Source organism: Ambystoma mexicanum, chromosome 9, assembly GCF_040938575.1.
Source record: "Ambystoma mexicanum isolate Mex_15411 chromosome 9, UKY_AmexF1_1, whole genome shotgun sequence".
Classification (NCBI taxonomy): domain Eukaryota; kingdom Metazoa; phylum Chordata; class Amphibia; order Caudata; family Ambystomatidae; genus Ambystoma; species Ambystoma mexicanum.
The window spans coordinates 735,108,806-735,180,894 of record NC_090931.1 but is presented as its reverse complement, the minus strand read 5'-3'; positions in this window follow the sequence as shown (position 1 = coordinate 735,180,894).

The following is a 72,089-nucleotide window of genomic DNA, read 5'->3' as shown; positions in this document are numbered from 1 at the left end:
CAAATAAATAAGTAAATAAATTCACCCGTTTTCCATGGTACCCATCTTTTGCCCAAAAATCCCTCTTGCTGCCCTAGTATAAATTACACCTTATAGTGAGTTTTTTTGTCAATATGAAAATAACTTCTGGTATCTGGGCTGCCAGTCCAAACATCCATGTAGACTGGACAAAGGGGCCTTCAGACTACACTACTGAACGTACTATGCATTTTCCCAAAATGTGTTGAAGTAGAGCTCCTACTTTGCCTTCTGAAAGGTTTGAGATGATCTGCAGGTGGTGGTTGTATGGCTCATGCAATTCCGTATTCTTGCAGTGTTTCTTCCCATTATACATCTAGACATACAAGTTCTGCAATGCAAAGTGATGGGAGCCCGAAAACCAGTGCTAGCTTGCCTGGCATCTCACACTCAACATAGGACAACATGTGAACTTTGCAAGTTCCCTTCTGGTTAATAGCCATGTGAAAAGTATCCTTACACGCAGTCATTGTTCGATGCAGGCTTGCAGCTTGTTGTGATGGGTGATGGAGATACAGTTACCTTCCCTCAAAAATCATGACATCGCGTAACTGTATTAGGCGGTTTTGCGAAGTTTAGGAAATGGGATTTTCCATTGTAATCCATCCCACTGCTATTGACCCAAGAATGCACTGTTCTGACCACTGAAATAATGGAGCACTCAAATGAAAGAGACATAAAAAAAATGGGGGGTCATAGTCCATTTCAAGACTGGCAGTGTAGCACCTGTCCCCCTAAAGACAGATTTAAAAACTCTCTCAAACTACACCCAATGTAAGATAGTGAGAATGCGTAGAAAAGCCCCCTTTGCAGACCACATCAATGAGGAGACTTCCTTGTGTAGGAATGTTTCAACCCTCTCCGTTTGCTTGATTTGACGGACAAGGGAGCGTACCACAAAAATCCCCAAATCCCACCATGGGTACTGATAATTTACCCAACAAGGCGGGCATAATCCAAGAATGGCATGGCGGACACTAGCATCGAACACCAAACTCTGCCATTGGCAACGTTATTTCGAAATTCTCTATACTTCTAAAATCACCTGGTTTCGTTTAGAAAAAACAATACAAGATACATTTCAGCAATACGTTCATCAAAGTGAGTATCTGCTGCTATTATCTATTAATGAGAAAAAGGCGAACCCGCTGGGAGCCTTTTACTATGAAAACCTGAAAAATAAAATGTATTTTAATTTTTTATGCATGCGATCAAGATCTCCTCTCCCAGTAATGAGACGCAGAGTACCCACATGAAGCTAGACGTTTCATTCCAATAGTCAAGGCCACAATTGTAAGCTTGCCAACATGTTATTTTCGTATGGAGTGACTTTCGAGCTTTAAGAAAATCAAAAAAAATAATGATTTAGAAGTCCGCTCAGAGACTGCTCAGAGTGGTCTTTCTAAACTGAACTGTTAGCCCGTGCGACTCCCACGAGAGCGCGCAGCGGCTGACGACTCCCACGAGTGCACAAAGCGGCTGACGCCTCCCACGAGTGCACGCAGCGGCTGACAGGCCCCGCCAGACCGGAAGAGGGCAGACACAGGTGCCCGAGGTAAGTTTTTGGTGAATACTTTTGTGAGCATTTTGTGTGTGTGCGCATGTGTGTATGTGAGTAATGTTTGGGGAGGGGCCAGGGAGCGGGTACATGGAAGTGTGTGGGTGTTTGTCTTCCTGTTAGTATGTCTGATGTGGGGGGTTGGGACGGGAGAAATGCTTTTGGCAGGGAAGAGGGGGGCGGAGTGGGAGGAAAGGGGAGTTCAGGGGGTGAAACCCCCTGATTTATAAAAAACCTGCCAGTGTGGGAGGGGTGGGGGCAGGCGGGGGATCCAATTTATGGAGCAGGGGTTTTAGATTGGGGCTCTTGTTTGGTGTTTAGGAGCTGCGGCGGGATTAGTATGTGATAATTTGCCATTTTTAAGACAACACAAAATTGGCCGAAATTGCCTTTTTTGTGTTCGCGCTTCAAACCGTGGACTGATCACATAAACCGTTATTGTATGTTTTGTAAAGTTTGGAACAAGGAGTTATATTGGTCTCTTGATTATTTTTACACTCTACTATTGTTAGGAAATCCGAGGGACTATATGTCTTAAAATTTAAGACTCAAAAATAACAGGCGTGGGGGGTAGCTATAGCAGGGGACTCGGTGGACGCGCGGCCAGAGCACCAATGAGTCATGAAATAAACAAGAGAATATTCTCCTAAATGAGCGAACATCTCGTAACCTAGATTTGAGAAACAGCAAGGTAAATTCAACAGACATCAGTAAAGGATGTTTAGGGAGAATGACTGTATACGTCGATTGTATTTTGCAACCGTTGTAATCCCTGTGCACGTGCAACCTCCAAAATGGAGGTAGAGCACTAAATGCCTGAGAGAGATACCATAGCAACACATAAATCATTGGTAAGAATTCAAGGGATCCTGGGCAAAGGGTCTTAGCCTATCGGCTTGTGGTCTGGCTGCTCCAGTGGTTGAGTGAAGAGCAGTTTCTGAGCATCCAGCAGCTGCATTTTGAGAAACAGCAGGTGCTCAGTATCCCCGGCGGGAGAGCAATGTAAGAGGTAATTGAGCAGACCAGAGAAACACAAGAGAGGTTCACATGGGTACCGGTACCCACGCAGAAGGAAGGCCTAGGCTTGAAAAGGCAGCCATAGTTGACCATGACCCTGCGACAGGGGTGACATTCCCTGTGCCCACCGCAATAGAGAAAAGAAACCGTAGCATTTCACAGTCACGTGTGGTGATGACTAAGCAACAGGAAGTGGGGTGAGCTCCAACAATGGGTGGGGCACTTGTAGAAGCGGCCTAACTATCATGACTCGAGGGTAAAATCAGAGATCAGAAGCCGCACAAGGAGAGAGATCAGAGCCTAAAAAGGAAAGCCGAGAGTTGAAGTGAAGTTTAGCGGTGAGGATATCCAGCATGGAGGTGTATTACGCTTTTTTATCATGGACGTTTAGCTCCAGGAACAGCGGACTGGGGAGGGCGGTCTGTAGGCCTAATTTATGAACTGGCTCAGGACAGGATTGCCAGATGCTGGGTTAAGACTTGGATCCAGATGACTGGAAGTCGATGTGAGCCAACTCTACGTTGGAAAGGAACTCGCATGTACACAGGGGTGACGAAGGCATGTGGACAATTAGCTTAAATACCGATCTCCAGTGACAATCATTGGCCTTATATATATCTTCCTTCCTGATGCCCACATGCAAACATTTGGAAGTCATTCTAACCCCCACAGAGTGATCTCTGAACCCCCAGCCTCCATCTTCTCTTGTGCCAAGGCCCACATAAGCCAGCAAGAGAATCTAGGAAAAAAGACAGTTTATGGAGTGTCTGCAAGACGAAGAACTAAACCGTACTGCGCAGCAGTGGCCTCAGAAGCCATATTCGTCGTCAGGATGTACTGGAGACGTTGGACCATTTGATAATATTTTGGCCATCTCTAAGAGACACGCAAGGAGAACTTTTCTAAAAGTTTGTTTGTAAGCCAGAATCAATTCCTCGTCCTGAATTTTGGAGTACAATGTTAAATGGTACCCAGGCTTCTTTAATTTTAGCAGTGGTACAAGTTCTTATGATGAATTGAAAAATGTAACTGTTTAGTGCAGTGTGTTTTATTTATTTCTTTAGTAATGATACGTATTATGCTGTATGTGAATTACTGTTTTATGTCCAAGCTTTGTTTTTAAACAGTTTTACCACATTACTTCACAGCTGAAAATACTGCTGAGGAAAATGCATTTCAACGCAATTATATCTGGGGTGTAGGTAAGGGTAATAAATAATGTAAGGGGAGTATGGAGGAGGGCTGCAGGGGGTCTCCCCCGCATATAATGGCAGTGAAATGTGCAAAAAGAAAAATAATTGACATTTACGTCTGCAGTATTTTATTTTTGCAGTAATCACATAGATCCTTTTAAAACGAAAGCACAATAAATAGATAAATAATAATAACAAATTAGAAACATTTCCTCCTATTAGGTCTTGAAGCAATGAACCACACAAGCTGAGGCTGCAAAAGGTAGGCAGGATTTTCTGTCAACTAAATAACCATCTTTGTTAATAAATCAGAAAAAACAGCCCCTACTGCAGAAAAAGTCTTTTTTTGGAAACATCCAGGTCTGGAAACATGAGTCCTGTTTGCAAGAGATCCGGCGAAGGGAGGCATTACAAGCTTCCCTAACAATGCTTTCAAGGAAAAGCTGTTGTTATATGTCGGTTCCAAAAACAGAACAACCTATATTCACCGGCCAGTGGTATGTAAATTTAGGACGTGGTGGTACTAGTCAAACGACACTGAGAAATCTAGATATCAGCTGGTGGTTCCCTGGCAAATAGCACAACATTATGCATTCATGCTCATGTCTGGTCGACCCACTTCTACCAAGGAGGACAAAAAAAGTAACACATGAACTACATCTGCTATAAAAGGATGGTCGTGCCTTTCCAGACACAAGCTACTCTGCTGAATAACTCTTGGCATTCGCATCTTGAGACCTGCTCCTGATAACGCCTCCACTCTGCCGGTAAAGGTCAGGCAATATCATTGATTCCAGGCCACAAGACACATCAAGCCAACCTGAATCAGTTTATGAGGAAGGCCTGATCCTCCAGGAGAAAATCCCTCTGGGGAAAAGGTTTGGTAAATCCATGGAGATCTCCAACAGAGTCGGAAATCACAACTGCATGGTCTAAAAACATCCCAAGCCACATGTGATTTCTCCTCACCAGAGGCAAAGTAACAGGACCCAAACATCAAGTCTTGTTACACTCCTTGCTGTCTCAAAGTCTTAGACGACTTCCACTAGGAATTAATTCCAGCAGGAGCAGCTCTATTGATTTAGAATACATTTGGCCGGTATTTATCTTGACCCTACCTAACAGCACTGCACAATCCACACCTGCCGATCCCACTGGAATCTTCCCTATTTTTCCCCTGGCTGCACCGTGCATCTTGCTTCCAGCTGACTGCTGTAGTTGGCACGTGACAAAGGCCATCCCTTTAACCCAAATGCCACTTGGCAGCCTTACCCGGACAACCAGCAAAGGGCCAAGACCAGGGGTGTTGCTAGGTCTGGAAAAGATCCAGGGCTAGGCTAATGTCGGGACTGTCAGGACTCGGGGCTAACTAGCCTTTCGGTTTTAGCTGCTGAGCTTCTATCCAGGGCAACAACCAAAAGACCGCGGGCTATAGCCCCCTCAACGCCCCCCAGCAATGATTCTAGCCCAGGCAAGGTGTGGGGCCAGTGTAACTGTTCATTGTGTCACCCACAGCCTTCTTCCACCAAGGAACGTTGCTCACTGCATTTTATTTTCACAAACCTAGGTGTGCTCTGAGGTCTTTGTACCCTACTGCAGCTCGCCTCCCTCCTTAGACTAAGCCTGGATGCTCGTCCATTGGTACCCTGCCTTTGGGTAATTCAGGCCAACCTAAGAAGTGTAACCCTGTTCATCCAAGGTGGGCTCTCCTAAATTCTGTCACAGAAAGTAACTTTTGTAAAAATCCCTAACAGTGCTCTTCATTGGAGGTGCCTGCCAATGTTTACCCCATGTGGAAACGGGGGAACAACCTTCACATTTGGAGAAAGCAAGCTCTAGACCTGCAACATACTGATGCTATGCTAGGTTTTTATAACTAAACTCTATCTAGTGTAGGTGCATTGTTTTGTAAATTAGGTGTTACTATTACCAACGTATGTGCATACTCAGGTTTGTCAACCACACAGAGTGGACAGGCTTAGGTGGCCCTACTGGAATTTGGTACTCTAATCAGGCATTTGAACATATATCTTTTGGCTGCACTCTTCCATCGGGAGCATCCTGCTCCATTTATTTTTTAAGGCCCTTGTGGCCACTTAGGCTGCATTGCCCCCCCTTGTCTCTCGGGCCTTCCATCATGGCCACAGGGGTTTCTTCCTGCATCGGAGGACTTTGCCGACCCACCTACATGGAGCCGCGGATTGGCTGTGCTGATGCACTAAGAACAGGAAGCCCGGGGAGCAGGCAGGTGAATGCCGGCCCCCTTGAAGGGCCTCACTACAAGGGCAGAGTCTCACCCTGTCATGCCCTGTCCGGGCCTGAGAGGGGCCCCCGGCCCCTACTTCACCACAGTGGATCAGGGCTTCTCATGCCAACCTCCATCTTACCGTGTAAGCCTCCCCATGCCCGCTCGTAGCTAAAAGCCACTTGTTCCACGGCCTGGCAACCTCCATTTCCTCTGCCTGCTGCCTTCATCCAAACTGCTCTCACCAACCTCACTCCATGTTGACTGGCCTATGTGCTCCTGCCTTCACTACTGTCCAGGGGTGTTGTTAGGTCTGGAAAAGATCAGGGGCTAAGCTAATGTTGCGGCTGGCGGGTCCCGTGGCTAGCTATAGCCTTTTGCTCGTAGCCCCTGAGCTTCTATCCGGGGCTACAACCAAAAGACCTGGGGCTGTAAGCGCCACCAGCCCCACCCACCCCCAGCAACGCCTCTGCTCCTGTCCAAAGAACTGTTAACTGTACCACTGTTCCCCGTGCCTTTGCGCCACTCCTAACTGCACCGCACACACGCACGGCTAATTCCCCTACCGTGTTCCAGAACTTTTTCTCATCATCTGCATCATGCACAACTACTCACTCTTGAACTTCTAACATTCCTGTACTCTAATGCACCACTTTTATCCTGATGGCCTAAACATTGATTACAGCTGTTATTTGCATTTTGTTGCTGCATTCAAATGTCTGCCTCACTGACTGGCTAGCAGAAAATCAAATCTAGCTGTGCTGATATCTGTTGTTGGCCTCACTTATTTTGTTGAACTCTTCATGATGTGAGAGATAACAATCTGTATGCCCCGACTGTTCCTGCCCTTCGAGTGTATGTATTTCGGTTGCAGCCCCTGCAACATGAGGCGATGCCCCATCCAAACCGTACACTCCTACTATTCTTATCCATATGCTGGTTTTGTACTTCGGATGTAGCCCCTCATACTATGAGGCAAGGCTTTCCCAGTTGTGCACACCTACTGATTTTGTCCTTAGGCTGGTTTTGCACTTCTGGTGAAGCCCTCCGTACCATGAGGTGAGACTTCCCCAGTTGCGCAAACCTACTGATTTTGCACTTCTGATGCATCCACATTGGGCCTCGTTACACCATAAGATTTTATAAAATGTACATGCACTCTCTGTAACTAGCACTTAGATGCCTCAGGGCTTGGTGTGCTGAAATAAATAAATAAATAAATAAATAAATAAATAAATAAATAAAAAAAATAAAATACATTTCCTAACACACTAAGCAATGTGAGAAACCAGAGGGTGTCTCACCAGCTAGTCCCTGGGGAACTCTCAGGTGGCCAGGGCACGGCCATCGCCTTTGGATCCAGACCCTGGGGTCGACCAGTGCGGGAGGATCACCTGGGTAAGGGGTCTTTGTGGGTGTGGGGGTGAGGGCATTGATGGTGAGACGCAGCAGTCCCCCTATTTTGTTTATCCAACCCATCCTATGTTTTAGGATGCTACGAAGTCCCAACTCCCCCCACCTTTTTACACAAACACTGGGTCGAGGAAGAGGGTGACTGAGAGTAACAACATCCACGTACACACATAGTACTGGACATGTCCCGCTAATTGGGTCAGGCAAAGTCAGGCACTTGATGCTAAGTGCATACACCTGATACCAATTAGCTCTCCTCAAACGAATAAAAGGCAGCACCCAAAGGCACACTCTGAGCAAGGCAGAACACAGGTAAGAGCAGGGGTTCTGGGACAAAGGCAAACCTACTGGAGCAGAACAACCGGCCAAGGGACGGGAGCAGCAGTTCGGAAACCCCAAGAGTTCCTTAATGGAGGTCATTGCCTCTGACAGGCCGTGAAAGACAGGTGGAGTAGGCCAGATCCCACAAGTGAAGATTTCATTGTGTTCCAAGGATGCCAGCGTCCCACCCAGGAGAACGGCAGAGTTGGGGAGGCGAGGTCAAGCCTGTGGTACTAACCTTGACTCATGAATTGTGAATTGTAAAAACCATGAAGAGATGTATACAGCCGGTGAGTTGGGAAAGCGATCTGAAATACTGGTGTGTGTTATAGGTTTTGAAGTAGCAACATAATATCGCAAGTGGAGGCTGTAAGCGTGTGAATGAAACACGAGGAAAGGCAGGCCTCGGAATGAACTTTGAAGTAAAAGGCAGCTGCAAAGACAGTGATACTAAGTAACAGAGCGGTCCTATGAAAGGAAGTATCCCACTCAAAACTCGCTGTTAAAAGTGAATTGTTTAAAGAGATAAAGTGTATGATCAGCAAAAGTGAAATGAAGAAGTTTAACTCCCAGAGAAGGGGGGAAGTGAAAGTTGAACTGTGATCATTTAATGGAAGTGGTCCTGCTGTGGTCTGTGAAGTAAACCATGCACATTCGAAAGTTTTCATCATCCGAAAAGGTGTCCAAGCATGACAAAGGGAGGCCTGAAGTAAGATAAGCTTGGGGAAAGGAGCCCCCTTACTTGTTTGTGTTGAATTACATCTGAAAGGGGTCCGAGAGCGACAGAGGGTGACCCAAACTGAGATAAGCTTGGGGTAGGGAGCCCTCTTGCTTGTTTGTGTTGAACTTTATTTTGAGAGGTCTGAGCCCGACCGAGGGGGACCTTTGTGAACTGTTTTGATGAAAAATTATTTTTGACCTCAAAGAAAAGAGACTTAAATGTGGAAGGCCAGATGGGCCTCGATCCAGGTGGTGAACTGTTTACTGTGTTGGAAGCTGAGCCAAAGTGTAATGTGGGGAGGAGAGCTGGTTCAACCACATGTACTCATTTGAACACTGGTCTTTCCTTTTGCATACATTTTTCCTTTTTACACTTTTTTGTACAAGAGATAGAGCAGGCATTAGGTTTTGTTAGCATAGGCCATTTTGATGTGACAGACTTCACTAGGACTGCATTGTTTATTATTTGATGGTCGAGGCTACTCCCATCTTAGTTATAGGGCAAAGTAGGAGTTTCTCCAACCCCAACCATTTTAATAAAGGTTCTACAAATTGTACCCATTGTGTCAGTGTCATACTTGTGATACCATGCCTCTCCTACAGCTATCTTCTGAACCGTGGTGGCACTCAAATTATGGATTTCAGTTTTGGTTATTGCATATGATAAATATATTCCCTGCAGAAAAGGTAACTCAATGCACTACTTCTGCTATAGTGAATGCACAAAATGTATGGACCACAGTGAACACAGAAAATAGAGGAGTACTGATCAGAAAAGTACATGCTTGTCAGCAATAGCTATACAGCAGACTCGGATCATGAGCAGTACACTATAAAATATCATGACATGTTATTTATGCTTTGTCGATGATCAGAGCCATCTTCTTTAAATCAGGCAATGTGGGGGCCTCTCCTAAGATGGTGGCTGGGAGGGGAGGTGCCCTTTTGCCTTCCTGTAAAGATGTCTCAGGCCAGGCCTAAACTAGAACCTCTCTAGGAGAGTAGCTCTGTACTTTTTGTTCTCTGCCTTAAGAATTGTTATGACTCTTAAGGCTGGTGTACCCCAAAAGTACCGCATAGTGTCCCAGGGCAAATGTATCCCGCCTGTTATCTATAAAGTTAGGCTGGGGGCACTTGACTCCAAGTACCTAAAATGGGGGCTGTCTTTGTTGAACTTAAAGTCCTTGAAGCCCTGAGGGGGTCAAATGACTATACCTTGTGCCTTTGTGTGTGGGGGGGGCGTGTGAGGTTGGGGGGGAGTCGTCATATTGGGCCACAGGATGCCTATCTCCTGGAACTTGAAACTGTAGTAGCCTGAACCCATTCTGACTGCCATCTGCAAGTGCGTGCCTCGGGAGAATGTGGATTTGGGCCTTTGTGTGTTAAGTCAGGATTCCTATTTTGGGGATTCAGCTATTTCCTTTTCCCTTCTGTCTTTGTTTCCTTGATCTCTTTTTGGTGGCCTTCTCCTGAGATACTCCTGCCACTACATCCCTTTATACCATATATATATATATATATATATATATATATATATATATATATATATATATATATATATATATATATATATATATTGGCCACGGTAGTGGCCATGTAGTTATGGTTAAGTTGCTGTTTCCATAGAAAGAGCACTTTTTGGGCGGCTTATAACTTCGCTCTCCCTGGACGGATCCCCACCACACTTTGCAAAAAAAGTATTTGGGTCACTCTGAATTTTCTTGCACAGTTTGGTGAGGATTCGTCCAGGGGGGGGCAAAGTTATAGGGGGGGTCCCAAATCTTTTTTTTTTCCCATAGACTGAATGGGAATTTTTTTTGCTCCCGTCTACAGCCCAAACCGCTGGACGGATTTTCACCAAATTTGGACCAAGAGCAGCGGCTTGGTCCCGAAAGCGTGCTTTTGCAAATTTGGTGAAAATCCATCCAGTAGTTTTTTTTAAAATGACCAAAAAGTAGGTAAAAAAAATTAGTGATATCTGTGTTTGGTCCGCGGACACACTTCCCTGTTCGCTCCGCGGACAGTGTCCTCATTGGCCAATCGGCTTGCGTGATGTTCGCGGACATGCAACATGTTCGCTGATTGGACGGCGTGGAGCGTGAAGCGCGTCAGATTTCCGGTAGCGCCCGCCATCTTGGATTTGCGGTCGTCCGCGGACAGCGCGGTGAAACTTTGTTCAAAATTTGTATTTAGTAGAGTGTGTTGGTGTGTAGGAGTGTTTGGGGAGGGTGGGAGTGTATGAGATAGGATGAAAGTTGTGTTTTTTATGTGTTAGACATTCTTTTTGTGTTCGATTTGTCTGCGGACATCACAGGTGTTCTGAAATGTTCTAAATAAACTGAATGGGGGGTGTTCTGAGGACTCAATATGTGTCCGTTTTGTTCGCAAGCAAACTGAAACTGTTCTAAGAACACTTGCAGTGTCCTGAAATGTTCGCAAATAAACAAAATGGGGGTGTCCTGAGGACGCTGTCCGTATTGTTCGTTGTCAAGTTGAATATGTTCTAAGAACACTCGCGGTGTCCTGAAATGTTTGCAAATACACAAAATGGGGGTGTTCTGAAGACGTTGTCGAACACTCGCTGTGTCCTGAAATGTTCGCAAATATGAATGGGGGTTGTGGCTGACAAGTTGAATGTGTTCTAAGAACACTCGCGGTGTCCTGAAATGTTCACAAATAAACAAAATGGGGGTGTCCTGAGGACGCTGTCGTATTGTTCTCTGTCAAGTTGAATGTGTTCTAAGAACACTCGCGGTGTCCTGAAATGTTCGCAAATAAACAAAAGGGGGGTGTTCTGAAGACGTTTCTAACAACACTCCCAGTGTCCTGGAATGTTCGTAGGGGGTGTCCTGAAGGCGTAGTCCGTATTGTTCGCTGGCAAGTTGAATGTGTTCTAAGAACACTCGCAGTGTCCTGAAATGTTCGCAAATAAACAAAATGGGGGTGTCCTGAGGACGCTGTCCGTATTGTTCTCTGTCAAGTTGAATGTGTTCTAAGAACTCTCGCGTTGTTCTGAAATGTTCATAGGGGGTGTCCTGAAGATGCTGTTCCTATTGTTCTCTATCAAGTTGAATGTGTTCTTAGAACACTCATGGTGTCCTGAAATGTTCACAAATAAACAAAATGGGGGTGTCCTGAGGACGCTGCCCGTATTGTTCTCTGTCAAGTTGAATGTGTTCTAAGAACTCTTGCGTTGTTCTGAAATGTTCATAGGGGGTGTCCTGAAGATGCTGTTCGTATTGTTCTCTGTCAAGTTGAATGTGTTCTTAGAACACTCATGGTGTCCTGAAATGTTCGCAAATAAACGAAATGGGGGTGTTCTGAGGACACTGTCCGTATTGTTCGTTGTCAAGTTGAATGTGTTCTAAGAACACTCGCAGTGTCCTGAAATGTTCGGAAATAAACAAGATGGTGGTGTTCTGAAGACGCTTCTAAGAACACTCGCGGTGTCCGGGGAATGTTCGTAGGGGGTGTCCTGAGGACGCTGTCCGTATTGTTTTCTGTCAAGTTGAATGTGTTCTAAGAACACTCGCGGTGTCCTGAAATGTTCGCAATTAAACAAAATGGGGGTGTTCTGAAGAAGTTGTCGAACACTCGCTGTGTCCTGAAATGTTCGCAAATATGAATGGGGGTTGTGGCTGACAAGTTGAATGTGTTCTAAGAACACTTGCGGTGTCCTGTAATGTTCGCAAATAAACAAAATGGGGGTGTCCTTAGGACGCTGTCCGTATTGTTCTCTGTCAAGTTGAATGTGTTCTAAGAACACTCGCGGTGTCCTGAAATGTTCGCAAATAAACAAAATGGGGGTGTTCTGAAGACGAATCTAAGAACACTTGCGGTGTCCTGGAATGTTCGTAGGGGTTGTCCTGAAGGCATAGTCCGTATTGTTCGCTGGCAAGTTGAATGGGTTCTAAGAACACTCGCAGTGTCCTGAAATCTTCGCAAATAAACAAAATGGGGTGTCCTGAGGACACTGTCCGTATTGTTCGTTGTCACGTTGAAAGTGTTCTAAGAACTATCGCGTTGTTCTGAAATGTTTGTAGGGGGTGTCCTGAAAACGCTGTCCGTATTGTTCGCTGGCAAGTTGAAAGTGTTCTAAGAACACTCATAATGTCCGCGGACATTAAAAGTTTCCATAGACCATAGTTGAAATGTTTGACTCTATGGATGTGATATGCTGCGGTGGTTGTTGCCAGGGCAGAGAGTCTTGGGTGCATGGCCACTTGCCATGCACCCAAGACTCTCTGCCCTGGCAACAACCACCGCAGCATATCACATTCATATTTGCTTATAACTTTGGGTGAAAAACAAATGTATAAGGAACAAAGGTATTAGATACTATGGATGTGATATGCTGCTATGGTTCTCCTTATTATTGTATACTTACTGTTTGGTCTAGTAACCGGAGTACATGTATTTCTTGTTAATTTCTGTGATAAAAGAAAATAGCATGTTAGTATTAGTATTTTGTAATGACTCATTACATTGTATAATCAATATACTTTTTTTTTTGGACCCTCATATTTAGTAGATTACAAATCAGAGTACTGTGCAATTTGCTCAGTTTCTGTATTTGTTGCTAAAATCATTGGGTCTGTGGGAGAAAAAAAATCCATGTTGGATTAAAAAAAAAAACCTTTTCTGTTATGCTACAATTTATTTGTTTGTTTGTTTTCAGTGTTCACTTGTTGTTTCTGGCTAATGCTTTATACTTTGGCTTGTTGTATTTTTTTGGAGCAGTAACATATTATTTATTTGTTTTGATATTATAAAATTTTGGAGCAGTTAGATACCAATTGTCGTATTCTAACTGTCTTTTTTTTAATATATTTTAGTGCTATTGATTTATCTATTTGGATATTGTTAAATTTTGGGACAGTTAGATACCAATTGGCGTATTCTAACTGTGTATTTTTTGGTCTAATTTAGTGGTATTCATTTATCTGATTAGTTGTTGTAGAATCTTTGAGCAGTTAGATAGCTTTTGGAGTATTCTAACAGTTTATATTTTTTTAACACAAGTTTACTTAGGGTTTAAATACAGTTTAGTTATCAAATTTTGGTTTTAAGAACATCAAATAAGCGTTTGTAAGATTTCCTGGTAATCTCTGCTTTAGAGTAATGGTACTATCAGTACATTCAAACCATCCACATTTCTTTTTTATATATGCAGTGTAGTGCCCTGAATTGGTTGTGGCTCCTGCGTGGTAGATTATACCTATTGTTGTGAAGGTTTTCTTACCAAGTGATATTTGACCATGTGTGAATCCAGTCAGCTTGCAGTTGTTTTTGGTACCATCTGCATTGTAACGTAGAAGCATTAGTATTATGTATTTACTATGTGTTTGTATTACTAACGTGGAGCGATTATCTGAATTGCAGGTAGAGCATAATCTACCATGGTTTGCATTTTGTACAAGTCGCTGAAATGGAATGGATTCACAATTTGGTATTGATATATATATATATGAAGCGTTCATTGGGGATTTCTTCTTGTGTCACATTGTTGCAGAGAGTGCATGTATGTTTCCACATGTATGATATCTGAAAGATTTCATTTATAGGTATGTTTTTGTTTTCCAGTACTTGTAGTAAGTACATTAGAAATTCTTGTGGATCTTCCTGTGAATTTATAGTGAATTTCACCATTCCAGCACAGTAGTCCAATTGTTGTCTTATTCCATAAACACTATACGTGTTGACAGGATTGTTTGCTGCATTTCTGTGAAGTACTAACATTTGCAAACACAATGGGTCTGTACTGTGTAAGTAAATGTTGCCAACAATTGGTGGTAATTGAAATAGAATATTCATTGCTACATTTGCGTAGCAACTTACACCAACTATATTTGAGAATTTAAATGGTCCAGGTAGTTCTGTATCTAACTGCTTTTTTTGGAGTTTGTCTTCCTTCTTTAAAGAAGTACCTTGTTTACTTTCCCTAATTGATTCTTTTTTGCTTGTGGTACTTGATGAAGTATTAGTTTCTTTTACTCTCTTTGGAGGATTTGCAGTGACATCCTGTTGCATTTCTGTTTGATTTATTTTTCTTGTATAACGTTTTACTTTTTGTGGAACAGAATATGTGTTTAGGTGGCAGGTGTCTAGTGAGCGAAGTCTATTGTATTCTAAAATGCAAGGAATATCAGCGTTTATTTTACTTGCATCAAAGTTGATTAGAAATAGACCGTCAAGTGTACGTAAGCGTGATAGTGCTACATAGCTCATGCCTTCTTTAAAGACTGTGTTACCAATATCTATCATTGCTTTGTCTAGGGTAAGATCTTGTGATTTTTGAATCGTGACTGCGTATGCAACAGTTAGAGAAAATTGTTCTCTGCGTACATACATATCTTTGAAGAGAAGGAATCTAGCTGTTGAGCGTCCTATCCTTTTTACTTCTGAAAGTTTGTCAAAGAGAATATTGACAAACTGAATTTTGTTGTCGCGTGGGTATGTTTGAAAGCCAACAACTGTACCCAGTGCTCCATTAACTAGTCCTTGGTCCACGTCAAGGTTACGTTTAAGCATTACTCTGCAATTTAAGGATAATTTTAATATCTTTTCTAAGTCTGCTGTGTTTGAGATTAATTTTTCTAAACTATTTAGTCTTGTTGTGGCTTGGTCACACATGGGTAGTGTCATACCATGTACATCTAGTTTGTCTGTGGCGCTAATTTCCATGATTGGTTGCATTTCTTTACTTAGCATGATTTCATTGAATTTGAAACAGCTTGCAAGAGTTGGCATTAAGGCCATACAATTGACATTTTTGTGGGCTAATTGTTCCATAACATCTGTAGCACATGCATTATCGCCATAAAGTGCATTAATGTGCCGGGTTTTCAATATTGCTTCTGCTTCTTTAGAAAGTATACCAACTCTGATACTTTTTAAAATGTTGGCATAAGTGAGATCTGCAGATTGCTGCATGTTTTCTGTTAATTCGCTGTATTGGAAATGTTGCCAAAGGTTGACATTTCCAATGCTGCCAACAGTTTTACGGCAGAGTTTGTGTCCTAATGTTTTAAAAACAGGCTCACCTTTTACTGGTGTTAATTGAAGCAGATCTCCAAAAACAATAATGTGTTTTCCTGCAAAGAGCTCTTCATAGTCTGTTTTGAGTACTTCTTGTAATCTGAGGTGAATCAAAGCTAACATCAGGTTGGAGACCATGCTCACTTCATCTATTAGTAGCATTTTCATTTGTTTCAATACTCTGCGTAATTCCATTGCAGCTTCTGCAGAAAGTTTGAAATAGTCTAATTTGTTCTGGTGTTCTACTGGTAATAGTAGTAATCGGTGTAATGTAACACCACCAATGTTGTAGGCAGCTAAACCTGTGGAGGCAGTGACAACAGCTGACAGTTTGTTGTTTGTCAATTGTTGAAGGAACTTACTAAGGATTTTGATTAGGAATGTTTTGCCAGAACCACCTTCACCACTGACGTACAGTAGTATAGGTTTATAATTATGGCAGGAACATTCTTTATTTTCATGTTTTACACCATGTGTAATTTGTTTTGTTACTTCTTGAAAAATGTTACTTTGCTCATTGTTTAGTTTTGATTGTAGTATAGTTAAGTCTTCCTTATCTTCATACTGACACATGGTGTTTTCTACTTCTATCATAGCTAATTCTGCCTCATTTATTATTAGTGGTTCTCCCAGTGGTTCTTGGCTTCCTGTTACAGAAGGTTGACTACTGTCAGGAGTGTCCTTATCTAGTTGGGCTTGGAGTTCTTCTTCGTGTTGCTGTTCATTGTGCAACATTGTTTTGTACTGTGTAAAGTTTACATCAGTTATAGTGCTTTCATTTGCTTTAAAAGCATCCTCATATGAGTCATAGTTATCTAGTAATTGTTCTTCTTTTCTCCATGGTTTGAAGAGTTGTAGCAGGGACATGTAATATACTTCTTTATGTTGAGGAGTCTTTAATGACAATTTGATATGATTAATTAAATTTTGTTTAGTGAGTTTAACTAAGCTGCCTTCAAAGTTTGTCACTCTATATTTACCTTTTTTGTCATCAGGTTTCATATTATTTTTGTATATGTAGTTTTGGGCTATGTGGTATAGACACATGTTTACCAAAGTATTACTTCTGTTTGGGTAGTATGTGTCCAATAAATTGTTTTTTTAAATGTCTTGGCTGTTGGGATCATGTTTGGCTATTGTTTCTATATCTTCATATGATTTTAGAACTCTTTTTCTAGATTTAGCTGGACCAAGACTTAGCCATACTATATTTTCAGATTTACCATACAATGCAGTACCAGTTCAACGATCAGCTGCTTCATATGATCCACATTCTCTATGGGTGAGCATTTTTATGCCCAAGCTGTATAATTTCTGAGACACTGTTTTATCTGATGACAGGTCATTCCAGAGGTCTTGGAGCTCTGTCTTTTCTGCTTTAGTTAAATATGCTGTGACATATCGTGCAACTGCAGTAGAATTGTTTGCAATGTACTGCACATCTATGTTTGCATTCCATAAGTGGGCAATGATTGCATTATAATCATTGATATATTTTTCTTCTTCTTTTCTTTTTATGTAATATGTATTTTTAGGTGACTTACCTTTAACACTGTGTCTAACTGAAGACATGAGGTTGTTCACTTGACCTGTATTTGTAACTGGTCTAGGGAAACCAAATCAGCATTTGGTGTAGTATTTCCCTTTGTTTTTGTATTTACGACGACAATATTTTCCACATTTGTGTCTTTGAAATTGTAAAATTTGCGCATGAAGATCACTATTTGTGGCTTCTGATGGAATTTCACAAGTGAAATATTTTTCAATAAACTGTAAAACAGTGGCATCACTATCTTGACCAAATTTAGGAGCATCTTTAATCCATAAAGCATGTGGATATGTGGTGCTCCTCTGGCTTGGTATTCTTTTCTCCAAAAGAAGTGTTGCACTTCTCCAAGGGGAGGAACAGTTTTATTACAAATAAAATGTAGCATGGCAATGAAGCGATGGTGAAAATATCTTGAAACATTAACAGGATCCAAAGAACAAAGTTCTCCAGGTGTTAGTATATCTATGTTTGTTTTGTTTTTATTTGATATGCGTAGGAAATCATGTAAATCTTCCCATGCATATTCTGCACAGCTTAATGTAACAAACCAAGTGGGTGGGCCAAGGTTTCTGATCATACAACGTACATCTCCATGACGTCGAAACCAGTACTCTTTAGTACCACGCATATTTGCTAATAGATTTGTAATATTTGATTGTAAAACCTCATCCTTTTGTTGCACTTTTTCTAATAATTGTGTAGCTGTCATATTTTGAAAGTGTGATCCTGATTTTAATATGTGTGCAACTCTGTAACATAAAGTTGCTAGTTCATTTTCAAAGAGTAGGTGGAATATGTATTCCACATTTTGTCTAAATCTGGGATCTTCAGAATACATCCGTAATGAGCGGTATTCTGAAGCTGATATTTGAATAGGTCTATCATCATACCGTCCTCCTTTGCCAGTAGGAAAGAGTAGAGGAAAAGCACGTGCTTCTATACTTTTTTCCCATATGCTGATTGGCGATCCTTTTGTTTGACGCATTTGGTACGTTTCTAGTACATCTTCTACGGTGTCATTACAGTGCAAAGGATGAATTGTATAATGGTCTAAAGTATTTGATATTGTAGCAGGATCCAGTAGCTCAAATTGACCAGCTTCTTGTGTTTCTTGAATTATTTCAGTTGTATCTTTCAAGTTTTCTTCAATATTAATTTATTTGTAATATTCATTATTCTCTTTAAGATATTGGAAGGCTTGTCTAACTTTATATACATCTACCAGCTGTTGCCATATTTTTTGTCTTTTATAGGTACTCCATTTACTAAGATAATTAAAGATTGCTGCATTGGACGTTGCACTCCTAGAGTATGCACATTTTCTTTTAGCTCTAATGGTAAATAAACTACTTTTCCACGAATGCCTTTTACCAATTTAGAGGGAAGTAATTTTGCTGTTTTTGGTTGAAGGCGTATTATTGCTTGAAATGGGTGTACTGTTTGAATTACGATGCTCTCATATACATTAAGTTGTTGTAGGGATTTTGGTACTGGGTATAATTCCAAATTATTTGTGATAGCACGTGAAGGAGTTTGGTTGTTGTCAAGTTTTGTAGCGCAGTAACTGCAAAGTATTAAGGGCTCAGTTATTTCGTATTTGTTTTCTTCTACAAAGTAGAGAGCTAATTCAAACCATTTAGAATTTTCATTGTCTTCTATTTTGTATGATAGGTCTACAGTTTTTGTGTTACTTTTATAAAAAAAGTTCTATGGCAACATACACATACATGGTTTGGTACTTCAGCTGATGTACTTTTAAATTTTGGTATTTCTTTTTTGTATGTGTTTAGCAAAAGGTTGCCATGTGTAGAATTGTTGCTTAATTGGTTTAAAGCTATTTCATTCTGTAAATGGCTTTCACTTCCAAAATATTTCTTTTGGATATAGTGAATTTCTTCAAGTAGGTCTTTTGCTGTACCATGTAGAAGGATGTTATTTAACTTTGCTAGTGCTAAAGCAGGACTTTTAGAATAGTACAGTTTATAGACTAGATTTCTTATAGTTGAATGATGTGTTGATATCCTTTTGATATCATGGAAAGTGGTTTTACAAGTAGGTCCTGTAATGCAAGCCAATGAATGTCCTTGTAGTCCTGTGTACTTGCGCACTGGACAGGTATCCATATTTTGCAGTAATTTAATTTTGATTTTGTCTTTGCTTTTTACATATTTATTGAGGAATTGGCGTAAAGATTTGAAACATTGTTTGGGAATGTTACACATTGACGTGCATGGCCATTTGTACACTAGACGTTCTGATTCAGTTGAATGGAGGGGTAATTCTAAGTTTTCAGGGCATATTTTTGTAAGGAGTACTTCTTGTTCCATTATGGTATTATTCCCTTTTTCATAACCTCGACCACTGCTATGTATGGCAATTGTATTTGTTTGCTTTTGTTTGTACGCTTCTTCATTAAAATATGGTTCTGTGCTCGTAGTGTGATTTCATTCACCTCCGCAGATACTTAAGAAGTTCTTTCTGTTGACATTTCGCTTATTGAGAAGTCTTTTTTGTAAATTAGTTATTAGTTTTGTTAGTGGTTTCATTTTGTTTAACAGTAAAATAAATAACTTTCTTTTGAGAAAAATTGCACTGTCCATCAACGCTTCTAAGATTAATTTCCTACGATAGGTTTTAAGCATTGAACCTGATTTCTCTCCTGTTTTTATAAGATTTTGAAGGACTTTGTGACGGTACATTTTGGCTAAAATACTTTTCTTGGTATGCTTACTTTGCACTATATTAATTTGAAGAAGTAGTGTTATCTGTAGTGGTAGCTGATTTTCTGTTAATTGTTTTTTGGTTTGTTTTACATTTTGATAGAGGAGGCAAAGTTTTTGTACTTGAAACTTCTTGTGTTTCACTAAATTACTGTATTAGCTGTTTTGTTTCAACTTTTTTTTTACAAATTCTGCTAGAGATGGATGCTTATGTTGGACACTTTTATTTTCACTTGCTCTACTTTTGTGTTGCTTTCTATGGACTTGACTTTTGGTAGGCATTCTTTAGGGTCTGTTGAAAAAAATAAAGAAGATATGGGTTGGGGTGTTCTGGAATGTATGTGTGCTGTGTGCATGAGTGTTTGAGTAAGATGATAAAGATGTATGTAATGGTGTGTGATTGTGCATTGGGAACTACAACTAGTAGGGATAGATATTCTTGAATTTATGTGTTACTAAACTGGGATTCAGATGACAAAAAAAAGTAAGCTAGTGGTGTGGAAAAGTACAAATAGTAAATCTAATGTATACAATTAAAACAGTTGTTTGTTCTATAATATGAAAATTGTAGCGGTTCAGTTGGGTAATTTGTGTGTCGAAAAATAGGAATTTGTGGGCCATTCTGGCTGTAAATCGCTGTTTAAGACATGGAGATTTTTGGACAAAATGGTACACAATCTCTATTTTTAGGCACCGAAATAGCTTGCATTAACGTTATAGTATGTTTGATTAATAATACAAATATTATGGTGATATTCTACTTACTTTTTTTCTTAAATTAACAGGTAACTTCTTAGTTCTTCTTTGTTCTTGGAATTCGGCTGCTTCTTTTCAGGAGACTGGTCTTCACTGCAATTGTAAAAGCTTCAAATTAGTAACTTTGTTTGTATATAGCGCTGTTTTTAATTTAGATATTGATTTTTTTAATTGAAATCCTCAGTGCCTTCTTTAAAACCATTTAACTAGTTTATTTACATAAGATACATTGCATCAGTTCAGTACATATGACATGTTCTTAATGAACAAATTGTATTGAATGACTAACTGTAGCAAAAAAAAATATCTTTACTATGTCTTGTGAAATGTATAATATACCAGTGAATACCACTATTTCTGTAAGTAAGCTGTTCTAGGTAATAGCGCCTCAATGTCATGTCTAAATTAAAGTAATTAAGTAAATAAATAAATAAAAACAAAAAAATATGAAATTGTATAAGTATTTTTTTTTAAAGATTTAAACATAGATTGTGCTTGCATGTAATTTTGTTTGAATATATGTAGTCTATATATTTCATTTAAAAAATGTTAGTTTAACATGATTTGAGTGTGTGTGTATAAAGAAAGTAAATAGTATAAAGGTTTATAAGTGATAGTTGATTTTAGGAAATTGAAAAAAATACAGTAAATTCATTTTACAGATTACACAAGCTAAAAGTCTGTTTGAAAATGTGTTCATCTACTGTACAGAAAATATGCATACCTGAAGTTTGTGTTCATGCATATGGATATGCATGGAGCTGCAAGTAGAAATCTTGGAGACTTGTACAGTATTTCTGGTAGATGGTGCTTGCCAATGATATGACACTTGTACTCAGAGAGATTCACAGTACATTTGCAGTGCTGATCTATGATGATGCAGTTAGATGTAGAGGTCTTGAATGTGATTGGTGCATGGCCATGTGATTTCTTAGCTACATCCAATGAGGGAATGGCAGAGAGAGTGAAATGGAAATGGTAGAAGGGCTGTTCATGTTACGATATGTCCGCGGATATGGCGGTAGTTCGCGGACATCAGGAGTTACATCCGGGGATTTTTGGGATCAGAAGTCATGCAAATGAGAATAAGCACTGAAAGGGATTGGTCAGGAAAGTTTAGTGGGTGTGTTGTGCCAGGAGAGAGTTTCTCAGATACTCTTTTTGCTGAGAGAACAAAAGATAGCTATGGCTGTGTGTTTCAGAAAACAGATTGTTTGGATTTTGGGAGATTCGTGGATACATTGGTTGAAGGTGCATGCAGAAAGCTGTGGAGTAGCTGTAGATCTTGGATTCCCACATGTGGAAGTACACTGGCATGGAGTACGTGGAATGAAGTGGTTGGACTTGCTACCTCTCTGTGCTACTTTGGAGACAGAGCAACATCCAGACATAATTGTAATTCATTGTGGAGGGAACAGTTTAGGACATGCGACTGGAATTTCTTTGCAATTTGCTATGAAAGAAGGACTTGGGAAGGTTATGGACATGGTTCCTAATTCTCAAGTGATATTTTCACGGATTGCGCAAAGACAAATGTGGCTTCGTTCTTCTTCATTTGGTCCACAAATGGAGAAAGCAAGGCGCAGTGTCAATAAGGCTGTTTGTGCCTTTCTAAGAGATTTTGGCATGTCCTCTTTTCACAATGAAAATATTATGTTTCGTAGTACATACATTTTTCGCAGAGATGGTGTACATCTAATTTATGCTGGCAATCAGATTTTTCTAAGAAACATACAAAATGCATTGCGACCTTTTTTAGAATTACAGCATCCATTTTGAAGTAGGTGTTGAGTATTTATAATTTTTGAAACACAAACACCTCCCAAATCAGAGCCACCACTTCCTCCCAGAGAAAATTGCAATGGTTATGATAGGGTAGCACCCCACAATTTTAGATGTCCGCGGACTTCTAAAAAATACAAAGGGCCTTGCTTCATTTATTTTCACTTCTATTTTTTAACTATGAAAGGTGGCTCTGAAAAGAGCCTTATTTTTTTTTTGTTGTTATTTTATATTTTTTGGGTTTTTTATACACGACACACTAGGAGAGGAGGGGAAAGGAGGGTAAAGGGGGGGACACCAACCACAGGGATAAGAAAGGGCGAGCTGAGAGAGGAAGATGTAGAGTGGGTTTTATTTGGGTAGTGAGCAGATCTTCTCGTGCTCTGAGACGATAGTCTCAAAAGCACTACGAAGTCGCTCCCCCCTGCAGAGTATTGTGTCCCGGACATACATAAAACTGTGACCCTCGAAAGGTAAGGGTCATCAGCATTCTGTATGGCCTGTGAGGCAGCTTGGGGAAGACGCTGTCCCACAGAGGTGGTCCTTGTGGTGACAGGATCAGAAACAGAGGATGAAGTAGAGGAAATCAACCTGCTACGTTCTTCGCAAGGTACAACCCTGCGAATAGCCCCAGAGTGAAATGACCTCAGGTGTCGCTTCATAGTAATGGTCCCAAAGCTGTACTTACTGTGCTTCCCGCGACTGAGTATCATTTTGCACTCATTGCAGGTAACACGGTCCGCACGAGCCTTAGGAACATTCCCATGAATGGTAAATAACCGCCACACCCAAGACTCACGCCTAGTGCGGGTAGTAGGGTTTTCCTCTACCTCATTCTCATCATCCTCTTCTTCCTCCTCCGCATCCTCACTCCTGTTCCCCTCTTCAGGCCCTTGGGGAGGTGGTGGTGGTGGAGGGGGTGGGGGTGGTGCTGAAGCAGGTGCAGCACCAGGTGGCAGTTCTGCAGCCAGGGATGCCATCTCGATGGTGTAATCAGCAAGTTGCTGGAGAAATAGCTGTGCTCTGAAGAATAGCCAGGAACACAATGAGAATAAGCTCTAGGGTGTGGTCTTTTATAGGGTTGCTTGTGCGCGGTCCACGGACATGCGCACTGTCCGCGGACAGATCAAACACAAAAAAAAGTTTGAAAAGTTTCAAAAGGTATGTAGAAACTCAGGATTACTATGTGGGATTTGTACCATTGTGAGATTTTATTGAAAAATATTATGGATTAATTGAAAATGTACTTTTAATTTGTTCGGGGACCCGAACAGTGTCCGCATTCAGAACACGCGATCAGCGTGGGCGCGGTCATATGATCCTTTCGCGAACAAGTCCGTGAAGGAAGCGCATGTCCGCAGGACACCAAATGCACAGAGATTGGCTTGCGCATGTGCGTTGATGTTCTACGGACACTGTTCGGGTCCTGAACTAATTAAAATTGCATCACACGTGAAACGGACATTTCAGGACACTGCGTGTGTTCTTAGAACAGTTTAAATTTGCTAGCGAACAGTAAGGACAGATATAGTGTTCTTCAGGACACGTTCAATTTCGTTTATGTACGAACATTTCAGGACACCAATTGTGTTCTTAGAACATTTTCAACTTTTCAACTTGCCAGCGAACACTACGGACAGATGTAGTGTTCTTTAGGACACTTTAATTTTTTTTTTTACGAACATTTCAGGACACCGTGTGTGTTCTTAGAATAGTTTCATCTTGCTAGCAAACAGTACGAACAGGTATAGTGTTCTTCAGGACACCTCCATTTTTGTTTATTTACGAACATTTCAGAACACCTGCACTGTTCACGGACACCTACATTGTTTTTAAAAAAAACAAAAAAAAACTATTTACAACACAATATAAAAATTAAACTTTATTTAACATATATTAATAATTTATGACAGAGAAGGTGAGGCAGAAACAGAAACAAAAACAGGAGAATTAGGGGTTTCATCATGATTGTTATTAGGCGAAGGTGTTGTTTTTACTCGAACTTTGGAACTTGCAAGGAATTTGAAAGTTACTCATCCCACACTCACCCGGCACTGCGAGCAGGGAGTAGCTCTTGTCGGTGCCGTTGTGTGTTGAACGTTGCGCTTCCTGGAGGGGGCGGGGACACAGTGCCCACGTGACTTATCACGTGATTCCAGACAGCCATAAAACACCGAGGCTGTCGGTCGAGCGCTGTGTTGTTTTTACTCGAACTTTGGAACTTGCAAGGAATTTGAAAGTTACTCATCCCACACTCACCCGGCACTGCGAGCAGGGAGTAGCTCTTGTCGGTGCCGTTGTGTGTTGAACGTTGCGCTTCCTGGAGGGGGCGGGGACACAGTGCCCACGTGACTTATCACGTGATTCCAGACAGCCATAAAACACCGAGGCTGTCGGTCGAGCGCTGTGTTGTTTTTACTCGAACTTTGGAACTTGCAAGGAATTTGAAAGTTACTCATCCCACACTCACCCGGCACTGCGAGCAGGGAGTAGCTCTTGTCGGTGCCGTTGTGTGTTGAACGTTGCGCTTCCTGGAGGGGGCGGGGACACAGTGCCCACGTGACTTATCACGTGATTCCAGACAGCCATAAAACACCGAGGCTGTCGGTCGAGCGCTGTGTTGTTTTTACTCGAACTTTGGAACTTGCAAGGAATTTGAAAGTTACTCATCCCACACTCACCCGGCACTGCGAGCAGGGAGTAGCTCTTGTCGGTGCCGTTGTGTGTTGAACGTTGCGCTTCCTGGAGGGGGAGGGGACACAGTGCCCACGTGACTTATCACGTGATTCCAGACAGCCATAAAACACCGAGGCTGTCGGTCGAGCGCTGTGTTGTTTTTACTCGAACTTTGGAACTTGCAAGGAATTTGAAAGTTACTCATCCCACACTCACCCGGCACTGCGAGCAGGGAGTAGCTCTTGTCGGTGCCGTTGTGTGTTGAACGTTGCGCTTCCTGGAGGGGGAGGGGACACAGTGCCCACGTGACTTATCACGTGATTCCAGACAGCCATAAAACACCGAGGCTGTCACCCTCGCGGCGGTAAGCCCGATAGGAGACAAGCCCATCGGCTGTTGTGCGGCTGTTTGGTGGCGTAATGATGAAGACGTACGGACTCACAACCGGAATGCCTCAATCTTTTCATACCCGCATGGACCTTGTATCCTCTGACCTTCAGCAAGTAAGCACTAATCTCAATTCAACACCTAATGGGGCTAGAGGTCCTAAGGGGAGGTTGCACAATATGGACATTCGACAATTCTGTAATGGTTCCTTGTCAGCTCATAGAGCAAAACTTAGTCTATCAAACAAACAGGCAACCGTTGCTAAAGAAAATGTTGTTGCTACATTTGCTGACTCTGCTCTATCTAAAGATCTGTGTAATGAGCAGCCAGCAAAGAGACATCCATGTCAAATAGTAACAGATTCCACTTTGCTTGAGGGTGTATCCGAGACTGGATCTCAGACAATTTCACCCATCAAAGATGTGGTTGTGATTGACTTAGACCCTGATGGCTCGGCACTTTCGAACGGTCTGATGTCAGAAAATCTCTCCAAATCACCAGTGCTTTTTCCTGAGGAATCATACTCATACTCATCAACAGAATCCAATATTTCTAGTTCAACATTACAAAGAAGCTTTGCTCACACTAAAACGCAGGGACTGAACACGTCACTCCCTCATGAAACACCTGAATTGTTTTCCAACATAGCATTGCAAGCCATGAATCTAGCTATTCAGGCATTAAATCAAACATACCAAACAATAAATGCACGGTTGATGACGCAAGACACGCTCCTGCAAAAAATTTTAACATCCCATGAAATGTTGAGGCGCGAGATTGTGCTGATTAATGATCAAAGATCTGTTACCCCAGCAACGCCCTTAATTGCTACCACCACAGCCTCTCAGACCAACCATAAACATGAGCTCATTAATCATAGCACTTTCCCATCCGCTAAGAGGTTAAGAGAAGAACCCATAAGCGCCCTACCTCATATAGCTGCCATCATATATGATCCTTGTAAGAGTCCTGAGAATCCACCTCAAAGTGGAAACACGACTTCACTGGGACAATTAAATGTACCCACTACAAAAGCCCTGTTCCCAATTTTCACTTTGCAAAAATCGAGTGCAATTAAGCACAGTGATGAGAACATATTGGATGCAGTAGTTGCATGTGAAGATATTTCACAGCAACCTAGAAATAAAATCTCTCAAAAAATAAAAACAGGGCACCCAAAACTCTCAAAGAATGAAAAAACTACAAAGCACAGGGAAAATGCTGTGACTAAACGCTTCCTAAAAGCTATTCCGCTCCCAAAAAAAACCCAGATTCGGGCATCACAGGCAATTAAGAAAAAGTATGCGCTGCAGATGTGCAATGCGAGAAATAAGGATGTGCTTCCCTGCCAATCTGCTCAAGCATTGGATCACTCGCCTCTAAATGACCTCATACAGGCATTACGCCCGCAAAATTTACCTCAATCCCCACCACCCTGCAGTCCAACTGTCACAAATGACTTACAGTTCACTGCTAGCCGAAAGGCTAGTGAGAAAAACACACAGAATAATATTGATAGAATTGAGATTAGGAAGGCTGTTGACGCTTACATGTCAAACCATCGACAATTCCAAATAGACACATCCAGAGGAATCTGTGAATGCTCTCAGAACAAAGGTAAACAAGATCAGGGCAATCTGAATTTATCAGTGACTCAGGAATTTCCCCCCCAAACACAACCGATAAGTACTTCCATGAATACCCAAATAAAACATCAAGAGGAGCCCAGATCAAGCAAAAGCTGCTTAAAAGCATCCTCCACATCTAACATATATGCACAAGACTCCGCTCTAACGAGTGATCTCTCAGATTCTATCAAACGTATTATTCAGAGTGCTTTGGGAAATGCACTTCCCACACAAACACTATTGAGGGAGTCAGCTCAGATTAGAAAACCAGGCCAAAAGCAAGCCCCGGAGAAAAACCGTTCCCCCAAAGCTACTCCAGCTCCTCACTCACTGATTCTAGCGTGTAAACCTCCGCCATTCACCCAATACGATTTAAACCGTAGGGCTGTTATGGCAATATTTTCGGATATCCCACAGCTTGAGGATATTGTATCGGGAGATTTGGCACAGGTGGAATTTGTGGAACACAGAAATGTGAATATAGTGAGACTCTGGATTCATTCGAGGGTGGTGCAAAATTTAATTTGGCAATCTAAGGGTGCTTTAAATGCTTTAGGCTTTGACCTTGATATCGATAATGTTATTCGGGATCCAACTAAGATTCGAAATCCACAAGTGAATCAACCAAAAGCTAATACACCCTCAAAAACTCAAAATCACGTTTCATTCAATTTGCCTTGCTCTTGCTTTAATAGCAATGAACATAGATAACTAAGCCACAAAGTTGATCAATCTTTAACTTTAGTTAGTTGGAATACTAGAGGTCATAGGCATCTTGCTAACAACAATTCACATCACTTGAATAGTTATGATTTGATACTATTGCAGGAAACATGGTTGGTCAATCCCCCCATTTGGGACAGATATGAAGTTCATTTGAACCCCGCCATTAAGACACAAATGGGTAGGCCAATGTCGGGTCTCCTTATAGCAGTAAGGAAAAAAGCTGGTATGATGTCCCAGCTATGGGCTATGCCGAATGAATTCATGATGTTGGTCAAGGTAACCATATCCTGTGATGTTGTATACGCGGTGTTAAATTTGTACTGGAATTCTCTGGCGATAACGGATGACTGTTTTTTTCGAGATCTAAACTACCTTTTAGACATGGTGGCCAGTGATTGCAGCACAAGGTCACTAATACTTGCTGGTGACTTAAATTTAAGATGCCTGGGGAATGAGAGTGTGTTGATTAACCAGAGACAAAGACGCTGGTTAGCACTGGTTCAGCACAGGGGTCTGCATGTTTTGAACGGAGCTTTCTCAACCGACATACCACCGGCTACAACGTGGCATAGAGGCACAAAATCATCCATCATAGATTACATCTATGTAAACACGACGCTATGGCCGGCCGTTCGTAGTTTTGTGGTCTTAGCCACAGAAGTCAGTGACCATAATATGCTGTCCACTGAATTAGAAGTCCAAATGCAACATGGAAGTAGTCCAAATGAGTTAAATGAAGGCTGCTTAGTGGTAAACACTGGGGGGTGTCGCCTATGATGGTCGGAGGATGCTCTCATTTACTTTAACGAACTTCTCGAAAAGTCAAGTCGTAATCAAAAGAATACAATAGATAACTCGGGAATTGCATATAGCAATATGCTGCAAATTTTCCGGCAGACCAAAAATCACATAAGTAAACAACATAACGAAAAACATCTACACATATTTGATAATTTGGTAAGTGCAAGGAAAACTGCGTATCGTACAGAATTAAGGAAACTCACGAGACATCCTCCGGCCATTCGAATACACCTCTCTGGGAAGCTACGCAACGAATATAAAAATTGGATTAGATGCCATCGAGGTGCTCTTTACCAGAAAGATGGAGCGTCAATGTTAAAAACGCTTGCCAGCAAAAATATCTCCAAAATGTGGGCAGAGATGAACCAATCTGTTGGTCTACGTCAGATCTGCGCCCAGTCAACTGCCGTGGACACACAGACGTGGATCTTGCACTTTGGTAAACTCTATGCTGCACCTCAGAGTAGCTCCTCTTCCAGCAAATTGATTAGCACCACACCGTTCAATCTAGAGTTTAATGAGGCGGGGATATATCAACTGATCACAACTGCTAGCAAGTCAAAAGCAGTGGGGCCAGATGGTTTATCCAACTTTGCTATGCAAAAGCATCCGGAGATATGGGCAACCATCCTGTTTCACATCTTCACCGCAATCAATCTCTATCAGATGATTCCTTTAACATGGACCCAGGCTATTACAGTCCCAATATATAAAAAGGGTGATCGACAATCCCCAGATAGCTATCGCCCAATATCACTATTGGATGCCCCAGGTAAAATCTTTTGCAGAATCATACTCCACGAACTTAATGCTTGGGTTGAAAAAAAATCATTATTAGACCCTCGCCAGTCTGGATTTGTGAGGGGATTAGGTACCATCCCTAATATATTTGCACTTGCTATTATACAGGCTCAGCAGCTAAAGCAGGGCGCCCCTTTGTATTTAGGATTTATAGACTTTAAAGCCGCTTTCGATTCAATCGATCGGGAACGACTTTATAGTAAATTAAAGAAAAATGACTGCCCAAGCACGTTACTTTCTTTGATAATCCTGCTCCATTCTAATACTTCTATGCAAGTACGTATTACCTTTGATGGCCAATTATCGCCGAGGATTAGAACATATAGGGGATTAAAACAGGGATGTGCTATGGCATCCTTCTTGTTTAATTTCTTTATACTTGAAATAGGTGAATATTTGAACAACTGTGCAGGTGATCCACCGAGAATAGGATCACAGAGAGTCCCATATTTATTATATGCAGATGACTTAGTCCTCTTGTCACAGACCCCTGTAGGACTGCAAAATATGTTAAATCGGTTGAGCGAGTATGCTCAGGATAACAACTTGAATATCAACATACACAAATCTCAGATAGTTGTATGTGACTCTAAAAAGCACTCCAGAATGAGCAACTATAGTTGGCATTTACAGCAAACTAAAATGGATATCGTCAAGCAATATAGATATTTGGGTGTAATGGTACAGCACAGTAAAACATTGGAGCAATATAAAGATGAGATGAAAGTTAAATTACAATCTTTGGTGTCACAATCCCGAATCCTCTTACGAAAATATGGGAAGTTTTCAGTGATGCACATTATTACATTCTATAAGATGAAAGTAACACCCATCTTACTGTATGGAGTTGAAGCTTGCTCACACAGGAACCGCACATTTTGGGACAGAATAGAATCAGATTACTGGAAACAAGTATTGCGACTCCCTGTTTGTGCACCCATGGCAATAATTCGTTTTGAATTGGGTCTTACATCGCTCTATTCACAAGTAGTATGGAAACAATGTGCATTCCTACGGAAAGCTATGATAGGGCTGGAGAAATCAACCATTTTACAGGTTGTAGCCCATAACTTATTAACATCTAGCAATATCTTCCCTCGCAAGTGGCGCAATCATACATTAGATGCACTTAGTGATGCGGCAATAACACTTGATTTACTGCTATCAAACCCTGATCGAGCTAAAGTAAAAATATTCCAGCATGATTGGGTGGAAAACATCAATAAGTGCTCAACCTATAAGGACTTTGATGTTACTCTCTTTGGGTTGAAGAAACTTGGCATAACTGCCTCTTACCTTATAAAACATCCGAGCTCGCACTTCAGAGGAAAGTATATGAGGTTCAGGCTGAACCTATATAACACTCGTGACATTTTGCATAGAAGAAAGATCATCACAGGTGAGCAAAATTACTGCAGATACTGCAAAAATAAAGCTCAAATTGAAACCATGCAGCATCTGTTAGTAGACTGTGAAGCAGTGTCAGAGGCGAGAAATAAATGTTTTAAAGGTAAATTAATATTTCAGAACCATGTAACTCAGTTCCAGAAATGGCAAATGCTCTTCTCTAGCCCTAGAATATCTCTGCAAATAGCAATTACGCAATTCCTAGACTTAGTTTTACCAGATGATTATATTTTTTAATGAATCTGAGAACTTTGATCTATGCAAAGTATGAATGTCTTCTCTCCCCTTTTGCATTGAACCCAATGAAAAAACACCATATAGTGTAGAGACAAAAGAGGTCTCAAGGGAAAAAATTTTACGATCTAAATCTAATTGTGGTTAAATGATTGTACTATGTATCTTTTATTATTTTTATTATGATCATTATTAATGATTGATGAAATAATGTTGAAAAGTGTTATGTAATTGATTTGAAAAGTTGTTTTACGACTAAACAAATAAAAAAAATAATAATTAGGCGAAGAAGGGATGGAAGTCTCATCAAAACATTTTGGGTTATGGAGAGGGTTTGGGGATAATTGACTGGGATATGGTGAGGAGGGACAAGTACATGTGGGGCAATGGTACGAGGTTTTTGGTTTAAAATGATCTTCCACAAACGTTTTCAAATTATTAAAATTAGTCAACAATAAATCCATTTTTTCTTCTATACTGTGAAAAGTGTTATCCATAACAGGTTTTTCTGAAGTATTTTCTATTTTGGTATACTCTGTACAAAAACAAATATATATATATATATGTTAAATGTATACAAAATAATAATAATTAAATGGTTTATATTATAAAGTGTTTACCATTAGTTTCACTATCTTGTGACATTTCTTCATGTGGGAAATGTTCCTCTAGCCATTCCAGAGTACTAGACATTTCTGTGAGAGAAAAAAAAAAAGATAATATATTTTTTTATCTAATACAGAAAGTTTATAAATATATGAACACAATTAAGTACACTTACTATTTCAGGTAAGATATGTCCTATGTACTCAGTGGGTCTGCTCTTGTTCTCAATTCTGTCGTGTTTGTGAGGTAATTATGTTGGAAGCCAATTTATTTTCTTGTGGTATATTCCATTTTAGAACATAGTGCATTTAAATGAATGGTTAGTGTGTTGTATATATGGGTTACATTTCTTATGTATTAGTACATATAATGTGTTTGTGTGCTTTTTTTTGAATTTGTTAAATGTTCCTATGTTATGATATGACAATCAAACATACCCCCCCAGAGTTTTTAGGTAGTGGTACTGTTCTTTGAACATGTCCGCGAACATTAAATGAGTTCGCGGACATCAAGTACAGTAGAAGAGATTCAGTCAGTTCCATATGATATGTATATAAAGTGAAAGTCATTATTGTTAAATTGCACTACTAAAAACCTACGAAATTCAATGAAAAAACTTTGTTAAAGGGACGTTATGGTTAAGTTGCGCTACTAAAAACCTATGAAATTCAGTGAAAAAACTTTGTTAAAGGGACGTTATGGTTAAGTTGCGCTACTAAAAACCTATGAAATTCAGCGAAAAAACTTTGTCAAAGGGACGTTATGGTTCCAAGTAAAACCGAAAAACCCTTGAAATTCGCCAGTTATGGTAAACTAAGCAACCATAACTCATGCCACCACGGTGCCCTGCTAAGACTAATACCCAGGACATCAAAGATGACATCACAAATGTCATTGATGACATCGCTGATGACATCACATGTCTGGCTCACTCTTTTTTCTTTTGCTGACATATCTACGCCACATGGTTTTCTTCAGTAACAGTCAGAAATTAAAAATGTTATTTTATTTGTAGACGTATTCTTCAAGTAGGTTCTTACAGAAATTCCCTTAGAGTCCAGTCACATCATATGAAACATATATATACGGGAAGACACAAGCTTGAAAGACAGCAATCCTTTTTGTGCATAAACATAATCAATAGACTTATGAGCACTTTCTGATAGTTCTGTTTTTTTTATGGCTGTACTTTCCCTGTATATGGTCATATTTGTATACATTGTACTCACAGTACTTTCCTTAGGGTCCAATCATATCAAGTGATACATATACCTAGAGTAATAGCAGCTTTGAAACAGAGCAATCATTTATTTGCATGAAAATAATCAGTTAAGTTATGAATTGTTTCTGCTACTACTTGTGCTTTTTTGCTAACTTCACTTTCCCTGTATATACCCATATTGGTATGTGTTCTTGTGTCTGTGTTTTGTCTATAGTAATGCAATTATGTAATACATGTGTTTTATTAGCTACTTATTACATATTTCATAGTACACAAAAATCTATTAAGAAAACAACTATCATTTCATTATTCAACATATTAACATTACGAATATTATACCTTCATCTTGTACACTGCACACAATGTTATGTTTCTGTATGAGTAGCTTAGTATACTAGATAGAACCCCATAATAAAATGCTATTTATATCAATGCATCGTTCAATGCACTAATTAGGGTATGATATTTATTGCAATGATCCTTGACACTTGTTTCGCAACATTATAATAAGAATCCCTTGTACACATTTCATGAATAGTACATACACATGTGATGTCATCAGTGATGTCATCAATGACATTTGTGATGTCATCTTTGATGTCCTGGGTGTTAGTCTTAGCAGTGCACCGTGGTGGCGCGAGTTATGGTTGTTTAGCTTACCATAACTGGTGAATTTCAGGGGATTTTCGGTTTTACTTGGAACCATAACGTCCTTTTAACAAAGTTTTTTCTTTGAATTTCATAGGTTTTTATTAGTCCAACTTAACCATAACGTCCCTTTAACAAAGTTTTTTCATTGAATTTCATAGGTTTTTATTAGTGAAACTTAACCATAATGTCCCTTTAACAAAGTTTTTTCATTGAATTTCATAGGTTTTTAGTAGTGCAACTTAACCATAATGTCCCTTTAACAAAGTTTTTTCTTTGAATTTCATAGGTTTTTATTAGACCAACTAAACTATAACATCCCTTTAACAAAGTTTTTTCATTGAATTTCATAGGTTTTTACCATTGCATGCTATTTTCCTACAACTTACTAATATCATACTTACCCAATACAGCAATAGTTGTGTCCAATTTCCAAATTTACACCTTAAAACTCTGCCATTTCACACCATCTGGACTAATTTTTAACACTTCTATACACTTCTTGCAACTATTTCAACTAGTTTTGCATCCGTAGACGTCTACGAACATCTGACTTCATAGCGGACCTTCCGGACAGTGCCACATGACTAAACGCTGGTGCGTGGCATGATGACGTGTCTGACAACCCGTCTGCACTTCACGATAAGATCTCTGCTTGGCAGACAGTTCGGAACTGCATTTTCTACTAATCTAGGAACTTCCACCTTCAAAATTTCCCTTGCACAGCTCCAACACCTATTCCTACTCATTATCCATTAACAATGTAGTACACAGTACATACTTTTAGCAAAACTGCTATTTATCTTAAAATGGCATCAGCTAATGCCATCCCTCCTCCCCAAGAGCCACCGCCACTCCTGTAATCAAGAAGCATGAGAAACAGTGCCCCCTAACTTAGAAATAACACACGCGCAACATTTTCCCTAGTTCACCTTCCCTTCCATATTAGTGTTTGGTTGCTCTTCCCTAATTTCCCTCCTACCTTTTGTTCTCAGCTCTCCTGCCCAAAAAAATACATCCAAAAACAACAAACGACAAATTCCTTTAGGAACCACTTTTCACAGTTAAAAAATAGAACTAAAAAAAAAAAATGTATAGACTCCATGTACTTTATATTTCTCAGTAAAGTACATAGACTAAATAACATTTTCTAACATTTCCATTTGCATTTTGTGTTATGCTAATAGGAATATTGTGGGGTTCATCCTCTGTTCCAGGGACTGGAACAGTAGATACCGGCCCAGCAGCCCAAGTTATCAGCCCAAGCGAAGCGAGGGTTGATAACAAGGTTTCTGGACCATTATCCCCCCATTCCAGCCCCTGAAATGGGGGATGAAGGCCATTAGCACCCTAGGTTCCCAAAGCAGGAACCCGGGGGTGCTAAAAAATTGGATTTGTCTTCCAACACCGGGATGCCTGCAGCGTCCCGGTGTAGGAAGGAAAATCCTTTTCCAGGATGGCCACCATGGAAAGGGAAGGTGAGTGTTCCATACAGGGCCCCTCTTCGCGTTCCATAGCAGCCTGCAGAAGGCAAAAAGAGAACCCTATGACCATATTACCACGAGCACATTTTTCTTCCTTTTCAAATCTATCCTAATTTCGAATAACTTTACCACAAAGCCAGACTCGGGTGGACATGGCCACTTTAATCCTATGTTTTGTCCCTTGTGATCATGGCCGGTAGCCAGATTGTCCGGATCATGACCTTATTCCATGACCCGGACAATCTGGCCACTGCCCATGGCCACAGGCTACCCCTCAGTCACTAAAGGTATACCGCTATATTTTGCAGCTACATTATGACACTTGTCAAATAATAAAACACTGGCACATTTGCAAAACCATGCTTGTAGGTCCTTGCCAATACTCCTTACGCAAGTTTGCTGGAAATCCACCCATGTTTTATTTTTTCAAAAGTGTCAAATATATCACATACAATCGTCATATAACCTAGCCCCCACTTGACAAAATCCATTCAGACTTTACAAAAACATCTAAATCTAGATCTATAATCTTTTTGCAAACCTTTGTGTAGATTTGTCAAATGGCACCACATTTATAAGCCTTTACAATATTTTGGGACCCCCACTCTAATTTTGCTTCCTCTCGACAGAATCCCACCAAACTTCTCAAAAACATGTATATCTTGATCTATTATCAGTTTGCCAAATGAAGTGTAGATTCGTCAAATGGCACCTCATTTATAAGCCTTTACATTATTTTGGGACCCTCCCCTCTAATTTTTCCCCCTCTTCATAAAATCCTACCAAACTTCGGAAAAACATTCATATCAAAATGCATTATCAGTTTCCCAAATTAAGTGAGGATTCATCAAATGGCACCTCATTTATAAGCCTTTACATTATTTTGGGACCCCCCCTCTAATTTTGCCCCCTCCAGACAGAATCCCACCAAACTTTGCATACCCACTCAGAATCTGCCCAGGAATATACATGCACATGTAGTTCTATTAAATGGCACCAAAGTAATAAGCCATCCAAGAACTGCATTTCACCAACCCTGTAATGCTAAGGTGTTCGCAAACTTTCACAGGACTGTTCGCGAACATCAGGACTGTTCGCGGACTTTCGCAGCAAAAAACACCAGTTTTTTTTGCTTCTTGCAGCCATATCCCATCCCATCCTCATCACCCCTCACCTCCACAGAGATTATTTGATAAGTTTGACAAGTGGAATGCTGTGTTTTTTCACATGTTTTTACCGCGATGTCGGCGGACATCGGCCGCTGTCCGCGAATCCAAGATGGCGGTTGTTTCCAAAAATGTGACGCACTTCACGCTCCTCACCATCCAATCAGCGAACACGTTGCATGTCCGCGGACATGACGCAAGCCGATTAGCCAATCAGGACACTGTACGCGGACCGAACAGGGAAGTGTGTCCGCGGACCGGACATAGATATCACACATTTTTTGTGACCTACTTTTTGGACATTTAAAAAAAAAACTACTGGACAGATTTTCACCAAATTTACAAAAGCACGCTTTCGGGACCAGTCCACTGCTCCTGCCGCCAATTTGGTGAAAATCCGTCCAGCGGTTTGGGCTGTAGGCGTGAGCAAAGTTTTTTTCCCCATTCAGTCTGTGGGAAAAAAGACATTTTGGGACCCCCCTATAACTTTTCCCTCCCTGGACCAAACCTCATCAAACTTTGCTATACTTATTTTGATAAGTTTGGTGAGGATTCGTCCAGGGAGAGCAAAGTTATAAGCCGCCCAAAAAGTGCTCTTCCTATGGAAACAGCAACTTAACCATAACTACCAGGCCACTACCGTGGCCGTGTAATAGATATATATATATATATAATATATATATGTATTACGTTGCCCCTAATCTTCCCAGTACCAGAAGTCTTTCTTACACCCATTTCCGCCCTAGTGTGATTGTGTCACTGTGAATTGGTTTTAGGGAATAGGTTGGTGGTAGCTGTGCTTTAATTTTGGTTTCACCAAGGGTGCAAGCCATTTTACCGCATTGGTAGCCCAATGTACCTTAGGCTCAAAGTATTCCATGCTGACCATGTGGGTTGTTTGGGAGCCCACCATGGCTGCCTCCATATTGATCTTAACTGGTTTTGGCTAGTGTAGATCCATGGACTAGCCCCTCTCTTCCTGTTGGAGTGGCTTTGGCTGAGTGGCAGTCCCAGAGAACAACCAGCATCTGACTTTCTGCCCCCAACCATTTTTAGTGATTGGCTGGCTGGCCTGGAGCATAACCCCTTTTCACAGGGGTATTTTGGGATAGACTGGAAGGTCAATTTTGGAAGAAGGTGCTTGGGCTACCGAGGTCCGTTCCCATATGCCACATCAGACAAGAACTCTGCCTTCCCTCTGTGAAGGGGATTGTGGCCAGGAACACCCTGATGATTTTCAGGAAAGTGATCATGGACGCTACTGAGCCTGTTTTCAAGATCTTGAAGACCGAATTGACTAATGGGAAAAACAGAATACTGGCCTCATGGGCGGATCACTGTGAAAACCTGCTACAAGAAGTGGCCTTGACGAGAGCAACCCTTATACAAAATCCAACGAAAGTTGTGAAAAAACGGACTGAATTAGATTGGATCAAAACGCAGGACAACGCCGCCTCCTACAAATCAACCAAAGACTTTCAAATAATTCAAAAGAGAGTTAACGAGGTGAGAGGGTATTTGAAAGAATTCCCGGACAAACGGCTGCGTAACACCTTTTTCAGAATCAGACTAAACCTCCTGAAGACAAACGAGATCTTGGCAAGAAGAGGAGCGTCAACTTCGGATAAGTGCCGATATTGTAACACTGAGCAGGTGGAATCTATCAGACACCTTTTGTTATGGTGTAAGGGGACCCAAAAGGCTAGAGAAATCTACCTAATGAAATATCTGACCAACGCAACCACAGTGGACGAAGAAGCCTGGTGGTATGGTTTGATGGGAGGGGAAGAAAACGAGTAGACAATGGCGGTGACTCTGTTTTTCAAACAAATTGGCCTTGTACAGGAGCTCAAACCAAGTTCAGGAGCTAAAAAGCCAATAATAACAGATGAAGGAACAAGTTGAAGACTGCACTCGATTCCTCCCGCACCTGGAACGACAGAACTTAATTTGGAGGAACTCAGAGTGATGAACTTCTTTACTGATGTTTTGTAAAAATTGTAAATTTGTTTTACAATTAAATGTCAATGTGTTATGTTATGTAAATAAATTTGTAAAGCGCACGTTCACCAAAGGAATCTTGGTGCCGAATAACCAACAGCAGCTAAAATAAAGAGGTTTTCAAGGGCCGCTTAAAAACCAAATGGTTCTTGGTGGTTCTAACTGAGAGTGGCAATGAGGTCCACAATTTGGCGGCAGCCAGAGAAAAAGCTTGGCCCCCAGTCCTAGACTACCGCTAGCATGGTACTAAAAGCAGACAGCCATCATGGGAACTGAGAGAGTGTGCCGGGATATAAGGCCAAAACTTTGCTTTCAGGTACTCAGCACCTTGGCCGTAGAAAGCATGATGCATGATGCACAATGATGTGAATTCAATCCTCTTCACCACAGGAAGCCAGTGCAAATCATGCAAAACAGGTGAAATGTGAGATCCATATGGGTGCCTGTGGCAACTCTGGCAGCCAAATCCTGCAGGAGCTCTAGGTGGCAAATACTCTTCCCCTGGCTGTCGCCCTCATTCGTGGTAGCGATTCCTGGTGGGTGAGCCCTAACCTCAATTCCCCATTGACCATAGACTTTGTTGGGGGTCCTCCTGTTCTGCAACTTCTTTTTCCAGGGCCTTTCTTCTGACCTCTGGAACATCCTTGGGGTCTCCTGTGGCCTTCCCTGGGATTGCTCATCACAGCATATGCAGCTGTGGATAGACCAGGCGTACCTTCAGTAGGCTGGAGGGGTCTTTAACTTTTCCCATTACTTCCTATGGAACTGTGAACTGACACTGTAATTCTCCTTAAGGTGACTCGGGGGTACTTACCTCCCCTTGGACATTTTTCTTGAATCCCCTTGGGGTCCAGTGAGCTTTGAAACCAAGTTTCACCATATATGTACTTGCCTAATGTAATTGCAATGGGTTATTTATCATGCGCTTAATTCCCAGAGGTTTCTAAGCACGGATCCCGGGATCGAACCTGTGTTTAGCTCTGCATCGTCTTGCTTCCAAGACGAGCGGGTTGCCCCTGAGCTATCCTCCTGAGACCTATCATTTTATAACCATTATAAAAAATGTCAACCCTTTCATTTCCGCTATGTTTAGTGTACTTGAAACAATGTAACTGCATCTAATAACAATGTACATAGTGTTCAATGAAATGTATCTGGAAAGTAATTGTAAATTAAAGTTTTATTGATTATTGAAGGCTTTTCTGGTTTTAATGTATTCTTTTGTGTGACTGGGCATTAATACTGTTATAAGACCTTAGAAGCTCTAAATTGATGGTGAATTGTTTAAGGCCTTAGAGACATGAACCTACATCCAATTGTATTCCCCCTCTTATTCCATACCCTGCCATGTGTGTTAGGTACTGACCATCAGGTCTAGCGCCTTCCACATATACTATGGTTGGGATGTGTCGTTAGGACACTGCACTTTGTTGTACAGACTCCTGGGTACTTACTTACTTGTTAGATTTATGATTACCCAACTCTCCCCACTCCCTGTTGTTTTATGTTGGGTGCTCATCGCTATTTGAGGACCCACATATAGACATTGAAGCTACGGGAGTCTGTTTATAGGCATTACTGTTTTTATAATATTGTCATGAGAGGCCGGGCATGGAAGTTGTGGAGCCGATGGAAGAGCCACCATTGAATGTACCACCACGCTCCTTTCAGCGTGGCCTAGTCTTTTCTTGCCGGCTTCCTTATATTCCTCCTGGCCCGCCCCCCTGTGCATTGCAACTTTAGTGTATCCTGAAAAACTCTCCTGCCAAGTTCGCTGTGCGATATTAGCTTAATTTCTCCTCCGTCGCCTTCCCCATTCCTGCCTTTGGACCCTCCTCTGTCTTTCCTGGGCTTCGGCTGTGTGTAATTCGTCTTTCTCTTCCAATCCTTGTGTTTACTTTTGTTTCGCCCTCTTAGCTGTTTCCGATGCTCCTGCCTTTTCCCCCTTCTTGCCTGTCTGCCTTCCTTTTTCCCGGTGACTGTTTTCCCTTTCACTTTTCTGCTTTTTCTCTTTTGCCAGCTTTCAGCGTGTAGCGTCTGGGCTTGGTAGGGCTTGTCTTGCCAGTATTATTTTGCTTGATGCTCTCCTTTCTTTGCCTCACTGTCGCACCTCTTGTTTCTTCTTTCCTTACCTCTACATATCTGCAAGAATTTCCGATCCTCAGTGCTCCTTGTGATTTTGCCATCTCTGGGGATTCGTAGCTTGTCCCTTCCCTCGTTTCGTTGTTATTCTTCCTTTCTTTGGGGGTTCTCTCGAGTTTCCCGGCGTTGTTGGCTCCGAACAAGATACTTACAACTCAAGCCACCGGACACTTGTGGTCCTTCACAGGTCTCCAAGTCACTGTTTTTCCTGGCATTAGTTTCTCTATCTAGTCCTTCTGGGAGTTTCTCTTCCTGGTCTTCTCATTCTCGTCTCACAGGTTCTCTTCCAATTCTGACCTCCAGTACTCTAGGTATTCTTTGCTTCCCAGTCATCCCATCGGATTCTACGAGAGAGAATCCTTTATCATCTTCCAAGGGATCTCAACCCATCTGACCAGTATTGAGAATCTACAAACTTCCAGGTTTTTTTTCTGCAGGTGGCTTTATCCCCTTACCTCGGCTGCTCAGGGGAGACGCTATTCTTGTCTTGGTGGTAACTACATCAGACGTCAGTGGTGAATTCACGGAACAGACCCTACCTCTTCAAGAAGAAGACAGGAACACTCGAGGAGACCTTCACTGAATTTTCCGCATCTGACGCATCGACCAGTGGAAGTGATACAGACACTCAGGTGAGACCTTCCCATCTTGACAGATTACAACGCCTAAAGATGGCTACAGGGAGCAAGTTCAAGAACTCTTGTCAGCTGTTCACGGCTTATCCATGGAAGTCCAGGGGCTTAAGGCTGAAAACGCAGTCCTACGACAGGTGGCGGCCAACCGAGATGCTCCAAAGACGGACCTACCACCATTGGCCCCCTGGCTGCAGGAAAATTCGACGGCTCTCCCAAAAGAGTGAAGGAATTTGTAGATGCCTATCTGGTGTACTTCACTTTTCGACCTTCCACTTACGCCTCTGATCGCACTAGGGTGGGTTTCCTCATCTACAATATGGTGGGTAACGCCTTAGCCTGGGCTACCCCCCTAATGGCTTCTGCCAATCCCGTCCTTCAGGATTACAATGCTTTTGTGGCTCTTCTTCGCCAGACATTCGAGAGACAAGAGACTGGGTTCTCGGCTGGAAAATCTCTATTTGACATAAAACAGGGTTCCATGGATCTGATGACCTGTATGTCGGCATTCAAACGCCTGGCAAGTGAAGTATGGTGGCCAGTTTACAGTCTTCAGGTGAGGTCTACACGAAGAACTCAAGGATGAGTTGCACATATACCTTGTCCTCTTGTCCTACTTCTCTGGAAGATCTGTTTTCCCTGGTTTACAGATTGACTACAGGATTTCAGAAAGATGAGTTGAAAGAAGGAACGGACATGCACCAACTCTCCCCACATCAGCACACCACACGCCTTCTCCTTCTGCGCAGAGTCATTCTATAGAAGAACCAATGCAAGTGGGCACCACTCGAGGTCCCTTGACTCCGACTGAAAGACAAAGATGCAGAGACAAGGGTCTTTGTATATACTGTGCCTCTGACAACCATTTACTATGAGACTACCCAGATGTACCCCGTCAGTGACAGGGAAACGGCAAGCCCCGGTCTTAGGAGGAACCACTAACCGGGGTCCTACAGAAGGTTCCAACCACTTTCGTTCTGCCAAAGGACCTGAAGAAGATACGCGCTTGATACTGGTCGGCACATCATTACGATGGAACAGTTTGCCTGGTAGAGAGGTGTTAGCCCTAGTTGACAGTGGGGCAGCGGGCAATTTCCTAGATGTCAATTGAGCTAAATCCAAAGGATTGCAGCTCCTCTCCAAGAAGGAGGAACAGACAGTAGAAGGAGTGGACGGTCATCCCTTGTGTTCAGGTCCCATCAACCAAACCATTGGCCTACTTCAGGTATCCATCAATGATCATCACAAAACAATAGCCTTTGACATCATAAGTACAGTGCATTTCCCTGTCATCCTGGGCATTCCCTGGCTTTGCAAACACAACCCTCTCATTGACTGATCTCTCAATTCTTTATTATTCTGAACCGAGTTCTGCAGAAGGCAATGTGCAGCATCTCCACGGTCCGAGTGTGTGACTGTTTCTTCCTTCCCTCAATTCTCTACTGGAGTCAATTGTCTCTCATCTGTATTTCAAGACTACACAGATGCATTTGAGTACAAGATCCCTAAGGACTTACTACCCCACCATCCAGAAGATTGTGCCATTGACATCCTAACCAATGCCATCATTCCCTTTGGCTGCATGTATTCCCTGACCATACCTGAGCGCAAGGCTCTATGGGAGAACTTAGACCACAATTTTCAGAATTGGCTTATCCACCCTTCAAAGTCACCTGCCGGAGCCTCCCTCTTTTTCATTGCTAAGGAGGACTCTAAGGAACTCAGGCCCTGCATTGACTACCGTGGCCTGAACAAGATCACTATAAGGGACCGTTACCCTATACCTCTAATAAAGGATATTTTATAGGCTGTCCAAGGAGCAGTGATGTTTAGTAAACTTGATCTAAGGGGTGCATACCATCTGCTGAGAATTAAAAGGGGGGACGAGTGGAAGACAGCATTCCGGACTCCATTTGGGCTACTTGAATATTGTGTGATGCCCTTCGACTTTGTGAATGCACCAGCCGTCTTTCAACAGTTTATGGATCGACTTTTCACACATCTTCTGTACTTAACGGTAGTAGTTTACCTGGCGCACCCAGCAAGTCCCCTGAAGTCCCGCTTTGCTGCGGGAGACTCTGCTGCTGCTGTTTTTCGGATTGTCTTCTTAAGGGATTCTGTCACTACATCCTCCAGAAGGCTTTGCTCTACTTTGTCAGAGGCGGACCTACTTAAGGGAGACTGCGTGTGCACCTGCGCGCGTGCACCCAGCAAGTCCCCTGAAGTCCCGCTTTGCCGCGGGAGACTCTGCTGCTGCTGTTCTTCGGATTGTCTTCTTAAGGGATTCTGTCCCTACATCCTCCAGAAGGTGAATATAAATCACGAACAACGCTACTTTAAGCTTTTAAGCTTTTAAACCTTCTAAATCAGCTTTGTTTCTTTTGGTATAGGCTTTGCTCTACTTTGTCAGAAGCGGACCTACTTAAGGGAGACTGCGCACGCACCTGCGCGCGCGCACCCAGCAAGTCCCCTGAAGTCCCGCTTTGCCGCTTTGCTGCTTCGCCGAGGCGCAGTGGGGTGGTGGGCCTGAATTTTGGCCCCCGCTTCTGCCATTAGAGCATGGCAATCCCTGATATTCTTTCAAGAATTTTTCTTTTTTTTTTAGCCTTTGTGTCACTTTTTTACTTTTTCGCGATCTATGATGAATACCTTAAAAACCGGCATGCCAAAAACTTTACAAATTGGCCTAAAGGGGCAGACGCCTAAGACTACAAAAGTGAAGTCCACCATATCTGCCTCCACGCCGAAGTCTCTCAGCAGCAAAAGGGGAGTAAATTTAACACTTGGGAAAGCGAATTCCTCGGACATCCGCAAATTTTGCAAGGAGAGCACTGCTCAGCCCTTTGTGCCTCCCAAAGCACATGACCATCTGGATCATCATTGCCCCGTTCAACATGCTCTACTAATGCAAGAAATGAGAATTCAAACTCGGCAAGTTACCTCCAATGCTAGGGAGGCACCAATAACAACTGTCGATCACCAACCTGGCATAAGCTCAAAAAGTGTCTCAGCAGTGCCATATGGTTTGACTAACACAGATTTAAATGGACTTAATGCAATCACTGATAACAGCATTCTTTCAAATGTACCTCCAACTGCAGAACTTGAGTGTAAACTTGCCTCCTTGTCTGCGCACATTACTTATGTTGCTGTCATCGATCTTAACATGTCTAACTCCTCTTTTTCTCCGCAGTTGAAATCTGATAATCTGTCAAAATCCTCTATCATGTTCTCAAGTTGTTGTTCCTCCATTTCTAATATTTCTTTCTGTGCCCCAACGCCTCGTAAACCTATTCCCCCACGTGACAACGTAGTTCCCATCGCAATCACGTCAACAGTTACTAGCCAAGAACCAGATCCATCCCGAGAAAGCATGTGTAAAAAACAGCAATTTAATTTTGCTGGCAAAGATCAACAATGTCCTCCTATTGGCAATCTGGCATGGTCTGCACAAAACAACCAGGCAATTACCCAATTTGCTTTTGATGCCCTCCATGTTTCTCTAACTGCAATAACAAAGCTATACGACTCCCTTGATGCAAAATTACAATTTCAAATGTCGTTGCTAGAAAAAATATCCGCTAATCAACTTAATTCTGCTGCTAAGCATTCGGCTATAGAGTCACTGCCGATTACTATTGCGGTGGCTACGCAAACGTCAAATATTGACACACATTGTCTGCCCCAATTTGATCACACCATTCACCCAATTGGTGACAATGTAGAATTTGTGTATCCTGATACAGGCTTGAATAGTGACCAAAATGAAGCCCCAATAACACAGGTTGTTGACCTCTCACAACCTCTTGCCGATAAGTGCCCTGATGAGCGCCCTGCAAAGCGAAAAAAGGCCAAAAAGTCTGCTCAAATCCGCTCGGTCGCTCCTGCCTCCACTAATACAGAAGCAAAGGGCACTGTTAAACCTTGTCCCTTGCAACTCCCTCAAACTCTGCAGGTTTCCCCCAATGTGCAGACATATTCCATTTTTGCGAAAAACCATCAGAAAACAGATCTCTTCTCTTTAGCCAAATTACCTCAAAATTTGCCACAGAACACCAAGAGTACTACTGCTAAAACGAAATTGTTTATCAAACACTTACATTTAGCAAAAAAGAACTCACTTGCAGCAGCTCGATCGATTGCAAAAAAGTACCTTTCACAGAAACAGTCTAAAACTAATAATGTCAAGTTTGATGTGCCCTGCCGCCCTGTTGTACAATAGTATGCACCTTTAAATCAACTAGTAGAAACCATGATGTCACGAGTGCAATCCAAACTCCCCACTCCTCAAACTGGATCTAAGGTAGCTCCGGATTTAAAGGCCCCTCCAACGAAGTTCGCAAATGCTGCAGCATCCTCTTCCCCAGAATCCATAGCTGATGCATCTCATCGGCGGGAAATCAGACTGGCCGTTGAAGCGTATATGTCCAATTTTTCTTGTGATCTGCTGATATCCACTACATCAGTTGTTGCTCCAACATGTGACTTGCCTCGCCCAAAGCCCTCTACTAATCAACCTCTTTCTGTAGTGAATACACCTGTGTTTGCTACAACACATCCCAAAGTGGCTTCTGTGTCTGATCCTTATGAAATTCTAGCACATATTACTCCTGAGATGATTGAACTGCTGCAGAATGCTGCAAATTCCAGGACTCCGCTACCTAACGCTGCTCCTAAACCACTCACTGCCCCTACCTCTAAAGTAAATTACAAATCATCGAAATTGATGGGCAAACCACCTGCACATTTTTCACTGCTCTTGGCCTGTAAACCTTTGCCGGCCTTACAATACAGCCTCAATAGATGTTCTCCTCTAACCATCTTCTCAGACATTCGATCCTTGGGAAGATATTAGCTCAGAGGATATAACTCTGATTGAATTCTTGATTCCACAACAAACAACGTCCATCAGATTTTGGCCCCAATCTAGAGTCATACAAAATCTTATATGGCAAGCTAGGTCTGAGCTCCAGTCTCTTGGCTTTATATTATCAATTGACCCACTCAATGCCCTTGCTCTTCAGCAAAATGCCTTATCTACTCATAAAAGTGAAGGTGCGCATAACAAGCAATGCGCTCCTCAAGTCACTTCAGCACTTGGTTTGCACCCACAATCAACTTCACAATCACATTAACTAGTCTCTGCACCCGTGACACAATCCATCTCTCTCGTCAGCTGGAACACCAGAGGGTTCTCCCATTTGATTAATAACGACAATAATATTCTTGCATGTCACGACATTTTATTGTTTCAGGAAACTTGGATGATGACTGCCCCATTATGGGACAATCATATCTTATTTCTTAATCCTGCTCAGCGTGGCATCTCAGGTCATCCTACCTCTGGTCTTCTAACAGCCATAAAAATGGGCTCCAGCATTTCTGCTCAGCACTGGCAAACTCCCAACAGTTTCTTCAAATGATCAGGGTATCCATTCACAACATTAATTATGCCTTGATTAATGTATACTGGAACGCGGTTGGCATTTCTGATGACTGCTTCCTTAAGGCCCTAACGAATTTGCTGAATTTGGTTGCTCTTGATTCATCAGTTGCAAATATTATTTTGGCGGGCGATCTAAATTTAAATTGCTTTCAACCACACTCCACTAACCGGCACAGAATATTGAAGTGGCTGTCATTAATATCAACATATAACTTTGTAATGCTTAATGGAGCTTTTTCATCAGACTCGCCTCCAAATTCCACGTGGTCTAGAGGAAACAGTTCTTCCATAATCGATTACATTTTTGTAAATGCTGATCTTTTGAGAAGTATTGATAACTTCAAGGTAATCGTTAATGCTAACAGTGATCATAATCATCTTGTTGCTGAATGGATGAATCCTGGACCATGTACACAAATTCCTAGGTCTTGTTTTCATCGAAACTTAACCTTGAACAATGGGGGAAACCGACTATGATGGTCAGCTCAATCCTTAAGTGACTTGAATGGTGCTTTGGACCATCTCTCTAACAAACAAATTACGCAGTACTCTACGCTAATGCAACATTTTCAACCTTGCAGACCATCAAATAAAAATAGAGTGATTGGTCCTAAGCTCCATGCTTTTAACCCAAATGTTCATCAGCTCAAAACCCATACTCGGGCCCTAAAACGTCAGGCCATGCTCGGGCCGAGAGTTTTGAGAGCTGATTTGTTAAGAACTATTAAAACCAGGCATAAAAATGCACTAAAATCCCTTAAAGCCCAAATGTACCAAGTGGATGGTGAACTGCTACTCCAGTCTGCCTGTGCTAAAAATGCAGCTGGGTTATGGTCTCTTATAAACAAAAACACCAACAGCCTCCATCTGGTATCTCAAGCAAATTGCGTATCTGAACAATTGTGGGCTGCCCACTTCACGTCTCTATATGCCAGTCCTCCTCTAAAACAATCCTTAACAGATCATGATCCGCAGCCTTTTCATCTATCTTTCGATTTAGATGATATTAAATTTTACATCACCAAAGTCAGCAACTCTGGTGCTTGTGGTCCAGATGGTCTATCCAATCGAATGTTTAAACAACACCCACACCTTTGGGCAGAAATTCTGAATAAGATCTTCACCACCATTAATGAGACCCAGTGTTTACCCTCTAGTTGGACCCATTCAATAATAGTCCCTATCTACAAAAAGGGTGATCGATCCTTACCATCTAGTTATAGGCCCATAGCGCTCTTAGACGCTCCAGCTAAAATATTTACGAGGATCACCCTACGGGACTTTAATTTCTGGACCAAGCAAAACAACCTGAGAGATCCCTTTCAGACGGGATTTGTCGTGGGCTTGGGTACATCCCCAAATCATATGGTCTTAAACATGTTGAGGTCTAAGTATGCTGATAAAAATCAAGCCTTATATCTAGTCTACATTGATTTTAAAGCAGCTTTTGACTCCATTGATCGAGCTATCCTCTTCCATAAATTGAGGTTACATAAATGTCCTGCCTCTCTTCTCTCTTTAATTATACTTCTTCACACTGATACTACTATACAGGTTCGTCTCTATATGGCTGGTGTACTTTCGTCTTTCATCAAAACAGCCCGAGGCCTTAAACAAGGCTGTATTCTAGCGTCCGCGATTTTCAATGTTTTTATTTTCGATCTTGGTATCTGTCTCCAGAACACTGTGAGTGATATTTAGCATATGCTGATGACTTAATTCTTATTTCTCAAACCCCCTCAGGGCTGCAAAAACTTCTGAACACTTTAGCCACGTACGTAAAGGTAAATAATCTTACAATCAATACTCAAAAAACGCAAGTTATGATTTGCAAACCACAGTACAAAATAAATAAAATTAAACAATCTACCTGGTATTTTCATAATGATCTATTAATCCAAGTAAGCCTGTACAAATACTTGGGTGTTCATATACAGGACTCTTTTTCGGCCCTCGATCAACAAATAGAGATTTTTTCCAAACTTTGCATGCTCATTGCACAGGCCAAGATCTTGAAAAGTAAATTCGGCAAATTTACGTTGAGACATATTTTGCTATTCTATCAACAGAAAGTAATTCCATCCCTTTCTTATGGTCTCTATACGATGCTCCCAAGAAAATCCCAATGGTGGCGAACTATAGAAGCGACCTTCTGGAAACAATTATTGCAATTGCCCAAAAGCACTCCACTTCCATTAATCAGACATGAACTAGGTATTACATCGCTAGAATCTCAAATTAAATGGAAGATGTGCGCTTTATTAAGGAAAGCTACCTTGGGCCTGACTTCTGGCGGCTTGCTGACCATTTTAGCTCAACACCTGTTAGCACAAGATCATGTCTTTTCCAAAACGTGGTGCAATATTGTTTTGAACACACTTGCAGATGCAAGCATCACATTTGAACTATTGTTAACAAACCCAGTTCGAGCGAAACAAAAGCTGTTTGAATATGAATGGATTCAAAATCGCAACTTGTGCCTCCAGTATAAAGATTTTGATACACGTGTCTTTGGTATAAAAGCCTTAAATATAACAGAACCCTATTTATTAAAGTGCCCAAGCCCATATATACGCCAACAATTCCTAAGGTTTCGTTTTAACCTCTGGCCCACAACACACATTCTGGCCAGACGTAAGGTTATCCCAAAATGTGCAGATTTCTGTCGTTTTTGTTTAGATAAATCTCAAATCGAAACCTTGGAACATTGTATTCTATTCTCTCCAATGCTGGCATCTCAAAGATCGAAATATTTTAAAAAATGCAACTTGACCAAGTTCATGTTTATGTCTACAAGCGACATTTGGTCAAATATAAATAATTTCCCGAATCTGACCATGCGAGTGGCAATCATTTACTTTCTCGATTCGATTTTCCCGAGACCGAATGATTCCCATTTGGGAGAATATGTAGTTCAGTCATTTATTTCTGATTTCTGTATTTCTGTATTTAACCTTTGCATTGCTTTGCTTTAAATGAAACGTTGCTAAATTGTATTGAAAAATTGTTAAATGTTTTGTATTATTTGGCTATATATTTGAAAGGATGATTTTATTATCCATATCAAATAAAAACAAAAAAAAATAGTTTACCTGGATGATATCTTGGTATTTTCCAACCATGTTAGCCAACATCATGGACCTCTCACAGATGTCCTGGAACGCTTGAGGCGACACAAATTATTTGCAAAACCAGAGAAGTGTCAGATCGTCATCTCTTATCTGCCCTATCTCGGATTCCTCCTGTCAACCAAAGGAGTGGAGATGGACCCCAGGAAGGTTACATCGATTCTTGACTGGCCAACACCAGCTTCTGGAAAGGAGATGCAAGCCTTCCTGGGTTTGGCAAACTTCTAGCAGTGATTTATTGACAACTTCCCAGACCAGGTTCATCCAATTACTGCTTTGCTAAAGAAAAACATTCCTTTCCATTGAGATCCCAAGGTGGAGGAGGCATTGCAAGGCTTAAAGCTAGTCTTCTGCTCAGCACCCATCCTCAGGCAACCGCATCAGTAGCTTCCATTCTTGGTAAAAACTGACGCTTCAGCTGGTGCCATAGGGGCTTTCCTCAGCCAAGAACAGGAGAGACAGGAACATCCAATTGCCTACTATTTGCAAACTCTAACCCAGAGCGAGACCCATTACTCCGTAATCGAAAAGGAGTTGCTAGCTATCAAGCAAGCCTGTGCAGAATGATGCCACCTTCTGCAAGGGTCCGCTCATCCCTTTGTGATTCACACCGATCACAGCAACTTAAGAGTACTCAGCAGATGGAATGTCGAAATGCTCGCCAAGCCAATGGGCTTACTTCTTCGCCCAATATGACTTCCATATAACTTACATACAAGGAAGTAAGAATACCGTGGCAGACAGCTTGTCCCGAAGCCCGTCAGTGTGTCTAGGATCCTCGTTCAAAGGAGAACTTCTTCTTCAAAACGTATCCTTCATTTGTACTATATCTGATTTTCTACAGAAGGTTAAAGGATAGTTCCGGGACTTTTTTTTTATTGTCCCTACGGTTCGGCCATGTGTTTTTAAGCATAAATCGGTTGATCGTAGAAAACTTTCCTATGGACCTTACCCGACTTTTCGTCCATTAACGCACTCGAAATCAGCCGCCATTTTCTGATAATCCTATCATTTCCCCCCATCGACCTGGCTCACCTGCTTTTGCGGCACTAAATCAAATCCCCCGCCCCTGAAACAGACTTTATCAAAACATTCATATTCCCCGCCTCTATCCGTGATGTGACTGTGCTGCGTAGGCAAACGCGCCCAGGCGTCTTCTACGCGACTCCACACAGAACCCGGAAACCAACACAGATCAGCTCACAACACAGCGCGCCACAATTCGGAATATGAAACTGTACTTTTAAATCAAACCGCAAGATTGTAAATTTGGTAAAGTACATTTATTTGACATCAAATGTTTAGAGAATATTCAGCGATTTGCATTTTTCTTTGCTCTCGATCCAAAATAGTTCGTCTTGAGGCAAGCGATGTTCGTGTGCAGTACACAGGGTGTTGGTTTACGATAAAATAAGCTCTTCGGTCGCACTGATAATCGCATGGCTGTTCCAACAACGAGGCACTAGGCCACCACAACGGTCTGTATGTTACATCTAGCCGTTAGTACCGCGTAAGGGCATACTTGTACTTGGCGATCGTCCCATAAAATGGTCAGGGTGGTAATGTTGTTCACGCGGAGAAGCAACTGGCGGTTGTAAAAGCCATCCGCCGGTGTCTGGTACTCGTGACACATACAATAATGAAGGATGTACCTGTTTTAAAAACATAAAAAATGAAATTAGTCTCACCATCAGATCTTTATTAAAATTATTCATTTTATATATTAGGTCGGGAAATGATTTCATAGCTAGGACAGTGCAACTGGGTATTATACGTCAAGGGGGGGCTGTAGGATACTGAGACAGTCCCCCAGTGCAGGGGTTGACAGGGAGGCAGTGCAGGTGGAGAGTGGAAGGGCCCAGGACCGAGGTCGCGACAGTGGACCAGTTGTAGCAGGGGAGAGGGAGAGAGAAAGCAGAAGCAAAGAGGAAGGTTTTGAGGTGCTTCCGTAAAAGGAGATGGTTCACCTCAAGATAGTGCGCGGTACAAAACAATATGCCATATAGAACGAACAAGTACAACTTAACCCGTCTTTAAAGCTACTGTATAGTAATTAAATTGCGGTATAAACTAATCTAAAGAGTTACTTACATTATATTTGCATTTTCCATTGTGTCTGTGCGTAGGGCAGCCCCGAAATACCACTCCTTCTATGCCGACGTTATTTCTTCTAATGAACGAACATTAAATGGCTTTCGTTTCTGAAATTATATTCATTATCGTTTCTTACGTTATTGCCCCACACCCCCAAAAAGAAGTCTTTCGGGATGGTCCCGGCCTGTCAAGGTCAAATAACAATAGAACCTTATACTGAGTCGTGGGCCATTCCGGCACCCGAGCAAAAAATCAAAGCAGCTGACCTTCACTTTGAACGAGCACACATTCCTAGTTAGCTACATTCAGTGTAAGGCCATCTCACAGGACTTGAAATTTACACTCCATCTTTGCATTTTGTCTGCGTGCATTTGCAGCCCCAGCAAACCATAAATACGGAGACATTCTATATTTTTTGAAAAATGATTTATATTACTGTTTGGTTTAATTTAATGCGCAAATGAACAAGGGTGGAGAGACACATTGCATGTACACTGAGCAATCACTTCTATTTACACAATACATAGCTACACATATTCAATGGGCCTGCGACATGAGGAGACTCGAGAGAACAGACAATCAAATTACAATCATTTAAACCGTGATGTGTATTTCTCAATGAGCTCTGCTTTAGGTGGACATGGAACAGAGGCAATGTTGGGTGGCAATGCAGTTGTCCCCTGCACAGGTTCGTTCACAACTCCATGTATGTGCCTATCTAGGACATCAACAATAAGTCTCTCAATAAACTCATATTGCATATCCTCAAACACTGGTTTGATCACCCATTGTTTACTTCTTTTAGTGAAGGCCTTATTGTAGCGAAGCGTCCCTAAAGTTCCGGTCGTCCTACTTTGTTGACGGCCAACATTATGGTTATGTGCCAAGACCGCTAGAAGAGTCCGATTTATCATGCCCTCCATGCCAAAATGCAATCGTTTTGGCCTGTACTTTAGGCACATATTGTGGAACACCTCCAAATCTCCTGTGTGGCAGAATTCCGTGAGTCCCCTCAAATCTCTTGTTATAGTTTTATCAAATACAATCTTTTCAATGGCTTTGTGAGTGGGTGATGAAGGAATCAACCACTTCTTCTTCCGTGCCTCCTCTGTGGACAAATGGCCATGTTCACAATTGTGGAAATGTTGGTTTGTGGTCCAGCGGTGAACGTTGCTACAGTGTAGCATTACTGACCGCCATTTTTCCAGTAGAATTTTCAACGACCCTCCACATGTTTTTGAGCTCCACCAAAGATGGTTGCTGATTGACTTGGACCACTGTGAAATACCTTGCATATCTTTTTTTTTACCTGCAGCCGACATTTTTTTATTGATTGTTTTTGCAAGATGCCAAACGTCAAATTGGTGATTTATATTTTTGTACTCTTCTCTCATTGTCTTGGCAATTGAAACGTGTCTGTCCGTGGCTATCAGGTCGATCACCATTCCCCGCGATTGTAGTTCTTGCAATGATGCTACAAAGCCAACTTTCTCCATGGCCACTGAGGATGTACTTTGTGACACCTGCACGACCACCGAACTCACAATTTTCTTACTTTCCATGTCCTGAAAGTGGTAGGTGCAGTACTTGGCTGAAAATCCTGGGCTGTCGCACTGTCCATTACCGGCTAGCCTGAACCGTTTGCCCGCGAATGTACTATCAATAGACATTTTTTCCATTCTCCAAGCTTCGCTAATGGCTGGAAATAGATAATCGGTTTGGTATTTGTAGAACTGAGTTTTCGCAATGAAATGGATTCCCACAAACTGAAAGAAAGACTCTAACTTTTTAAAACTTGAACCACTAAAAAGTGCGGCCGCTGCACAAAGTAGATTGCCTGCTGGCAGTTGCCCCAGCATGGGTTGTGCAGACCATGAGAACGGATGTATTTTGTACAGGTGGCATGTATTTTAAGGTTAGTGCCTCGAATTGCACAAGTCACATTAATCAATGGCTCCCCACATACTTCCCCACCAACCGAATGCCCACATTTCATCCGAATAATAATATCGATCAAACAACTATCGAATACAATGAATTTGGCCTCTTTCCTTATACTGTCACTCTGCATCCCAGCTGGTTCGGCCTGTAACATTGAGGACATGTCACTCACATGAAAGGTAGAATCTCTGATATCGTCTTCCGCTATGTTCAGTGATATTGATGGTGTTTCATTGTCGTCCACTTCATTCTCTTCCATTGCAACATCTGTTCCTTCTCCGGCGATGGGTGAATAAAACAATTTCTTCAACTTTCTCGCGGTCTTAGTTTTTGCGGGTGTGGATTCTGTGAATTGATCTCCGACTGCATCCGAACTACCAGGAGGACATTCACTATCAATGGCTGGTGGTGGTATAGCTCCGTTGTCAATCACTTCATATTCTTCCCATTGGCACGATGCATCTCCAGTCTCAAGTCCCTGCCAAAAGGTTTGACAAGCAACATCTCTCGTTCGCTTCACTGTCTGTGTAGATCTAGTTCGTACACCCACTCGCAACTAGAGGACAGATTGGAAAAGGGATGTTCAGTTTAAACACAACTTACAGTATTGAACTATTAACAGTGAAAAACAACATAATATAGTGACCAGGACACTAACCTTCTTTTGCTTTCTTTTCTTTGAAACTTTCTTGCCTCGAACTTCAACATCAGGACGCTGTTGCTCCGACTCGTGTGTGCATGTCTCCACTTCCTCTTGCGCTGCAACGCCTATATTTTCATGATAAGCACATCCATCACGCACTGACGCTCCATCGACTCCCTGAAACATAGAACTTTCATTAGTATGTATAATAATATTGAAAACACAAAATGTACTTGGGGACCAATACCCACGTACATCTCAATAGCAAAACACGAATGAACGCTTTGTGTAGAACATTCAAACGACAATTATTCACGCATTGTTGATCTAGTTAGATGGAACTGTCAAGATCCATACCTCGGGCTCCTCATAGACTTCCATTGATGATATTATTGAAGATGATGCTTCAGTAACTCCCTGAAACACAGTAATTGCATTAGTATGGTTTTCTATTTTGTTAAAAAGAACATAAACTTTGTGCAGGCGTCAACGGCTCATCTAAATAGACCTGCACAAATGATCAGTTGTCTAAAATAAATAATGGATATCTAAATATGATTCGATTTGCTCCATCGTTGGAAGTGTCACCACCCAGAGATCTGCATCAACTACTAGGGGTGATGTTCTTGTAGAAGAAGCTCCGTCATCTCCCTGAAACATAGTACTTGCGTTAATAAAGAAGGAAGTATAGCGGATGTCATCACGTCATATGATTTCGCTTGATCGAACTGTCAGTATCCATACCTCGAAATGCATAAGAACATCAAGGGACGCTGTAACTGCGGTGCACACTTCTGCAAGCTGTTGCGCCGACCCGTAACTGCATGCTCCCCCTTCTTCTTGGACTAATGCTCCATCGACTCCCTGAAACATAGGACTTTCATTAGTAATGAACACAATATTGAAAAAAGAAGACATATAGGAGGGCGATGACAGAAGGACATATCAATGGCTAAAAACGAAAGAAACATTGTGTGTAACAATCACGCTACAAGAATGCAAGATCTGATGATCTCCATCGATGGAACTGTCCGGAAACGTACCTCGAGCATCTGAGTGACATCAACGGTTGTCGTCAATGCGTTGGACTCCTCAGCATCTCCCTGAAAGACAGTACTTGCATTATTTTGGATAACAATAATTATAACTGAAAACAAAGACTAGAGGACGAGTACAAGGGTGTACCATTAGGTAAAATAATTACACGATAAATTAAAACTATTGATTTACATGCCTAAAACAAGTCAGTGGCAGAATAGCTAAGTAAGGTTACCCGATAGGCGCTTGAAGTGGCTGATGACTGCAATAACGACACGGATGGAGAATCTTCCGCCTTCATATTGAGTGGATACATAAATGGGGAAATTATTGTTAGCTAATGCTACACACTACCGCAAGGCCGAGAGCTAAATACGTAAACTTGACTCACCAGTGGAGGGATGTGGACGAATAGAGTGGGAATAGCGGTTGAGAGCAATTTTCGCTTCGCTCGCGGTGTGTTCTTCTTTATTAGCAATGATGTGGAGTACATGTCTGAGCTAAAGTGCCTGCTGCAGATGCGGTATCGATCACCCCTCTTGTCCGCAAAGACTTCTAGGACTCTACTTTCAAGCTCAGACGGTGGACATCCGCAATATCGGACCCATTCTCTTATCTGATCTATTGTCTTAGGGAAAACATGCATTATAGTACCTTCAGATTTTTTATGGGTCTTCGAAGGGCAACTGCCAATGGAACAGGCAGGCATTGTGGAAAGTTCTGAAAAGTAAAGATCAACAATTCTATATGAATAGCAATGTGTTAAAAAATTAAATGACACATAAAAGGTTCAATGCAAGGTTCGTTTTGGTTCTTGAAACTATACACGTTATTCACATGCGGATAAGTATTTGAATAACTTTAAAAAAATAGAAAAATAATTTGACTAAACTCAGAACATGTGACTATTTCCTTGCATGTACTGTCTTGAACGAAAAGACATTGGACGCAAAATGATTATGGTACATGGCCTTACCTTGACGAACAAACAGTTAGATGCAGGGATCAGAGTAGTTTCTTGTCGTAGAACAGGGAGCAGTTCACAGGTTGCAAACTGACGAGTTTCCTCGAAGTGGTCACGGAAGTTCACAGAGACGAAGAGCAGATAACCAGCACCTTCACGGGTTGACTAGCAAAGCGCAAAGAAGTTCTCATTAGAAATATGAAGTGGGTTATAAAGAATTCGAAACAGGGGTGTGTTTGTGAATAAATGACGTGTATATGTCGTGGCATTATGTGGATTGCAGGGGGCCGTCCAGCGTGAGGGGGGATGCTTGGCAGGAGACACGGGGTCTGGAGGTAGACATGGGAACAACAACCCATGCTCTATAGACCACTTTGAAGTGTACATGGTCTTTGGCACCTCTTGGCCTTTATCGCTCCCTGACAGCTCCACTTGCCAGCACAAGTACCCCGGTGCGAACTGCCTTTGATAGGGTGGGGGGTGGATTGCGGCGGTGGTCGTGCAGACAAGACACAGGAAGACTCGTGAATGGAGACACACTTATGTGGATTGCAGGGGGCCGTCCAGCGTGAGGGGGGATGCTTGGCAGGAGACACGGGGTCTGGAGGTAGACATGGGAACAACAACCCATGCTCTATAGACCACTTTGAAGTGTACATGGTCTTTGGCACCTCTTGGCCTTTATCGCTCCCTGACAGCTCCACTTGCCAGCACAAGTACCCCAGTGCGAACTGCCTTTGATAGGGCAGGGGGTGGATTGGGGCGGTGGTCAGGCAGACAAGACTCGTTTGCCGCAGGGACTCACCAAGGAGCGGCCATCTAATTGCATGTAAGAGGCAGGCTGCAGGATCTAGTACATGGAAGGCAGGGGGGTGAGTTTATAAATACCTCACCCTCCCAGGAGAATATATGGGTGCAGTTCACCCTGGAGACCCTGGATGCCTAGGCAGTTAGTCAGCAGCAGGCTGGCCTGTGGTGGCAAGGCGGCACGGGCCAGAGGGGGTCATCTCTGTACCCGGTGCCCAAAAGGATGATTTATTATGATCAACCATATTGATTATTTACCTATAACCATGTTTTGTATCAATAAAATCCAACGGCCTTTTATTGCCAACGCTTGAACAAAGTGGTGTGGTAAGAGTTTTTGGGGGAGGAGGCAAGGCCGGGAGGCTTGATGCCAACCCGCAAAATAACATATGTATGTATGCAGCATATGGGTTCAACGGTTATGTGGATTGAAGGTGGGCGGCCAGCTTGAGGGAGGATGCTGGCCGGAGACATGTGGTGTGACAAGACAAGGCACAGGAAGACTATTCAATGGAGACACACTAGATTCATTTAAAAAATCAAAACAACCATTGTTAAAATATATGTTGGGTTTTATTTTAGATCTTAATTTCAATTGAACATAAATAATAAACATTACACATTGTAAAGTTCCGGTTGCAGCACATCCAGGGAAAATCCACGGTATTGTCCACTGTCGCTGGGGAAATGTTGTCTAATGGCAAGTACCGCACAGGCAGGTATTACTCTCCGAACGCGGTGTCCGAGCCTCCCGTGAAGCCACCAAGTGAAGCAACGATAGGCCACCAGCCTGTACCACCTGTGAAAATGAAAGATGCAAACTGTATTAAAATGACAAAACTTTCTTATCACTGTCGATTCAGGTAAAAAATGTCATTCTGCTTTGAAAAAAATTCTGTCTAGAAAATGCACAATATGGAACCAATTTACATGCCTTCGAATGATATGTAGATGTAATTTTATATGTGGGAGACGACCATGAAATAGTAGTGGCATCACTGACATCACAACCAGAGTATACTTACTCGTTACTCGGATTACGCGGACGAACAGTGCCGCGAAGTTCGTGCATAAGCACCATCATCATCCTCAACACGGTCCGTGAGAGGCAGGCTTCCCTGAACTCTGGCAGCTCGGTGATGCATTGCGGACTTGGCTCGCCTTCCGAAATGTAGGCCAAGCACCCGGAATTTTCACGGCAGCAGCAGTTCTCCTCCTCAGTTGGCATTAGCTCGCACCGATTGCACGTGCACCAGGTGGAGACGCCGTCCATGCGACATGGTCCAGGCTCTTCATCAGTTGACTGGTCCTCCCAACTGCCGTCCGAATCCCCATCGTTTTCGCGTGCTTGCCTTTCCAGTAGTTCTTCCTCGGTGTACTCGGGCTCGTACATATACGGCATTATTGTAGCCATTGTGTGAGATGGTACAGGTGTTCACAAGGCCTAGAAGCGGCGAAGGTAGCTGACCAGAGCACAGAAACGAGTCACAGAATACTCAAAGTAACACAGAGAGAGTAATGGAATCGAAAATCTGCTGCTGTGTGTTGTGAAACGGTGTGTTTATACTTATTGAGGAAAGAGGCGTCCTGCCATTTCCATGGCGACACTTCATTAGCTGAGGCGCAGCGATTGTTGACACGAAACGTGTTTTGGCGTTGGGAAATGGGCGGTACGCGTCTGCTGATGTCAGGCTCAGGGGCGGGGGATTTGATTTAGTGCCGCAAAAGCAGGTGAGCCAGGTCGATGGGGGGAAATGATAAGATTATCAGAAAATGGCGGCTGATTTCGAGTGCGTTAATGGACGAAAAGTCGGGTAAGGTCCATAGGAAAGTTTTCTACGATCAACCGATTTATGCTTAAAAACACATGGCCGAACCGTAGGGACAATAAAAAAAAAGTCCCGGAACTATCCTTTAAGTTTTCTTCTAGCAATGCTTTTGGACCCTTCTCTAGAGATATCCAGGCACAGATGTCCTTTAAGGACGGTTTGCTGTTCCTCAAGGGCTGACTGTATATTCCTGATTCGGATCTACAACAACTCGTCCTTTCTTGGGGTCATGTCTCTAGAATAGCAGGACACAAAGGAGTGGCAGCCACATCTGCCCTTATCACGCAGGCGTTTTAGTGGTCTACTATACTAACCGACATCTGCCAATACGTTCAAGTCTGCACAGTTTGTGCCAGGAATAAGTATTCACCCTCCCGGCCAGTAGGGTTGTTAGAACAACTCAGACTCCCTACTGAACCTTGGACCCATATCTCAACAGACTTCGTAGAAGATCTACCTCCGTCCCAAGGGTTTACAGTCATTATGGTCACTGTGGATATCTTTAGCAAACTAGCCCATTTCTCACCCTTTAAAGGGGTTCCGTCAGCCCCGGAGATGGCTCAGGTCTTCCTCAGAGACATTGTCAGGCTACACAGTCTACCTGAAACTATCGTATCTGACAGAGGGTCACAGTATACATCAAAATTCTGGAAGACTCTGTACAGACTTCTGGGCAACGAGCACTCACATCAGGTTACCACCCACAATCCAATGGTCAGACAGAACGTCTCAATGGCACCATGGAGCAGTACCTCTGGTGTTTTACTAACAACGAACAAGACAATTTGGGCTTCTCTTCTATCCACAGCAGAGTTCTCCTATAAAAACGCTACACACTATGGCACAAAAATGCCTCTGTTCTTCTGTCTTAATAGCATACATCCCCAAGCTTTTCCAGCTACGTCTCTTCCCCCCCTACTCTACCCACTGTTGACCCTCTGATGGACTCTATAACTGCAGCACAAAGAACTGCATTACTTAATTCGAGGAGAGTCACAGAAGATACAAGAATCAGGCGGACGTCCATCGCCGACCCGTTCCGGATTGGAAGAAGGGGCTTTCCATAAAATATATTCCTAAGTGATATTGATATTTTAATTCTATTGCGCTCGTACACAAGTGTTTCAGAGTGCAACAAGGCAAGGGAAGGGAACAGGGGAGAACAAACCAACGAAATTACTAGGCCCAGTGACACTGAGAGCATGCAAGTGCATGGGAGAGGGGGAGGTGAAAAGTTCATGGACGGGGGAGAAGTGGAGAGTGCGGAGCAAAGACGAAACAGATAAATAATAATAAATGAATAATAAAGGTAACAAACAGTGGCAGTGCAGCCAGTAATTGGCAAGTGCTGGGTTTAAGGCAGCAGATAGGGTAGGTCTGATAAGTGCATGAAGAAAAAAGGGGGGCTTGTATGGGTACAGATACAGACCCCAGTGCCAGGGGTGGCCTGGAGGCAGTTTGGGGGGCGGGTGGCAGGGTGAGCAGGTACCTGCACCCAGAGGCTAGAGGGTGGCCAGGTAAATGGTACAAGAGAGAACAGATCAACAGGGGAGAGGGGGAGCGAAAGCAGAAGCAAAGAGGAGGGTCTTGAGGTGCTTCCAGAACCAGAGATGGTTTGCCTCAAGTTTGAGAGTGGCAGGGAGGCTGTTTGAGAGGGAGGCCCCAGCCGAAGACAGAGATCTACACCCAGCTTGTTTCTTTGAAAAACAACTGACTCTGAGGGAGTTAGAGGTATAGGAGCGAAGAGCTTAAGAGGGGAGGTATTTGCGGAGGGATAGCTGAAGGTATCTTGGACCCAGGCCCCAGAAAGCCTTGTGGACAATGCAGAGGGTTTTGAATGTAATCCTTGCATCCACTGGGAGACAAAGGAGATATTTCAGAGCTGGAGAGATACGATCCCAAGGCTTGAGGCCAAGGACAAGTTTGCAGTCCTGTTCTGGATTAGCTGCATAGAGACGAAAGTAGAGGCAGGTAGATTTAGAAAGAGGCTGTTACAATAGTCCAGCCTAGAGAGAACCAGAGCTTGGGAGACCATGAGCTTCTGGGGGAAGGAGAGGAAAGGCAGAGTACCTCTGAGGAGGTGCAGTAGGAAGTTTGACTTTTTAGAGACATCAGAGATGTGGGCGGAGAAGGAAAGTGTGGAGTCAAGGAGGACCCAGAGGTTCTTAGCCTCGCAGGTGGGGGTAGGAGGATGGCCAGAGAGTGAGGGAAAGGATGGTAAAGGTGTGCCGATGAGGAGGACCACCGCCTTGCGGGCATTCAGACAAAGATCATTGGTGGCACACCAATCTTGAATGGCAGTTAGGCAATCAGAGATGAGAGAGGGAGAGGAGGTGGCTGAGGGAAGCCTGAAAATGTGTTGAGTGTCATCAGTGCAGCACTGGAAATTTGAGCAGAAAATAGCAATGCAGTGGGCAAGAATTGCCAGGTATTGGTTGAAAAGCCAGGGCGAGAGGTTAGACCCCCAGCAACACCACAGGTAGAGAGGAAGAAAGATGATAGGAAGGACCCAAGTTGGACCTGGGAGGGTCGATCAGAGAGGAAAGAGGTCAGCCAGGCCAAAGCCTGATCAGTGATACCCAGGTTATCACTGAGATGGTTCAGCAGGATGGTATGGTTGTCTGTGTCGAAAGGCAGAAGAGAGATCGAGGAGGATGAGGATAGGGGGAATATTAGAGTCAAGGTTGCAGAGCAGATCTTCACGGATGTTCAGGAGAGCAGTTTCAGTGCTTCTGGCAGCTATGAAGCCAGACTGGTGGTCATGGAGACAGGCAATAGAATTGCAATGAAGGTTAAGATGAGAGATGGACAACTTTTCCAGGAGTTTGCCCAGAAAGAGAGCAATGGAAATTGGACGATAGTTAGCCAGACAAGAAGGATCAGCTGTGGGTTTCTTGAGAAGATGATGCACAAGGGAGTGCTTCAGAGGGGAGGGGAAGGATCCTGAGGCAAAGAAGTGGTTGCAAAAATCAGCGAGGGCCAGAGCAAGGGTGTCAATGTGGTCTTTGATGCTTTCAGAGGAACAGGGATGAACCTGTTTTGAAAAGGCTTTTCTAGATCAGATTTGTCTAGCGACCTCATCAGGGGAGAAAAGAGGAAAGGACGAGAAGGAGGGTGCGGGGGTGGCTGGAGGAGGGTCAGCAAGCACAGATGGATGGGTGAGAGGATGTGGAGAGGTTGAGAGGGTGGACAGGATGTCCTGGGTTTTTGAGATAAAGTGAGAGGCAAGGGCATTGCCCAGAGCCTGGGAGACAACAAGTGAGTTAGAGACTGCATCAGGGTTGGCCAGCTCCTTGCAGATCTTAAAGAGTTCGGCCGATTTGTTAGATGCCACAGAGACACAAGCTTGAATGTGGACTCTCTTCTTGGTGATGACAGAGAGTCGGTAGTGCGTTTGGAGCAGGTGACAGGCTAGTTTGTCAGAGGATGACCAAGAAGCCCTCCATTTCCTCTCAGCCACCCTACACTTACGTTTAAGTGTAGCTAGGTCGGAGTCATACCAGGAATTGCACTTGGCTTTGGACTTCAAGCAGATCCTCGTGTCAGGGGCAAGAGCATCAAGAGTATCAGAAGTTGAAGAGTAGAGCAGAGACAGGGCTGTGTCAGGATGTGAGACAGCCGGAGGTGGGGGGTGGGGTGGAGAAGGTGGCGGCGAAAGCCTCAACTAACACATGCTTCATGGGCCAGTTGTCCAAGAAGGTGTTGGGGTAGGCCTGGCTTGGGGGGAAGAGAGGGAGAGATGAGAGGAGAGGAGAGGAGGGAGTGATCGCTCCAGGATAGAGGAGTGGTCAGAGGGATGAGAGGGGGAGGTCAGAGGAGATGAAGACATCAAGTGTGTGCCCTGCAGAGTGAGTCAGACCAGCGGGGAGGATGGACAGGGAGAGGGAGTCGCAGAGGTCACAGAAGAGTACAGAGGAGAAAGAAGGAGAGTCTAAATGGATATTGAGGTCACGGAGGAGGAGGAGTTGAGTGGTAGAGGCCAGGAGGGAGGAGGAGAGGTCCGCCCACTCAGAAAGAAATGAGGTGAATTGACCAGGAAGCCGGTAGATGGTAGCCACAGTAAGAGGATGGGTAGGGGAGAGAGAGAGAGCCTACAGACAAGGCATTCAAAAGAGTAGTAGGTCTGAGTGGGAATGATAGAGGCATGAATCCACTCAGGAAAGAACAGGGCTACCCCCCACCACCGGACCGGGAGTATCTGGGTGCGGAGAGGATCTTTTAGCCATCAGGGAGGAGAGTGTCAAAGCTCGTCACAGAGCTGGCCGTGAACTATGTCTCAGTAAGACCAAGGACATCATGGTCTAGTTCTTCAAGGAGGTGGCAGATGTCAGAGGAGTGTTTGACAGCTGACCAAGAGTTGAGAGTGGCAATATGAAGAAGGTGGACTCATCCATCCAAATTAGCACCCAGATACCTGGGTCCATACCTCATTTTGTCCCAGATCAACCTAGTAGCTTACAAGATCAAACTACCTAAACAGTTAAGACGCATCAATCCATTCTTCCACACATCCTTATTGAAGCCTTACATCCCTTACCGGTTCTGGAGAAGGGAAACCTTCAAGGCATCTATTAAGGGTCCTTCTCCGGACACATACGAGGTCCAGAAGATTGTTGACTTTCACTATCACAAGGGAAGATTACAATTTTTGGCCAGATGGAAGGGATATTCCCCAGCGGAGGACTCTTGGGAACCAGTTTCCAACATATCAGCTCCCAGATGACTACGGATTTTTCACCATCTACATCCGAGGAAGCCAGGGATGTTCGCTCCTGGAAGGGGGCATACTGTCATGAGAGGCCGGGCATGGAAGTTGTGGAGCCGATGGAGGAGCCACCATTGAATATACCACCACGCTCCTTTCAGCGCGGTCTAGTCTTTTCTTGACGGCTTCCCTATATTTCTCCTGGCCCCGCCACCTGCACGTTGCAACTTTAGTGTATCCTGCATAACGCTCCTGCCAAGTTCACTCTGTGATCTTAGCTTAATTTCTCCTGTGTTGCCTTCCCCGTTCCTGCCTTTGGACCCTCCTCTCTGTTTCGTCCGCTTCGGCTGTGTGTAATTTGCCTTTCCCTTCCAATCCTTGTGTTTACTTTTGTTTCGCCCTCTCGGCGGTCTCCGCCGCTCCTGCCTTTTTCCCCTTCTTGCCTGTGTGCCTTCCTTTTTCCCGGTTGCCCTTTCACTTTTCTGCTTTTCCTCTTTTGCTGGCTTTCGGTATTTAGCTTCTGGGCACGGTAGGGCTCGTCCTGCCAGTATTACTTAGCCTGGCGCTCTCCTTGCTTTGCCTCACTGTTGCACCTCTTGTTTCTTCTTTCCTTACCTCTACATATCTGCAAGAGTTTCTGATCCTCAGTGCTCCTTGCGTTTTTGCCATCTCTGAGGATACAGAGCTTGTCCTTTCTCTCGTTTTGTCGTTATTCTTCCTTTCTTCAGGGTTTCTCTTGAGTTTCCCGGCACTGCTGGCTCCAAAGAAGCTACTTACATCTGAAGCCACCGGACACTCATGGTCCTTCACTGGTCTCCTATTCACGGTTTTTCCTGGCATTGGTTTCTCTACCTAATCCTTCTGGGAGTTTTTCTTCCTGGTATTCTCTTTCTCACCACACAGGTTCTCTTCTCATTCTGATCTCCAGTACTGTAGGTATTCTTTGCTTCCCAGTCATCCCAATCGGATTCTAGAAGAGAGACTCCTTTAACAACTTCTAAGGGATCTCAACCCATCTGACCTGTATTGAGAGTCTACAAACTTCCAGGTTTTCTTTCTGCCAGTGGCCTTTTCCCCTTACCTAGGCCACTCAGGTGAGACACCATTCTTGTCTTGGTGGTAACTACATCAGACGACAGTGGCAAATTCCCGGAACAGACCCTACCTCTTCAAGAAGTAGACGGGAACACTTGAGAAAACCTTCACTGAACTTTCTGCATCTGACACATCGACCAGTGGAAGCGATACGGAGATTCAGGTGCGACCTGCCCATCTTGACAAACATGCTGGTATTTTTTTATACTGTTAATTAATACCAAATGTATGTATTAATTCAGTATATCAGTGTGGTGTATTTTCTGGCGTTATATGTTTCTACCGTTTTATGTTTGGACTAATTGCCCCCCTACTCCCCGTACCCGAGAGTTTTTTTTAACTCTGTTTACACACAACATTACAGTGGATCAGCCCCACCCCCTCAACCATTATTGTCTATTACACCCCCATTTCTATTATTTCCATTTCTTAAACAAAACCATCTCAGGTTAAGACAAGAGCATCGATTCAGCAGCTCCACCTCTTCTTTTATGTGGCTTCATAATAGTGTTCCTTTCCAACATAGTTGTAAACATATCACCCCTCACCATGAATTGGCTAAATCCCTTCTCATCATTAATACATATCCCCTCAAAGTACCTTTGTTTATCCCTCCATATTAACCAATGTAGAGCCACCACCCCAACTTCCCTTCAGTTATGTTCAGGATGGTGCCCCTCCTTTTGAGCTTGTACAACCAGATAATGTTTATAGGGATCCCATATGTCTTTGGGTTTGGCACAAGTGTGCACTATTCTTCCGTATTCCACGTCCATCTCATTGCAATAAAGAATGTCTTCTTTCCATCGTTCAATCACAGGACTCCCGAGACCCACCCCACACCATTGCCACTCTCTTCTTAGCTAACAGCAGTAGCAGCCCCACCAGTCTTCTCACTCGGTGCAGGATCTCTCTGGTATCCCCCAACAGAGCGGTCTCCGGGACTGGCGCCACCCTTTCCCCTATAATATCACTCATTATCTGAAAAACCTGCTCCCAGAACTGCTGATTCACTTGTCAAAGGCAAACCCGGGATATGTATAATTGGGAGTTTTGGGGAGTAAATGGCTTCTCCCTTTGCTTTCCCCTCAATTAGAACCCATGATCTACAAGTCAACTCCACGATGTTCCCGGCTCTGGCTGACCTATCAGGAGCTGTTAGCACCACCATGCATAGTAAGCATGGCACTGCAAGAGCTCTCTCAACCTCAATATGTATCCTATCTATGCTACCCCCAAACCAATAGGCTAAACATCCTGCTTGGGCTGCATCATAGTATGCCTCAAAGTTAGGTAATGCCAGCCCCCCGCTCCCTTGTCAGTTGTTTCCAGGACACGCATGCCTGTTTACCAGCCCAAATAAATTGCGAGATCTCTGACTGTATTGTGTGGAAATACGCCTATGGCACCATCAGCAGCACATTGAGAACCACATAAAGAAACCTTGGTAGCAAAACAATCTTGACTAGCAAGATCCTTCCATATAGGCTAAGAGGCAACCCCATCCACCTGTCTACCACAGACCGAGCATGTTCCAACACTTTTGCGTAGTTACACTTATATAGCTCTTTCGGGGATTGTGTAATATCAATATCTAGGTACTTGGTGTACACCATATGGCATTGGAATCCATAAACATCAGCAAAATGGCCAGTACAGTCAGTAATTGGGAAACCCCTGATCGACAAGTCAATTCCACCATGTTCCCCACTCTGGCTGACCTATCGGGCGCTGTTAGCACCACCGTGCATAGTAAGCATGGCACTGCAAGAGCTCTCTCAACCTCCACATGTCTCCTATTTATGCTGCCCCCAAACCAATAGGCTAAACATCCTGCATGGGCCGCATCATAGTATGCCTCAAAGTTAGGTAATGCCAGCCCCCCTCTCCCTTGTCAGTTGTTTCCAGGACACGCGTGCCTGTTTACCAGCCCAAATAAATCGCAAGATCTCTGACTGTATCATGTGGAAATACACCTGTGGCACCACCAGCAAAACATTGAGAAACACATAAAGAAACCTTGGTAGCAAAACCATCTCGACTAGCACGATCCTTCCATATAGGCTAAGAGGCAACCCCACCCACTTGTCTACCACAGACTGAGCACGTTCCAACACTTTTGCATAGTTACACTTATATAGCTCTTTTGGGGGTTGCGTAATATCAATATCTAGGTACCTGGTGTACACCATATGACATTGGAATCCATAAACATCAGCGAAATGTCCAGTACAGTCAGTAATTTGGAAAAGACTGATTTCGTAAAATTCATTCTCAAACCAGGGAAATCGCTGAAGCATAGCATATCTAGCATGACCGGTCTCAGGTTGTCATGCATATTTTTTATATAAATTACCATGTCACCTGCATAAAGGGAAACCACCATCCTAGGCCCATACAGCAGTTCAGCCAAAGGCTCATTTGCCAAAGCAAATAATAGAGGCGAAAGGGGACACCACTGTCGTTTGCCTCTTTCCAGTAATATCTTTGAGGTCCTCTGGCCATTCACTCTGAGCATTGCCACAGGAAGTGTATACAGTAACGAGGTCATAGATATAAACTCCTCCCCCAACCCCATCCTCCGTAATACCGTAAGAAGAAAGGACCGCTCAACCAAGTCGAATGCTTTTTCTGCATCCAATAGTCCCGCCACACCGACTCATTCTGTTATACAACTGATATTAGACCAAACATCAGTCGTAACCCATAAGAGGTAGAGCGCCACAGAATAAATCCCGATTGATCGGAGCTCACATGCCTATGCATCAACTGTGCTAACCATGTCGCCAACACTTTGGCTAAGATTTTATTATCTAAGTTGATGAGTGATATAAGGCGATAGGATGATCATTCATCCGTCGCTTTCCCAGGTTTCAACAATGCAGCGACCATCGCCTCCCTCAATGACTCCGGCAATCGACCATCTCTCAGAGCCTGTTGATAGGTCTCTAAATGATGAAGGGCCAGTTTTAATGCAAAATGTTTATCAAACTCTGCTTTGAAGCTGTCGGATCCCGGGGCTTTCATAGATGACAGCGCCTTAATTGGCAGATGGATTTCTTGTAGCGCTATGAGACGGTTCAGCCACTCTCTCATCATATGTACACTTGTAATGTGCCACCTGATCCAAATTACTGTGTATCTCAGATTGGGAGACTCGAGTCTTCGAGGAGTACAGGCGGGTGTAAAATGTGGCAAACTCCTGAACAATATCTTTATCTGTGTGCCTCATTTCTCCTTGCTCAGTTTTAACAGAGAAAATATGTGTCCTAGGTGCGTCAGGTCTCACAGCCCTTGCAAGCAACGTACCAGGATGTTGACCGTCCCCATATTGTCAGACAGCTGCATTCCCCAACAGAAACTTTACCTCCCTTTGTGCCAATTCTCTAAATTTATCCAGTTTCTCTCTAAACTCCTTCTGTCTGACTGGCATATTCCTAGACCCTGCATCTGCCGCAGTAGTGCCTCATATTTGCTAATTATTCCAGACTCCTTCGATATGCACTCTCCTCAAATCACACATTTGAAACGTTCCCAAAGCACGCATATGAATCAACAACCCACATTTTCCTCAAAGAACTTATCAATGGCGTGCGCTATCCCAGTTTGAAACACCTCATAGGATAGTCCTTCACTTTTAAACACCCATGGGGTTCTTCCGCCAATCCGTCCCGGCACCTCTAAAGTAAGCACCACTGGTCCATGATCTAATGATGTACATGCCAATATTGTGACCTCAATCACCCAGCCTACCATTGTGTCTGAAATCAGAGAATAGTCCAGTTGTGATGCCGATTGGTGTACTGTGGAGTGAAACGTGTAGCCCCCCTCTCCTTCGTGTCTAGTTCGCCATATATCATTTAACTTCCAGGCCTAACATAGACCTCGTAGTTTACAGATTGATCTCAGTAGTGGTGTATGGATTCCCCCAGTCCTGTCGAGGTCTGGTTCCAACACCGCGTTGAATTCTCCTGCCCACATAATAACCCCAGGTGTGCGTTTATCCAGGTGCTGGTCTATCCACTCCAACATTTCCAGTGAGTCTTGATTGGGGCCATAGTAGTTAATTAGGATTATTGCTGAGCCGTGTATAGTTCCCAAGACCATCACTGCCCGTCCCTCCCGGTCTTTAATCACTTTAGTAAGGTGAACCCCAACTGAGCTTTGCACCATTATACAGACCCCTCTCGAATAGGGTGAATACGAGGAGAAGTAGCGATGACAACCCCACCTTTGTCCAAACCGTGCCTCCTGTGACGGTTTTGGATGTGTTTCCTGAAGGAATGCTATATTAATTTGATGGCGTTGCATATATGTAACAATACCTTGCAGGACTTAGATGGGAAATTCAGACCTCTAATGTTCCATGTCATACATTTAAGTGCTGCAGCCATACCCTTGCTCCTCCTTCACAGAAATGTCCAAATGTCCTAGTGTATGTCCAGTATTTCCATATCTTCCAGCCCAATAGTAAAAAGAGTTCCAGGGTTGAGCGAGAGCGATCGCCAGAACCACCATTCTCACCTGATCCCCTTTCCCCATCTCCCACCGACAACCCCAACTTGTCAGTACTCTCAACAACCTCCCCCTTTCCCTCTGACAACTCCAACAAGCCTGCTTCACCCCATTAACAAACTTAGGCTTCCGCATGTGGGCCAGCCCTGTACCCAGCCTTCCACCACACCCCACTACGATAATAATCGCTCCCCGGTTGCCACCAATTTAGACATCACTCCATTTGTCTTCCACTGACAATAGATAAGGATACATCATATTGAGCGCAGTGCCACACATTGTTTTCCCGCTGTCTGGGATTCCATGTCAACAGTTTGAGAAAAGTGTTGGCTTAATCCGGGGTGTGAAAAAAGATTATGCGTCCCTCATGGTCCGCTCTTAGTTTGGCAGGAAACATCATGGCATATCTTATGCCCCTCTCCTGCAACCATTTCTTTACATCAATATATGTCCTCTGGGACGCCTGCACCTTATCAGAGAAATCCAGAAAAAGTTTGATGGTGTCTCTCTTATAGGTCAGGGTCCCCTTGTCCCTGGCTTTGCGAAGGGCGAGATCCCTATCCTGGTAGTTGAGCATCCAGGCTATGATTGGGCGTGGAGGTAGCCCTGGTATCGGCTTCTTACCACTTGGTATCCAGTATGCCCTTTCCACTATGAACGCTGCTGAGGAATCTTCAGCTCCCAGTGCCTCACACAGCATCGCCTCCACCAAGGGTTCCATGGATCTCTGCTCCACCATTTCAGGGACTCCCACGATCCTCAAGTTATTCCTCATGGATCTGGACTCAAGGTCCTCCTGCTTGTCAGCCAGTTCCGTCAAAGCCCTCTTCACTTGAGTCATTTCTCTGGATGTGGATGTGGATTCATCCTCGACCGTGGAGACTCACCCTTCAACTTTGTCCATTCTTTCCCCATGCTTATCAAAGAGGACCTGCATGTGGTCTACTTTACATGTTAGGGTCTCCATCCTCCCATCCAGTGATTGTATGCTGGCCTGCAGTTGATTGAACATCCCTTTAATATCACTAAACAACCCAGAGGCGTCCTGGGAAGAGGGTTTGCTGCCCCCGTTAGGGGAATCCTCCATTGTCTTGTGGCTTTTCGCCTGAGAGGGAGTGTCAAATTGCAATTTGCATTGCTGTTTCCCCCCTTTGCTCACCTTCGACATCCTGTCAGGTGCTAAGGCTGATGTCGTCATCACTCCCTGGTTTCACTGGCCCACCAAAGAAAGTGATTTCAAAGTATAGGCACTAATCACTGTGTCTAATGCCTCCTTCCATGTTGACACACTTCACCAAACCTCCCCTTCTTCCCGGTGGGGTATCCCACCCTTGCGCCAGCAAGAGTGACCCCACTGCAGATGTTCATCGCTTGGCTCTGGCAGTCCGAATATCCAGTTAATACTCTTAACAATACGTAGCAGTCAACTCAGGTGGCACCCTAGTACTCCCCGCCTAACCACAATCCTTTTGTGCTCTGTGTTATTCCACTGGGCTTTCCTTGTTTTCTGTTTTTTTTCACCCTGAACCATACTTTACTTATTTTAAAAGAGGTTCACATCATTTGCTAAAGTTCACACAGGTGAGTAGAGGTTGAGGGGGCACAATTGAATTTCACATGCTGGCTTACGAAATCAACCACTTCTAACATTGCAGGACATTACCCATGACGGATATCACAAAATTGTCCATCCCCCTAAAATGGTCTTTCCTTGTTATGTGATGCGAGCACTCTGCCTAGTCGTTATCACACCGTCACATAAATGGGGTGACTCACCACCAATAATTTGACACCTATCCAGGGGTAGGCAGGTCCACCACTGTTAGGCAGCCAGGGTATGTGCACCAGCTTCGTCAACACTGGGCTGTACCATCAGCTATTGGGCCTCGCTGCTACCTCAGAACCTTGTTGGTGCACCAGCGGGGTTAATAGCTCGACTACAGTTAGTCCCCACTGTAAGGTGTTCCTCAGAATGCAGTGCTTTCAAATGATCCTCAGCGGCAGTGCTCAAGTTGGAGGGGGCCAAGATGCACTCCAAGTGGTTGTGGTTCATCCACCTATTGATGATCCAGCTATATTTGTCACCCCTTATGTGCCCACTGTTTCAATTAATTGTCAGTTGTCACAGGAGGCATATCGCACACCTTTGTTCAGCCTCTTTGCAGTTGCCCAGCACGCTACAGTAGGCTCACCTTGTACATACCGTGATTGTAAACAGCGGCCGGGTGTATCACTCTTCAGTTGCCGCTAACCTGCTGTCTCCAGGGTCCATTTACTAGTGAACCTCTGCTCTCCTATCTTAAGGGGGGTGAGGCCCTCCACACTTGTTTTCCCTGGGGTCCTCCGTCGTTTGTTTCAGCACTTCTCTCCTACGCAAGGCCGCCAGTCTCCTGCAGCTATCAGGAGCTCCGTCCCCGAGCACCAGAGACACTGTTTGCCTCTTATGGCAGGTCCAATAATATTCCCAGGGACAGCGCAAGAGATCAGTTTGTCACTGTGAGACCACCACTGCTGCCCCTCGGTCTCCTCGGATGGGCGCACACAGTGTTGCGCTTCTGACATTTTCTACCCAAGGCCCTCTTCCTCCCAGGCCGACGCCACAGGCCAGAAGCTCCTCGGATGTCACTGCTAGTATTTCCACTCCTCTATCCATTGGGGTCCCCAAATTGCACACAGTTGTGGACAAGTTGTTCACAGAGCAGGAAACCCAAAATTAAAGTGTGAGCTGTCTGGGAAACATCAGGATTTTGTCCGGATAAATATAGGGTGCTTAGGAGCTCACAGGCTCGCGGCCATCTTGGCTGGGCTCTCTAGTGCCCCTCCCCCTACCTGACAGCTAAGCCTTCCTGCTCTGCCCATACTACACCACGTTGAAGTTTGGCTTCCATTTCTTGTCAGGTGTTTTAGTCTCCTTCCAAGGGTTAGTTGTTGTAGCATCCTCAGCAGAAAACAGAAACTGCCATAATAGTGTGTTAAAGCCCTCCATAAATGCC